The sequence below is a fragment of the Leucoraja erinacea genome, chromosome 10, assembly GCF_028641065.1.
Source record: "Leucoraja erinacea ecotype New England chromosome 10, Leri_hhj_1, whole genome shotgun sequence".
NCBI lineage: Eukaryota > Metazoa > Chordata > Chondrichthyes > Rajiformes > Rajidae > Leucoraja > Leucoraja erinaceus.
The window spans coordinates 4,103,127-4,175,215 of record NC_073386.1 but is presented as its reverse complement, the minus strand read 5'-3'; the positions used below and the strand labels follow the sequence as shown (position 1 = coordinate 4,175,215).

The 72,089-nt window shown below is 46.2% G+C and overlaps 1 protein-coding gene across 1 annotated transcript; it reads left to right on the top strand.

The window, feature by feature from the left end:
* The first annotated feature begins 15,205 nt into the window (after nucleotides 1-15,205).
* Nucleotides 15,206-70,904, top strand: gipc2 (GIPC PDZ domain containing family, member 2). The gene is made up of 6 exons (XM_055641307.1): nucleotides 15,206-15,565; nucleotides 49,955-50,140; nucleotides 54,722-54,902; nucleotides 64,524-64,633; nucleotides 66,287-66,368; nucleotides 68,583-70,904. The coding sequence occupies exons 1-6, from the start codon at nucleotides 15,287-15,289 to the stop codon at nucleotides 68,732-68,734; spliced, it is 990 nt and encodes a 329-aa protein (XP_055497282.1). The 5' UTR covers nucleotides 15,206-15,286; the 3' UTR covers nucleotides 68,735-70,904.
* Nucleotides 70,905-72,089: the final 1,185 nt, after the last annotated feature.

Genomic DNA, 72,089 nt, shown 5'->3' with positions numbered 1-72,089 from the left:
CAATATCTATCATTTTTCCAAATGTACCAACAAACTAACTATTAAAATCAACTAACACTCAAATTCAGTGACTACCTTTCTTTTTAAAAACAATGTTTTGATTCTGGAAAATTTGAAGTAGCTTTCCTAATATAACACAGACTTGTGAACGAGATCTGTTCATTGACATGTCACAGAGTATTATTAACACAGGAGTCAATCAATCTTTATATAAATAGGCCGTGAGTGGGTTTGAAGTATTTTGGAATCCAGTAATGTGATCTTGTTTTTGCCGAAACATCCTTTAGACTATTTCGGTGTTGTATTCATTAGTTCTAATTATGTGGGTGACACGGTGGCGCAGTGGTAGCGTTATACTGCCGTACAGCGCCGGAGACCCGGGTTCGATCCTGACTACGGGTGCCGTCTGCACGGAGTTTGCACGTTCTCACCGTGACCCGCGTGGGTTTTATCAGAGATCTTCGGTTTCCTCCTACACTCAAAAGACGTACAGGTGTGTAGGTTAATTGGTGTGGTGTAAATGTAAATTGTCTCTAGTGTGTGTAGGGATAGTGTTAATGTGCAGACATCGCTGGTCTGTGCGGACTCGGTAGGCCAAAAGGCCTGTTTCCGTGCTGTGTATAAATATTTTTTTAATTTAGTTTTATGCATATACTAGACGGGGGGGAGGGGGAGGGAGGTTGGAACGCTGGAGTGCCACTCCCTCCCGGAGTGGGCTCCTCCTGCATTGCAAGTAAGTGCATTGTAATGTCACTCGGATTTTTTTTTTTTCCAAAATGGGTGAGTATGAAGAAATCGGGCTGTTTTTAAAATGTCACTGATTAATAACTTCGGAAATATAGGTGGAAATACGACGGGAAGATGTTTATCGCCACCACGGGGAAAATGTGAGTAGGATGTGTGAAAATGGGAAGGCTGTGGCCCAGAGTTTGGAAGAAGATAGGAATTAACTACCTTGACACACATAGAGACACATTGTGGGCACAAACAAGATGAAGACTTTTAGTTATATAGAGATAGTTTTATATATATACTAGACTAAGTGGGAACCGTTGGGTCCCAGCTTCACACGGAAGGGATGGTCTCCCAACGCAATATTCCACCTCTCCACTAATTCCAATACATTCACACACACACACACACACACACACACACACACACACACACACACACACACACACACACACACACACACACACACACACACACACACACACACACACACACACATACACACACACATACACACACACACACACACACACACACACACACACACACACAACACACACACACACACACACACACACACTCGCACACACATCGCACACACACACACACACACTCGCACACACACTCACACACACACACACACACACTCACACATACACTCACACACACACATACACTCACACACAACATACACTCACATACACACTCACACACACATATGCTCACACACTGACTCACACACCATATATATGACAGTAAACTTTCTTGAATCTACTCACACGGCTGAGCGTAGTCTCTCCACCGTGGGGCTTCTACAGTCAGCGGCACTTCCGCAATCAGCGTGACCTCTGCACTCACCGGAAATTACGCAATCAGCGCGACCTGTGCACAAAGCGGAAGTCAAGAAATGAGCGGGACTTGTGGACTAAACACAGTGGGACCTAATACAGCATTTATTCCTTCCAAACACAGTCGGTCCTAATAAAGCATTTATTCCTTCCAAGCACAGTCGGACATTTAATAAAGCATTGCAGTTTCAAGCACTGGCAGGGCAGCAAGCCAAACAACTCTTGGCATTGTCATTAAGGGCATTTATTGCAAGTACATTGCAGACTTACAGTTCCGTTGATTCACAGTTTAGAATGACAGTCGTGGCCTCTCCCTCACGATCTTGCAGAGTGATTGACTCACGTCCAGGCATCCGGGGCTTTATAGTCCTCCCCCTTCCCCGGAAGGGGCATTACCTTCATTGCGGTGATTGATAGGCGAGAGGACCAATTAGCCGACCTCAAGGTATTTTAAACACATAACTTTTTTACTTTTCTTCGATGGGAAAAATCCTCGGGGCTGGCTCAGCGGAGGAGGACTGTGAGTAAGATGGGCAAAAAATCACAGGGATACAGGGTAGCGTTTTTTCTAAAATCAATATACAGCGCAGACAGGAAGTGGTCAAGATGACACTTTTAATTATATGAATGCATCAGTGAATGAGCATTTGATGCTTTCTGGAGCAATTCCCATACTTCTGAAAATATGAATGTCTCGTTGTTGTTGTTCTATTCGGTTGATCCTCCATCCTGAGATGATACCCTCTGGTAGTAGATCCTTTAGTTTGAGAAGCCAACCTTCACATCTAACCTGCCCAACTCATTTCATTGAGAATGCCTGTAATGTTTTTTATAAACAAGTCGGGAGTGCTTGTATCTCAGCCAACATTCCTCCCTAACTAGTCAGTGGGTGGAGAATCTGTGGAATTCTTTGCCACAGAAGTGCCATCGAGGCCAAGTCAGTCGATCTTTCTAAGGCAGATTCTCTAAGATAGACTCTCGATTAGTGCGGGTGTCAGAGGTTATGGGGAAAAGGCAGGAGAATGGGGTTGAGAGGGAAAGATAGATCAACCATGATTGAATGGTGGAGTCAACTTGATGGGCCGAATGGCCTCCTACTTCTCCTATCGCTTATGAACTTTTGAACTAACCAATTTCAGGCTAATAACGGCAGGTTGGCTGGTGATTCACTTTGGTGCCCTTTATGGGATGATTTTGACAGTCATAGCTATTAAAGAAAAAAAAATTCTTGGGTCATGAGTGTCACAAACATGCGAGCCTGCATTGCAAACCTTCCACTGCCCTTGGAGAAGGTGACAGCAGATCTTCGAGAACCTGCGCAGTCTGAAGACAAGACCGCTGTGCTGATCCAGAGAGCTAGCAGAATTCTGACCCAGCCAGCCATGTGATATATTCCTGAATCTTGCAAAACGCAGAGATGACATGGACTTTTCAATATGATCAGTGAATTCTCCAATTTCAGTTGACTAACTGACAACAACGGCAGGCGCACGCACGTTGGTGCAGCCATACTGCCTGCCTCACAGCGCCCGAGACCCGGGCTCGATCCTGACTACGGGTGCTGTCTGTACGGAGTTTGTACGTTCTTCCTGTGACCGCGTGGGTTTCCTCCGGGTGCTCCGGTTTCCTCCCAGACTCCAAAGACGTACAGGTTTGTAGGTTAATCGGCTTTGGTTAAAAATTATAAAATTACACCTGGTGTGTAGGATAGTGTTTGTGTATAGGGATCGCTGGTCAACACGAACTCAGTGGTCGAAGGGCCTGTTTCTGCACTGTCTCTCTACACTAAGCTAATTATCTGTGATTATTCAATGGTTTCAAAGGTCTTTTATTGTCACGTGTACCAATTAAGGTAGAGTATTATGCGAATTACCATATGAAAACAAACGCAACAAAACACACAACTACATAAAAGTTAACATAAACATCCACCACAGTGGATTCCCCAGATTCCTCACTGTGATAGAAGGCAAAGAAGTCCAGTCTTCTTCCTTTTTATTCTCCCACGGTCGGGGCGGTCGAAGCTCCTGCGGCTTGGAGTCCCCCAAAATCGGTCTCTGACCAGAGACCGCAAGCTCCGTGATGTTAAGTCCGCAAGCACCTGCGGTTGGAGATCCATTTTCGAACTCCATCTTCAAGTTCGCTGACGACACCACCGTTGTGGGACGAATTACCGATGGTGATGAGTCAGAGTATAGAAGTGAGATTGACCAACTGACCATATGGTGCCAGCACAACAGCCTGGCTATCAATATCAGCAAAACCAAAGAAGTGATTGTGGACTTTGGAAGAGGAAGGTTGAGGACCCACAATCCTGTTTACACCAACAGATGGTGGAGGGAGTCAAAAAATTCAAATTCCTGGGCGTGCATATTTCCGACGATCTTCCTTGGACCCAGCACACCGATGCAATCATAAAGAAAGCACATCAGCGCCTCTACTTCCCGAGAAGATTACGGAGAGTCGGTATGTCAAAGAGGATTCTCCTGAACTTCTACAGGTGCACAGTAGAGAGCATGCTGACTGGTTGCATCAATAGACAATAGACAATAGGTGCAGGAGTAGGCCATTTGGCCCTTCGAGCTAGCACCGCCATTCAATGTGATCATGGCTGATCATCCCCAATCAGTACCCCGTTCCTGCCTTCTCCCCATATCCCCCGACTCCACCATCTTTAAGAGCCCTATCTAGCTCTCTCTTGAAAGCATCCAGAGAACCGGCCTCCACCGCCCTCTGAGTCAGAGAATTCCATCGTGGCCTGGTTCGACAGCTTGAACGTCCAGAAGACGGCAAAAAGTTGTGACCACTGCCCAGTCCATCACCGGCTCTGACCTCCCCACCATCGAAGGGATCTATCGTAGTCGCTGCCTCAAAAAGGCAGCCAACATCATCAAAGACCCACACCATCCTGACCACACACTCATCTCACCATTGCCATCGGGAAGAAGGTACAGGAGCCTGAAATCTGTAACGTCCAGGTTCAGGAACAGCTGCTTCCCCACAGCCATCAGGCTATTAAACAAGACAACCTCACATATACTATAAACTACAATAGACTATTATTATTATTATTATTATTATTGCACTGATATTGTTTGTTCTTTTTTTCTCAGATTTTGTTATATTATATATTATGTGTTGTATATTCTGTGGTACTGCAGCAGGTAGGAATGGAATTGTCCTATCTGGGACACATTACAATAAAACAGTCTTGACCCTTGTTCTTCAGTCTTGACCCTTGACTTGACTCTTGAGGTCGATCCCTGGCAAAGGGATTGCGAGCTCCGCGATGTTAAGTCCGCAGAGCTCCTGGTCGATCTCCAGCAAAGGCCGCCAACTCCTCGATGTTAGGCCGCAGTGCGAACGGAGATACGACACGGAAATAAATCGCATCTCCGTCGAGATAAGAGATTCGAAAAAGTTTCCCCCAATTCCCACCCCCCCACATAAAACAAGCTAAAGAATACCAAAAAACATACATTTAACACATCCTATTTAAACACTAAGAAGGAAGGGACAGGCAGACTGTTGGCGAGGCAGCCATTTCTGCCGCCACCTACGCCTGTTATAATATATAAATTATTATATATTTGTCTAAGTATTATTGTGTTTACAGGCCCGTTTAGCTGCAGCAAGTTTTGTTGTTCTGTTGTCGGTACATATGACAATCAAACACTCTTGACTCTTGGAATGTATTCGAAATATGTGAGTATTGAACCGAGTCCAAACTCAAGTAGCAAAATCCCAATGTAGCATTTTCTGATCCTTTCCGTTCAGCAAACATAAGCAAATGCGGGCAGATAGTGCTATAAATAAATGAAATATCCTTCTTTGAAGTCAGTTTCCGGCACAGCGATGTCTCAAAACCGATACCTGATGGAAACATTTGTTTAAGAAAGAACCGCAGATGCTGGAAAAATTGAAGGTGGACAAAAAATGCTGGAGGGTGAGGCAGCATCTATGGAGAGAAGGACATATTTATACATTTACAGCTACAATAGGATGGAGAAACAAGGAACTGCAGACGCTGGTATCTTGTGGAAAAACACAGCGGGCCAGGCAGCATCTGGGCAGGAATGGATATGTGTCAGAAGGAACTGCAGACGCTGGTTTAAACCGAAGATAGACACAAAATGCTGGAGTAACTCAGAGGGACAGGCAGCATCTCTGGAGAGAAGGAATGGGTGACGTTTATGGTGATGTTTTGGATCATAGAGTCATGCAGCTGAAGTATTCCCCTTCTACGCTGTCTGATCTGCTGTGCTGCGTTCCTCCATTACTTTGTTTTTCATTTTAAGTACATCAAGGCATTAAACAGTTGGACGTCTACATTCAATGATTCATTGATTCAACGATACTTTATTGTCGGATATAGGATGATTTCACGAAAGGTCACTGGAGCGTAGATCCGCATCCACGTGACCGAAAATCTGAAGTGGAGGACATGCTATACATCCTGTGCATGTTAGTGAATGGGAAAACACGCACTTTCGCACCCGTAAAATCAAGAGGGAGGTGAAGGTGCAAATCAAGCGGAAATGACCAGCGGACATTTGCCGTGGAGATTTAAAGATCCAAAATATCGGGAATTTTCGCGTTTGCTCGCTGCATTTCATCAATAAAGATTAAAAAGTCAATAATGCCTTACTTTTGATGAAATGCAGCTAGCAAACGCGATAATTCCCGATATTTTGGATCTTTAAATCTCCACGGCAAATGTCCGATAAGCGTTTCCGCTGGATTTGCACCTTCAGCTCCCTCTTGAATTTACCTTAGTTTCTATCTTTCTTTTGGACTGTAAATTTAGGTAACTGTGCCTCACGGTCACCCCGACTGGCACAGTAAATTGCAGCTCAAAAACTGGCCGTTTTCGATGTTTTTAACGGGTGTGAAAGTGTGTATTTTCCCATTCACTAACATGTACCGGATGTATAGCATGTCCTCCACTTCAGATTTTTGGTCACGTGGGTGCGGATCTACACTCCAGTGACCTTTCGTGAAATCACCCTATACCTCGGCACAGTGAAATGCTTTGTTTTTGCATCCAATCCGGTAAGCTCATACAGCGGGCTTTACCCAGGCAGTACGCAAAGAGTCGCCACATTTCTGGCGCCAACCAAGTTTCAAAAGTTTTTAGTACAGTCTTACCTTCTTGCAGCGGTGAACCAGGTGTGTCACCGCACCTGGCCACAGGTGGGCTGTCGGGTCCCTCCCCGTTCTCACTAGGGCCCTGTACAACTGCAGAAGGACCTCTTTGCTCCTATATATTATAAAGGCCAACATGCCATTCGCTTTCTTCACTGTCTGCTGTACCTGCGTGCTGCCCTAGTTCTTGGTGCCCCCTGCTTTGAATATAGAAACATAGAAAATAGGTGCATCTGGCCCTTCGAGCCTGCACCGCCATTCAATATGATCATGGCTGATCATCCAACTCAGTATCCTGATACGCCTTCTCTCAATACCCCCTGATAACTTTAGCCACAAGGGCCACATCTAACTCCCTCTTAAATATAGCCAATGAACTGGCCTCAACTACCTTCTGTGGCAGAGAATTCCAGAGATTCACCACTCTCTGTGTGAAAAATGTTTTTCTCATCTCGGTCATAAAAGATTTCCCCCTTATCCTTAAACTGTGACCCCTTGTCCTGGACTTCCTCAACATCGGGAATAACCTTCCTGCATCTAGCCTGTCCAACCCCTTAAAATATCGTGAGTTTCTATAAGATCCCCCCTCAATCTTCTAAATTCTAGCGAGTACAAGCCGAGTCTATCCAGTCTTTCTTCATATGAAACTCCTGACATCCCAGGAGTCAGTCTGGTGAACCTTCTCTGTACTCCCTCTATGGCAAGAATGTCCTTCCTCAGATTAGGAGACCAAAACTGTACGCAATACTCCAGGTGTGGTCTCACCAAGACATGTTTCGTAAACTGAAACAGTGTGAAAAGCAGATTCTTTGTGGAATGGAATGGAATGGGATGCACATGCTTTGTGTGGCATTGCAGCTGTGTAGAAACAGGAGCCCTCTTGTGGCAGCCAGGCTGCACTGCATGGAGTTCCTCCAGCATTTTGTTTAGATTAGTCTAATATAGAGATACAGTGTGGAAACTGACGACCAGTCCATGCCGACCAGAGATCACCCGCACACTAGTTCTGTCCCACGCACTAGTGACAATTTACAGAAGCCAATAGACCTACAAATCTGCACATCTATGGAATGTGGGAGGAAACTGGAGCACCCGGAGAAAAAACCCCACACTGTGACAAGAACGTGCAAACTCCGTACAAACAACACTCGTGGTCAGGATTGAACCCGGGTCTCTGGCACTGTAAGGCAGCAACTCTACCACTGCGCCACCGTACCAGCCTGTGTGCAAAAAATGGTTTTCACTGTTCCTTGGTACACATGATAATAAAGGAACAATAGACAATAGGTGCAGGAATAGGCCATTCGGCCCTTCGAACCAGCACAGCCATTCACGGTGATCGTGCCTAATCATCCACAATCAGTACCCCGTTCCTGCCTTCTCCCCATATCCCCTGACTCCGCTATCTTTAAGAGCCCTATCTAGCTCTCTCTTGAAAGCATCCAGAGAACCTGCCTCCACCGCCCTCTGAGGCAGAGAATTCCACAGACTCACAACTCTCTGTGTGAAAAAGTGTTTCCTCATCTCCGTTGTAAATGGCTCACCCGTTATTCTTAAACTGTGGCCCCTGATTCTGGACTCACCCCAACATCGAGAACATGTTTCCTGCCTCTAGCGTGTCCAATCCCTTAATAATCTTATATGTTTCAATAAGATTGCCTCTCATCCTTCTAAACTCCAGAGTGTACAAGCCCAGCTGAATCATTGAATTTTATTGTTACACCGATAATCACACTCTGCTGTTACCAATCTCAGACTGATTGTGTGTCAAAACCACAATGTCATAAATTTGGTAGAATACGGATGTAATAATATGTGAATCCCACCGCAACTAGAAGTTGGTCCTGAACTACTAACTACCTCATTGAAAACCCTCGGTCTATCTTTGATCGGAGTTTACTGGCTTTACCTTGCAACAAACATTATTCCCTTATCACGTGCAATGGAGGAGCGCAGGCGGTGGGGGGCGGCAGGCGGTGGAGAAACTCAGCGGGTGAGGCAGCATCTATGGAGCAAAGGAAATAGGCAACATTTCGGGTCAAAACCCTTGGTTTCTCCACAATTTTTGTCTACCTTCCATTTTCCAGCATCTGCAGTTCCTTCTTAAACAGGTTTGTAGGTTAATTGGCTTGGTTTAAATGGGAAATTGTCCCTAGTGTGTGTACGATAGTGTGAGGTCGCTGGTCAGTGCGGACTCGGTGGGCCGAAGGGCCTGTTTCCGCGCTGTACCTCTGAAACTAAAACTAGACACTCACACCACCCTGGCCACACTTTCATTTCACTCCAGCCATCGCGAGGAAAATACAAGTCAAGTCAATTTTATTTCTATAGCACATTTAAAAACAACTCTCGTTGACCAAAGTGCTTTACAACAGTGCAGGCACTAACGTGCTACATACAGTGGCACATAGATCTAACAATACATACATAAATACACACATACAGCGCTCCCTCAGAGGACCTCAAGAAACGCTTGTGAGTAGAAAGAAGTTTTAAGTCCAGACTTAAAGGAGTCGATGGAGGGGGCAGTTCTGATGAGGAGAGGGATGCTGTTCCACAGTCTAGGTGCTGCAAGCGCAAAAGCGCGGTCACCCCTGAGTTTAAACCTGGACCGCGGGATAGTCAGTTGCCCCGTCGGCCGACCTGAGGCACCTGGAGGTAGAATGGTGGGTTAGCGGATTTTTGATGTAGGTGGGGGCGAGCCCGTTAAGGACTTTGTATACATATAGGAGGAGCTTGGTTGAATCTGTATCGCACTGGGAGCCAGTGGAGAGAGGCCAGGATCGGGATGATGTGGTCCCTTTTACGGGTACCCGTCATATGTCCCGCTGCAGTGAGAGTCTGAAAACCATGACAACCCCAGGGTTCAAGAACAGCTTGTTCTCAGGAGCCATAAAGCAATCGACACTACAAATACCATATAAAGTCGGTACTTTGTACTTTGAAATTAGTCAGCGCCCTTCATGGGCGAGTATTTGTACACCTTGGGTAGTCCAGCAAAGAATTTCACTGTGACTTGTCACATGTTACAATAAAGTATTCATTCATTCATTCATTCAATCATTCATTCATTCATTCATTCATATTCATTCATATACTTTCATTCATGCATTCATTCATTCATTTATTCATTCATTCATCATTCATTCATACTTTCATACTTTCATCATGCATTCATTCATACATGCATTCATTCATTCATTCAATCATTCATACATCCATCCATTCATTCAGTCAATCATTCAGTCAATCATTCAGTCATACATTCATTATGCATTCAATCATTCATTCATTCATTCATTCATTCATGCATTCATTCATTCATGTACATTGTAAATAGCTTGATTGTAATCATGTGTTGACCTTCCGATGACTGGATAGCAACCGCAACAAAAACTCTTCACTGTACCCCGGTACAGGTGACAACAAACTAAACTGAACACTGACACTGAAAAATTGAAATGAGTGCTGTCACCAATAAGATTGAAACAATATTTGGAGATAATGGGAATCGGAGGGGTAACTTTTTTCACACAAAGGGTGATGGGTGTATGGAAGAAGCTGCCAGAGGAGGTAGTTGAGGCTGGGACTATCCCAACATTTAAGAAACAGTTAGACAAGGACATGGATAGGACAGGTTTGGAGGGATATGGACCAAACGCGGACAGGTGGGACTAGTGTAGTTGGGACATGTTGGCCGGTGTGGGCAGGTTGGGCCAAAGGGGCCTGTTTCCACACTGTGTCGCTCTACGACTCTATAAATAGATAATCAGCAGTAAAGCTGAAAGATCTTTCAAAGATAGGCATAGTGCTGGAGTAACTCAGCGGGTCAGGCAGCATCTCAGAGGAAAAGGACAGGTTAGGATCCCGAAATGTCACCTGTGCTTTTTCTCCAGAGATGCAGCCTGACCCACTGAGTTTGAGTTACTCCAGTATTTTGTGTCTACCTTTGGTGTAAACCAGCATCTGCAGTTCTTTGTTTCTTCATTTATGTCATACCATTTGCAAATATGCACTTCACATCAAATGACATCCTTTGACATACAAACACAGTTGTTCGGCATGTAAGAGATGGGCCGAAGGGCCTGTTCCGTGCTGTGTGATCAATCACAGTTGCTGTAAATACACTGTATTTATATGCTGTATAAATATGCTGCAGATCATTTGAACACCACCAATTTCCATAAACAGTAATGCTAAAGGTGAGATCATCGCTCCCAAATGGTCGAATATAAATATTTATGTGTTCACAAGTAAGAACTTTCCTGCTCTCCTTCAAAGTTCCACAAGAAATTGCAGAGAATTGTGGACGCAGCCCAGACCATCACACAAACCAACCTCCATTTGCACCTCACGCTGCCTCGGAAAGGCCGGCAGCATAATCAACATCAGATGCTGGTTTAAACCGAAGATAGACACAAAATGGACAGGAAGAAGGGTCTCGACCCGAAATGTCACCCATTCCTTCCAGTGGCGGACTGGGTCTAAAAATATTGGTTGCCAGTAGACAAAGGGGGCCCACTTCATCAGGGGCCCACTTGACATCGGGCAAGCTGACACCCTGGCCAGTCCGCCACTGATTCCTTCCTTCCAGAGATGCTGCCTGACCCGCTGAGCTACTCCAGCATTTTGAGTCTACCAACCAGATAATAATGCCACCAAAGTGAATAACCTTACATTTATCCACATTGTACTGCATCTCATAGCATCCTCCTCGCAGCACACGCTGCCACCCAGCTTTGTGTCTCGGGAAGACATTGAATAGTTCTTTGAAGATGCTAGCTTCCCTGTGGCACAATTGTAAGGGTACTTTGCTCAGCATGTTCTCACCCTCTAATTTGTAAAATGCAACACCAATTCGGATAAGTGTCTGGAATGTACTGCACTCCAGTTGGTTGTGGAGGCAGATACAATAATGGCATTTAAGAGGCTTTAGGTAAGCACATAGATGAGCAGTGAATGGAGGGATATGGATCATGTGTAGACAATAGACAATTGGTTCAAGAGGAGGCCATTCGGCCCTTCGAGCCAGCACCGCCATTCAATGTGATCACGGTGATCGTGTGTTGGCAGCGGATAGTTCAGTTTAGAGATACAGCATGGACACGGGCTCTTCGGCTCACCAAGTCTGCACTGACCAGTGTTCCCCATACACCAGCACTATCCTACACACTAGGGGCAATTTTACAATCTTCACTGAAGCCAATTAACCGACAAACCTGCACGTCTTTAGAGTGTGGGAGGAAACCGAAGATCTCAGAGAAAACCCATGCAGGCCATGCGGAGAATGCCATCAGAGATTGTCAGAGGTTAAAAATCAGTTAAAGTGTGGCAATCTGTAAACTACAGGGGGAGCAAGAGATGGCACTGTGAACGATTCCACGTCAGTTTCACTCCAGCACTGCAGTTTCAATGGACAGGTGACGTTTGGGTTTAGGTTGAGCAGGCAGTGAAGAAAGCGAATGGCATGTTGGCCTTCATAACAAGAGGAGTTGCGTATAGGAGCAAAGAGGTCCTTCTGCAGTTGTACAGGGCCCTAGTGCGACCTGGAATATTTTGTGTAGTTTTGGCCAGCAAATTTGAGGAAGGACATTCTTGCTATTGAGGGGTAGGTTCATAAGGTTCATTCCGTTTTGGGATGGCGGGACTGTCATATGCTGGGCTGGGCTTGTATACTCTGGAATTTAGAAGGATGAGAGGGAATCTTATTGAAACATATAAGATTATTAAGGTTTTAGACACGCTAGAGGCAGGAAACATGTTCCTGATGTTGGGGGAGTCCAGAACCAGGGGCCACAGTTTAGGAATAAGGGGTAAGCAATTTAGAACGGAGAAGAGGAAACACTTTTTCACACAGAGAGTTGTGAGTCTGTGGAATTCTCTGCCCCAGAGGGCGGTGGAGGCCGGTTCTCTGTATACTTTCTAGACAGAGCTAGATAGGGTTGTTAAAGATAACGGAGTCAGGGTATATGCGGAGAAGGCAGGAACGGGGTACTGATTGTGGATGGTCAGCTATAATCACATTGAATGGCGGTGCCGGCTCGAAGGGCCGAATGGCCTACTCCTGCACCTATTGTTCACTGACCCTTCTTCAGATGTCACCTATCCATGTTCTCCAGAGATGTGTCATTTTTTTTGTAAACCAACATCTGCAGTTCCTTGTGTCTACCATTTTTTACTCTCTCCCCCTTACATTATAGGTCATCTGTGGATGGCTTGATTGTATTCCTGTATAGTCTTTTCTTTGACTGGATAGCAAGCAAACAAAAGCTTTTCACTGCAGGAAGGAACTGCAGATGCTGGTTTAAACCGTAGACACAAAATGCTGGAGTAACTCGGACTGAAGGAGGGTCTCAACCCGAAATGCCACCTATTCCTTTTCTCCTGAGATGCTGTCTGACCTGCCGAGTTACTCCAGGTCTAACATTCTACTAATCAGCATTGTGGAAGCATCTTCCATCATAGATTACAGCTGTTCAAAAATATAATAGTGTTCTCAAGGACAGTTCAGGGGGACTCGAATAGCTGAACTTGCCAACAATGCCCACATCCTGAAAAAAATAAAATCTGTGACTGATAAGAAAGTAACACAATTGTGTATCCTTGAAGCTTAGAAAAGAAAAAGAAAGGAAATCAGTGTAAACATTTTCCTGTATTTCCCCACATACTTCAGTTGTTAAACATGTATTTAAAAATTAAATGCTCAACAACATTCATTGTTAACATCTGCAGTTCCTTGTGCTAAAGCCTTCATTGAAAGGCTTGGACAGGGTGGACGTGAAGAGGACGTTTCCACTAGTGGGAGAGTCTTGGACCAGAGGTCATAGCCTCAGAATTAAAGGACGTTCCAACAGGAAGGAAGTTAGGAGGAGTTTCTATAGTCAGAGGGTGGTGAATCTGTGGAATTCATTGCCACAGACGGCAGTGGAGGCCGTCAATGGATATTTTTAAGGCATAGATTAGTACGAGTGCCAGAGGTTATGGGGAGACGGCAGGAGAATGGGGTTTGGAGGGAGAGATAGATTTAATGATGAAATGAGGGGCCGAATGGCCTAATTCTGCTCTTATCACATATGAACTTATTGGGTTGTCGAAACTGACTTTATTGTCCTGACTAATTCAACGATTGCTAAAGATAAGTTTCTGTATTCCGTCAATGTGTAAACAGCATAGGGAACAGAGACGCCCTTGTGCATGTAACATATTCAACGCCAGTTTCACTCAGCCCCTGTTATCTGTTGCGGCGCCTCAGGTGAGAGAGCCTGAGCCATGACGTCAATACAGACTGATACACGGCTGCTGAACTGCGCCTGCGCTGCTTCAAAGGTGCGTGTCCCCCGAGTGTCCGGAGCGTCTACCGCGCCGGCGCGATGATGTCCCGCCCCTTGAGGTCGTCCAAAGAAGGCAACGCCCCTTGAGGGCATCCGACAGTCGGTGAAACTGCGGCTGCGTGGCCCCTTGAGGGTCCACCCAGTGATTGGGGAGACTTGTCACAATTCATTCAAGTAACCCTTATCTATGAATTGAATTGAAATGAATACATTTTATTGTATGCATACATACAAGGAATTTGCCTTGGTGCTTTGCTAACAAGGATATATATAACAACACGATATACAGTAGACACTTAAAAATAAAACATTGTAATTTAAACATGTGAAGAATAAAATTAAATACCAGAGCAAAAGGAGGCTACAGACTTTTGGTTCTTGAGCAGAGCTACAGCTCGTGGAATAGAAGCTGTTTTTATGTCTGGCTGTGGCGGCTTTGACACCATGTGTAGGAAGGAACTGCAGATGCTGGTTTAAATCGAAGGTAGACACAAAATGCTGGAGTAACCCAGCGGGACAGGCAGCATCTCTGGAGAGAAGGAATGGGTGGCGTTTTGGGTCGAGACCTTTCCGCAGAGGAGGAGGATTAGGTGGGATCTGAGTAAGGCATTTTTCCAGTGTGGTTGGAATCTGTGAACACATCGAGTGAAAGGGCCGAATGGCCTACTCCTGCACCTATTTTCTACGTGTCTATCTTCGGTGTGAACCAGCATCTGTATCAAAGACCTTATAAGACCTTTGATTTGCATTTCCTTCCTTGCACACCGGGGGGGAGACTGCGCCGGCGCAGCGGGATGCTCCGCCCCTTGAGGTCGTCCGGCGGGAGTGGGGAAATTTGTGTGCGCATGCACGACAGCAGCCCCGCCCCTTGAGGTCGTCCAGCGGTGGGGGGGGGAGAAGGGAGATGCATGTACGCATGCGTACCAAAAGCACCGCCCCCCCTTGAGGTCGTCCAGCGGCGGGGGGGGGGAGGATTTATGTGCGCATGCACGTGTGCGTCATCAGCCCCGCCCCTTGAGGTCGTGCAGCGGCGGGGGGAAGGAAGAATCGTGTCCGCCACCAGCGTGTGCGTCATCAGCCCCGCCCCTTGAGGTCGTCGAGAGCGCGAAGGGGGCGGGGAGGGCACATGTGCGCCTGCGCGTCGTCGCTGAGGCGTCGGTAACGGCCGAGGGAGGCGTCGCCGCCGCCACCATTGAATGAAGGAAGGTTTGTGTGTGTGAGAAGTGAAAGATGCCGCTCGGCCTGAAGAGCAAATGGAAGCACAGGTCGCGGGACAGCAGCACCTTGGTGGAGAACGAAGGCGGGCCGGGATGGAGGGGCGGCCGCGGCGGAGGCGGCCCGGCTTCACCAGGAGCGGTTGGGGGGCTCCCGCCGGCGCCCGCCCGCCCCAAGCTGGTCTTCCACACGCAGCTGGCGCACGGCAGCCCCACCGGCCGCATCGAGGGCTTCGCCAACGTCCGAGAACTCTACGCCAAGATCGCCGAGGTGTTCGCCATCCCCGCCGCCGAGGTAAATCCACCGCCCTCCTGGGTGTGTGTGGGATTGTGTCTGTGGGTGTCTGTGTGTGATTGTGTGTGTGTGTGTGTGGGTGTCTGTGTGTGATGTCTGTGTGTGTGATGTGTGTGTGTGTGTGTGTGTCTGATTGGTGTGTGTGTGATTGTGTGTGTGTGTGTGTGATTGTGTGTGTGTGTGTGTTTGTGTGTGTGGGTGATTGTGTGCGTGTCTGTGTGTGTGATTGTGTGTGGGTGTCTGTGGGTGTCTGTGTGTGATTGTGTGTGTGTGATTGTGTGTGTGTGATTGTGTGTGTGATTGTGTGTGTGATTGTGTGTGTGTGATTGTGTGTGTGTGATTGTGTGTGTGATTGTGTGTGTGATTGTGTGTGTGTGTTGGGGTGATTGTGTGTGTGGGTGGGTGTGTGTCTGTGAGTGGGTGTGTCTGTGATTGTGTGGGTGTGGGTGTGTGTATGATTGTGGGTGTGTGTATATGATTGTGTGTGTGATTGTGTGTATGTGATTGTGTGTGTGTATGTGATTGTGATTGTGTGTATGTGTGTTGGGGGGCCTCTATCATGGGGTGCAGGCATGAGGACTCTTCCGTTCTAGGACCAGAGGGCACAGCCTCAGAATAAAAGGACACACCTTTTAGGAAGGAGTCAGGAGAAGAAGGTGGTGGTGGTGAATCAATCTGTGGAATTCATTGCTACAGACGGCTGTAGAGACTAAGAAAAGACAAAGATAGAAACAAAATGCTGGAGTTACTCTGCGGGACAGGTGGTATCTCTGGAGAAAAATGTATAGGGGACGTTTCGGGTCGAGACCTTTTCTGCAGATTCTCGTGGGAGCCAAGACCAAGTCATTAGGTATTTTTAAGGTGAAGATTCATTGACAGATTCTTGATTAGTACGGGGTGTCAGGGGTTATGGGGAGAAGGCAGGAGAATGGGGTTGAGAGGGAGAGATAGATCCGCCATGATTGAATGGTGGCGGAGGCTCAATGGGCCGAATGGCCCTAATTCTGCTTCTATCACTTATGAACTGAAGACCCATTCCAATTGGGCCCCCTCATGCCCGCTCCCCACTTCCCATTGGCCCTCTTCTCTCTGCTCCCCCTCTTCCAAAAGGCCCACCTCCTCGCCCCTTCCCATTGGTCCTCATTGATTTTCACCCCCAACAGCCACTTAGTTTAGTTTATTGTCCAGTGTACCGAGGTACAGTGAAAATCCTTTGTCGCCTGCTAACCAGTGAGCGGGATGACAATACATTATTACAATTGAGCCATTTACAGTGTGTAGCTACATGATGAGGGAATCCCCTATAGTGCAAGGTAAAGCCAGCAAAGTCCGATCAAGGTACACAAAATTGCTGGAGAAACTCAGCGGGTGCAGCAGCATCTATGGAGCGAAGAAAATAGGCGACGTTTTGGGCCGAAACCATTCTTCAGACCGGTCCGAAACGTCGCTTATTTCCTTCGCTCCATAGATGCTGCTGCACCCGCTGAGTTTCTCCAGCAATTTTGTGTACCTTCGATCTTCCAGCATCTGCAGTTCCTTCTTGAACACAAAGTCCGATCAAGGATAGTCCGAGATTCACTAAAGTGGTAGATAGTAGTTCAGCACTGCTCGCTGGTTGTGGTAGGATGGTTCAGTTGCCTGATTACAGCTGGGAAGAAACTGTCCCTGCCCCTGAATCTGGATATGTTTGTTTTCGCACTTCTATACCTTTTGTCTAATGGGAGAGGGGAGAAGAGGAAGTGGCCAGGATGTGAATCTGCCAATCAACCCCCCCCCCCCACCCCACTTCTCCTGTATCCACCTATCACTCACTATGCTTTGAGCTACCCCTCCTCTCTTCCAGTTCCCCCCCCCCCCCACAATCAGTCTGAAGAAGGATCCCAACACAAATTGCCCCCTATCCATGTTCTCGAGAGGTGCTGCCTGACCTCCTGAATTATTCCAGCACTATGTGGTTTTTTTTTGTTGTAAAAACCAGTATCTGCAGTTCCTTGTTTCTATGTACACTGCAAAGGTTGTTTGGAAAGCTTTGAAATAATTAATTGTTTTTGCAGCGTTTACTTTAGATGCCAAAACTGATCATTTATGCGTGCATTGTTAAATGGTTCAACGGTTCTTCATTGTCATGGGCACTGCACAGTGAAATTCTTTTTGTATTGGTCACGCATGCACAAGTTGCCATATTTTGTCCCCGTTTACACAAAGACAATGTCCAAAGTTTGGTCTGCGCACTCGATGTACTGGAGCGGCTCCCGATCCAGGTGAGCCCCAGGCTGCTGCAGGGCCTCCTCCGTCACCCTCGACAGGTTGAATACAAAGTGCTGGAGTAACTCAGCGGGTCAGGCAGCATCTTTGGAGGACATGGATGGGCGATGTTTCGGGTCGGGTCCCTTCTTTAGCCTGAAGAATCGGTAGATGTGAGATATTTGGACTTGGATAAGACCTTCGAAAAGATGCCACAAATGATTCCATTAAAATTAGATTGCATGGAATAGGGTGTTGGGAGTGTTTAGTAATTCCCTGCTTCTCCAGCGGCAATGCAGCACGGTGGCGCAGCGGTAGGGTTGCTGCTTTGCAGCGTCAGAGACCCCGGTTGGATCCTGACTACAGGTGCAGTCTGTACGGTGTTTGTACCTTCCCCCCGTGACCTGCGTGGGGTTTCTCCGAGATCTCCAGTTTCCTCCCACACTCCAAAGACGTACAGGTTTGCAGCTTAATTGGCTTGGTATAAATGTAAAATTGTCACTAGTGTGTTGAGGGTAGTGTTAATGTGCGAGGATCGTTGGTCGGTGCGGGCTCGGTGGGCTGAAGGGCCTGTTTCTGTGCTAAACTCCAGTATTTAATCTAATCTTTTTTTTCCTCCAACTGTTTAGAGCCATAGAGATATAGTTATAGGGCATAGAAACAGGCCCTGAATATGGTTTGTAGCCCATGTTAGTATTCTGGTACAGGTGCACAACCTTTTATCCGAAAGCCTTGGGACCAGACACTTTTCGTAATTCAGAATTTGTCGTCTTTCGGAATGGAAGATTTTTAGCGTAGATTTTAATGGCTGGCTCAGTGGTAGAGTGCTCGGCTCATATCCGCAAGATCGCGAGTTTGTGCCTAGATCCCGGCAGTTATTCGATCACGAGTTTGAGTCTTCAATGTAGTTTTTTCTTGCAGAATAGGAGAGAATAGGGAGGGTTAGGCTCGGATCATTCTCTGCGAGTCGGTGTCCCGATGAGGGGGCGCAGCTCGGGCTGTGGGCGAACTGCCACGTCGCCGTATCGGCCCATCGGGGAGCGGCTTCTGGTGGTCCTGACGTCTCTCAGCTCCTGTCCAGGGGGGTGGCCGGAGACGTCAGGACCAACAGGAACCCACTCCCCGATGCGCCGCTACAGCGACAAATGGCAGTTCGCCCACAGCCCGAGCTGCGCCCCCTCATCCGCAACCCGGGTTCCTCTGGAGTTGGAGCGGGGCTGGGCTAGAGTTGCTGCTGGCTGTGAGTCTCTGGGATCTCCGTGCTTGCAGTCGGTGTCCCGTTGGTCCTGACGTCTCCGGCCACCCCCCTGGACTGGAGCTGAGACTGGGAACTGTACCGCCCTTGCCCCCTCCCTCTGCAACTGCTAACAACCCCACAGTTCCCAGTCTCAGCTCCTGTACGGGGGGTGGCCGGAGACGTCACAGCCCGAGCTGCGCCGCCTCATCCGCAACCCCAAGACCAAGACGTACCTTGCACACCATCAGCTTCTGTCCCTACGGGGAGCGTGTCCCTCTGGAGTTGGAACGGGACTGGGCTGCTGCTGGCTGTGGGTCTCTGGGATCTCCGTGCTTGCAGTAGGCCTGGGGGTCGGTGTCCCGTTGGTCCTGACGTCTCCAGTGACTGGCACTGAGCTGCTGGCATCGCCGACGTGAAGACAGTGCAAAGCCCCCGCGCTGGTGCAATGGGCGGGGAGCTGGAGAGGGGAGGGAAGGGGTCACACACATGGCCGGGAAGCAGAGGGGTGTAGGTGGGGTGAAACTGAAGGGAGCGACAATCTGCTGCTGCCTGCCCGCTGACTTTAAAAAGTTCCCATGCAAGACTCACGATACACTGTGCACCGTGGGAACTTTTTAACTCAGCGGGCAGGCAGCAGCAGATTGTCAAATATTAACCCTCCCGCGCAATATACCCTCACCTTCTCTTTTATGAATGGGGATTTAGTTCCTCTTTCTTCGAGGACTGACCAGAGGTTCCGCTGTCACCTCTGCGGGCCGCCCTCGGTGAACGTCTTCAAGGACCTTTCTTCAAGGACCGAAAAAATGTCCGCTATTCGGAGCTTTTCGTTACTTGGAACTTCGGATAAATGGTTATGCACCTGTACTGCCATAGCCTCCTGGTATTCATTTAATGAGATTGCGCATTCAGAGTAGAGTCATACAGCACGAAAGCAGGCTCTTCAGACTCCAATACTCCAAGTGTGGCCTCGCCGACATCTTGCGCAACTGCAACTTCAGTATTCAGTACAGTTTCAGTTCAGTTTAGGTTAGTTTATTGTCACGTGTGCCGAGGTGCGGTGAAAAACCTTTGTTGCGTGCTAACCAGTTAGCAGAAAGACAATACATGATTACAATCGAGCCATTTACAGTGTATAGAGACATGATAAGGGACTGACGTTAGCGCAAGGTAAAGCCAGCAAAGTCCGATCAAGGATAGTCTGAGGGTTACCAAAGTGGTAGATAGTAGTTCAGCACTGCTCTCTGGTTGTGGTAGGATGATTCACAAAATGATTCACAACTTGAAAGTGCCTAAATGGTTGCTGAAATAAAATTCAAATGTAACTTACAAAAAAAAGCATATTTAATGTCCTTATCAAGGCAATAGTTACTTCTTCAGTGCAAGTGAAGTGTAAAGACTGCTGATTACAGAAAGACAGAAATACAGTAGCCAGTTTCCATGCAGAAAAGTCCATAAACAGCAGTGTGATAATGACATGTAGATATGGACAAGGACTCTATGGATCTATTACCTTGTTCTTCCCAGACATTGTACACGAGGGGGCAGGGAGGTCCTCGGTTTAAAAATCTTATTAGTAAGTTGGTACCGTTTGACAGTATAATACTCCCGCACATTGCGCTGAGGTGTTGCACTATATTTACTGCCTGTTATTGAATGTCATGCTTGGAATTATATTTGATGGAGATTTGAAAGGGGATAATTTAAGTAATGGCTGACACAATTGACAATTTATTACTGAAACAGAACATTCAATGGTGTGATTACTGCATTATCAGAGTTACCTACGCAGTTTGGATGGCTCAAAGCTGGAGTAACTCAGCGGGGCAGGCAGCATCACTGGAGAATAGGAACTGGTGACGTTTCGGGTCGAGACCTTTCCTCAGAAGAAAGGTCTCAACCCGAAACGTCACCTGTTCCTTTTCTCAAGAGATGCCGCCTGACCAGCTGAGTTACTCCAGCTTTTTGTGCCTATCAGTTTAAACCAGTATCTGCAGTACCTGCGTAGGCAGGATGCGTGACTTCTTTGTACGCCATTATCATTCACAAATGCCTTTCACACACCCACTTCATGGATGTGCTGCCACATATTCTTACTCTTAACACAACCTCCTTTGGTTAATCAACGGGACAGGCAGCATCTTTGGAGAGAAGGAATGGGTGACGTTTCGGGGTCAAGATCCTTCTTCAGACTGAAGAAGGGTCTCGGCCCCGAAATGTCTGAAGAAGGGTCTCGACCCTGAAACGTCACCCATTCCTTCACTCCAGAGATGCTGCCTGTCCCGCTGAATTACTCCAGCATTTTGTGTCTACCTTCGATTTAAACCAGCGTCCACAGTTCTTGCCTACTCTTGTTGTTATAGTCTTTGGATTTTTTTTGCTTCAGACGCACCATAATCTTTGAATCATTCTGCTGTTCTACACTCACTGTTTGCATATTGCTGTATTTGTCATTTCCAGGTTGAAACTCCTGGGCGTTGATATCTCAGATGCCCTCCATTAGTCCCAGCACATAGATATAATCACAAAGAAAGCACACCAGCGTCTCAAATTTCTTAGACATTTAAAGAGATTCAGCAGGGCAGCACTGTTTCACAGCAATAGAGTTGCTGCTTTATAGCGCCAAAGACCCTGGTTCAATCCTGACTGTACGGAGTTTGTACTTTCTCCCTGTGACCCGTGTTGATTTTTTCTGGGTGCCCTGGTTTCCTCCCACATTCCAAAGACGTACAGGTTTGTAAGGTAATTGGTTTCGGTAAGAAATGTAAAATTGTCCCTAGTGTGCAGTACAGTGTTAGTGTGTGGGGATCGCTGGTCGGCGTGGGTCAAAGGGCCCGTTTCCACGCTGTATTTCTAAAACTCAACTAATGTCCCGAAAACAGTTTACCTTAAATGTACTGTAGAATGCCTCTTGACTGGTTGCGTCAGGGCCTGGTGTGGAAATTCTAACATACTGGAATGCAAGTGGTTGCAGGGAGTGGTGGAATCGGCCTAGTCTGTCATGGGTATAGCCCGCCCCATTTTTGAAAGCATCGCAGGCAATGTTGAAAACATGAGCTGCTGCTGGAAGAAGGCGGTATCTATTGTTCAGGATCCCCACTATCTGGGCCTTATCTTCTTGCTGCTATCATCGGGCAGGAGGTACAGAAGCCTGCCGTCCCACGCCACCTGGTTCAGGAACACGTAGTTTAGTTTTAGTTTAGAGATACAGCTCAGTAGCAGGCCATGTGGCCCACCGAGTCCGGGCCGACAGCGATCCCCCGTACATTAGCACTAACCGGCACATTAACGACAATTCAGTTTTCGCCAAAGCCAATTAACCTACAAACCAAACTGCTTGGAGTGTAGGAGCAACCGGAGAAAACTCGCGAGGTCACAGGGAGAACGTACAAACTGTGTACAGACAGCACCCGTAGTCAGGATTGAACCCGTGTCTCTGGCACTGTGAGGCAGCAACTCTACCACTGTGCCAACGTGCCGCCCACTAATTTCCTACATGTGTCAATCCTAATCCTACCTTTGCACCACATCACCAAGCCCACGTTGTTGGACGGATTTTCACACCTGGAGTATTGTGTGCAGTTTTGGTCCCCTAATTCGAGGAAGGACATTCTTGCTATTGAGGGAGTGCAGCGTAGGTTTACAAGGTTAATTCCCGGGATGGCGCGACTATCATATGCTAAGAGAATGGTGCAGCTGGGCTTGTATACTCTGGAGATCGAGATCCCTGATAGGACAATGAAATTCTTGCTTTGCTTTAGCACAACAGATCATAGTAGGTATGAATACAGAACAGATCAGTGTGTCCATATATCATTGTATAAATATATAGTTTAGAAGGATGAGAAAGGATCTTATTGAAACATATAAGATTATTAAGGGTTTGGACACGCTAGAGGCAGGAAACGTGTTCCCGATGTTAGGGGAGTCCAGAATAAGGGGTAAGCCATTTAACTGAGACGAGGAAACACTTTTTCCTCACAGAGAGTTGTGTGAGTGTGGAATTCTCTGCCTCAGAGTGTGGTGGAGGCCGGTTCTCTGAATACTTTCAAGCGAGAGCTAGATAAAGCTCTTAAAGGCAGCGGAGTCAGTGGATATCAAAGTTCCTTGAGCGGAGCTCCATGATCTTTGGTGGATATGGGGAGAAGGCAGGAACGGGGTACAGATTGGGAATGATAACCATGATCACATTGAATGGCGGTGCTGGCTCGAAGGGCCAAATAGCCTACTCCTGCACCGTTGTCTATTCAGTCTGACACCTACTTTCTTGTTTTTTGGCACTTTGCGTTTGTAAGTTAATTGGTACATTTCCCACATTGTAACCAACAGCACAAATTGGTGGAGTAATCTTGCACTATACGTTGTTCCTTTTATGATGTATCTAGCTATTGCAATCATGTATAGTCTCTCTGCTGGCTGGTTAGCGAGCAGCGCAAAGCTTTTATCTGTACTTCGATACACGTGACAATAAACTAAACTCAACTCAGTGGGCCAGTCTGAGCAATGGTCCCGACCCGAAGCATTGCCTATCCATGTCTTCCGCAGATGCTGCCTGACCTCCTGAGTTACTCCAGCATTTTGTTTTGTAAATCAGTGTCTGTAGTTCCTAGTGCCTCCATTTTACAGCAATAACTTGGCTTGTAAGGTACGATATCACCCGTTCAGAACTTTGTAAAAAGTGCCAAATTACAAATTTGTTCCTATTGGTTTGACCTCTTGAAATAGGGCCTGGATAATTGTTACTCCTTAAAAATGTCCCCCCCCCCCCCCCCCCCCCCCCCCCCCCCCCCCCGAGTTATTTAGTCACAATCCCTCTGAGGACATTACTACACGCACATCCTGCATTTCTCTATGACACGATACTGTTGAAGAACAGGCTGTGGGTGTATCTCACATCCTGTCTGGATCTGTAATTTGATCTGGCACATTCAGCCAATAATTCTATCACTCTGTTTACTCTTTTTGTTTTAATTCAAAAATCTGGATGTGAGTACATGCAGTAGAAATCCTGCAGCTGATTATGAGGTTTGCTTAACTCTTTCTTCAGCTTTTTCTTTGTTTGTGAGTTTCTGAGGAGATGGCATGGTTGAAGAAATGTCGGGGGTTATGGGGAGAAGGAAGGAAAATGGGCTTAGGATGGAGAGATAGATCAGCCATGGTTGGAAGTCGGAGTAGACTGGATGGGCCGAATGGCCTAATTCTGCTCCTATCACTTATGATCTTATGAACACGGATACAAGGGACTGCAGATCACATGATCTTATGATGATTGAAACGCATTTGGTCTTTAAGTAAAATTAGTAATCAGATTAAAAAGCATAAGGTGCACCTTGGAAGATTGGGTCTTCATAGTAGTAATTAGTATAGAAACATAGAAAATAGGTGCAGGAGTAGGCCATTCGGCCCATTCAATATGATCATGGCTGATCATCCAACTCCGTATCCTGTATCTGCCTTCTTTCCATACCCCCTGATCCCTTTAGCCACACGGGCCACATCTAACTCCCCCTTAAATATAGCCAATGAACTGGCCTCAACTACCTTCTGTGGCAGAGAATTCCAGAGATTCACCACCCTGTGTATGGTTGTGTACTGGTAGGAACAAGATTCTGGATGCCATGATAATCTCTCAGGTGAAGGACAAGGGAAATGCTCTGCTTTCTGTTACTAAGGCAAATGACTTTATGCTTGAAACACTGGTCCACTCATGGAGTTCCTAATCCTTTGAAAGGTTTTCCCCTACTGGTTTGCACGGGCGGAAATCCTGGGGGCACACACACATTTCTCTCTCTCTCCCCCCCCCCCCCCCCCCCTTTGAGAGGAGGGGGGACGATCTCTTCCCACCCACCCCCCACATGTTTTGTTATCCAGGACTTTATCAGCCGCTTTCTAAGGGCTGAATCGGCCCATTTGCGAGGTCTTTCAAAATCTAGTTTAATATCAAACTGCTGCATCAAGGCGATCAAGGCCGATGTTGAAGCCCCCGCCGGCTGATGAAAGACCCCGCAAATGGGCCGATTCAAGCCGACGGCCGAAGCCTCGCGTGCGTGCACATGTGTCCATGCGCACGTGGCTGCCAAGAAATTGTGTTCCCTGCATGTTTTGATAGCGATTTCCGTGCCTGCTGGTTGGCAACTACCGATTGTGCAACCATACACGAGTCAAGTGTGTTTTATTGTCATATGTCTCAGATAGAACGATGAAATTCTTCCTTACTGAGGGAATTGAGAGAATTGTAGACAGTTTTCCTTGATAATCTTGTTTTCAATGCTTATCAAATCAACACAAGGTATTAAACATAGATTGATTTTACTTGTGCATTTAACATTCAGGCTTTTCACTTGTGCATTCAACATCCAAATAACTATGTTTGAGGAAATAGCAGAAATGCAAATACTGAGGTGAATAGATCTGAGTTTGGGTTCCATTCTGGAAAAGCATTAAGTAGAGAATAATAGTTTCACCTGGTCACTGCACAGTTTATGGTTCATTTGTGGTTTAATGCTTGCATTGCGAAAAACTTATTGCTGAAGTCTGCATTGTATAATTATCATTGATTATCCTGACCCATGAATCACAATCACTAAAGATGGGCAAGGAAACATCCTCCACAATAATTCTCAACATCAGCTGTGTCCTCAGACCCTTACTAGACACACTATGCACTCACAAATGTGCACTTGCAAGATGGCAGATGGCACCGCTGTCTTTGGCCAGATCTCAAACGAGTACAGGAAAGGGACAGAGTGCTAAGCCATGTGATGTCAAGACAACAAGACTCCCACTCAATGTCAGCGAGTCGAAAGAGTTGGTCATTGACTTTGTGAAACGGGTGGAGTGCACGCCCCAGTTTGCACCAATGGTGTTGAGCGGAGTTGGTCACGAGCTTCATGTTCATGACCAACAATTTGTCCTGGTTCAGTAACATTGATGCTACGCCAAGAAAGCACGCTGTCTTTCTCACAAGGCCAAGGGTAAAAGAGTCAAGAGTCAATTTAATTGTCATTTGGACCCCTAGAGGTCCAAACGAAATGCCGTTTCTGCAGCCATACATTACACACAAATAGACCCAGACACAACATAATTACAATTTTACATAAACATCCATCACATAGCTGTGATGGAAGGCCAAAAAAAAACTTATCTCTCCACTGCACTCTCCCCCCCCCGATGTCAGAGTCAAAGTCAAAGTCCCCGGCTGGCGATGGCGATTGTCCCGCGGCCATTGAAGCCACGCCGGGTGGTGCGAGGTCGCACACCGGGTCTTGGTGTTGGAGCCCCCGGTGTGCGCTCGCAAGTACCCGCGGCCATTCCAGCCGCGCGGGGCGGTGTAGTGAGGCCCCGCTCCAGGAGCTCCTCAACCCCGCAACTCGGGCGGGGGAGAATTCTCCGTTGCAGGAGCCCCGAAAAGCGGTCTCTCTCCAGGGATCCGCGGGCTCCCGGCGCCGCTGTCCGCAGACCCGCAGCAGCAGCCCCCGACTCAGCAGCGGCATCGGCAGCAGCAGCAGCAGCAGCAGCGTTCCTCCACCGCTCCAACCGCTCCGGTCTCGGCCAGCTCCGCGACGGCAACGGTGAGTAGCACCAGAGTCCCCGGCTTCTTCCTGTTGGAGGCCGCTCCTCGTTGCGACCTCAACGACAACGGAGCCCGACGAGAAAAAAGGTCGGGTCTCCAGTGCAGGGAGAGATTCAAAAGTTTCCCCCCCCCCCCCCCCCCCCCACCCCCCCCCCAACAAAACAAAAAAAAACAAAAACTACATTAAAAACACAGACAGAAAATAATAAAAACGCGGACAGACTGCAGAGGCCGCTGCTGGCCAGAGCCGCGCCGCCTACCCGTAGTTGGCATCTCTGCAATGGCTCGCACCAGGTTTCACAGATGCACCATAGAAAACATCCTATCCGGATGAATCACAGCTTGGCATGGCAGCTGCTCTGCCCAAGACAGCAAGACATTGAAGAGAGTTGAGAAAGCATCTTCTTCTTCTTCTTGCGTGTGGCGTGCATAACCTAAAGTTGGAGGACAACTTGTTCTATTTGATTGTGCACGCCGGGATGATTGCATTTGTCGAAACAGGGCGGACCACGTGAAGGTTGGAATCTTCCCCCAAGAAAGCATCCATCGTACAAGTCAGCCTCTTCCCATCACCCCCCCCCCCCCCTTCATCTCCGTTGAAACTAAATGCTGCTTTTGCAAAACAACAAAACCGAAGCTCACTCTTTCTCATCCCCTCTCCTATCTGGCAAAGGATACAAAAGCTAGAAAGTATGAATCACCAGGTTCAAGAACAGCATCCTCCCTGCAGCTATCACACTCTTGTAAGCCTCGGAAGTATTCCCAATTTATCTCATTATGGCCCTTGCATTTTATATATCTGTGTAGCCGCAACGCCATAATCTGCCCTGTTTACTTTTTTGTACTATCTGATGTACTTCTGCTTGGTGTAATTTTCTAGGATGACTCGCAAGACAAAAAATTCCACAAGGTCTCAATACAGGTGGATATCATAAACTGATAACAATTCCAAATTGGACATTAAACCTTAGTCATCTATAGACAAAAAAAGACACACAGCGTTGGAGTAACTAGGTGGGTCAGGCATCATCTCTGGAGATCATGGATAGGTGACGTTTCAGGTTGAGATCCTTCTGAAGAAAGTATGTGCCACCAGGTTCAAGAACAGCTCCCACCCCGATGCTATCGGACTCTTGTAAGCTAAGGGTGAATTCTCGATCTTCTGAAACCAGAAATGTCATCTTTTCACCTATAAACGTCACCTAAGATGTAGCCTGACCAGCTGAGTTGCTCCAGTCTTTTTTTTTTTGCAAACCAGCATCTGCAGTTCCGCAGTCATCTATAGACCATAGCTGAGACGGTCCCCATTTTCCCCCATGTATTTGCAGATTTGCCTGCACTGTAAATGATACTGAGAATGGAAACTGCTGTTTCCTCCTGATGTTCCTTAGTGACTTTAGTTATACAGGGCGGAAACAGGCCCTTCAGCCCACTGAGTCTGCGCCGACCAGGGATCCCCGTACACCAACACTATCCTACACACTAGGAAAAATTTACGGAAACCAATTAACCCTCAAACATGTACGCCTTTGGTCTATGGGAGGAAACCGGAGTACTTGGGGAAAACCCATGCGGTCACAGGGTGAACATACTGACAGCACCCAAAGTCAGGACTGATTTGGCGCTATAAGGTCATAACTACCGTTGCGCCACTGTGCCGCCCTAAGTGGAAAGAGAGATGAAGCCAGCCCATCATCCATGTACTTGTGTCCTGAGCTGAGTTGTTGGGGCCGAGCACCAGTTTGCAGGAAGCATCTGGACAATGTCCTTAATTCAGGTGTTTTACTATAATCTTAAATCTGTTGGGGCCGACAGCTGGTTAACTGGTCTTACTTTCAAGTTCCCAGTGCTCTAATTAAATTGATGTTCTCTTTAAAGCCTTTCTTGTGCATGACCTCTATTTGTGAATTAGGCGCAGAATTGTTTTCTAACAATGAGATTATTTATGGTACAACATAAAGGACCTGTAGCACAAGTGTGGCACAACATAAAGGACTTTGTTAGGATTACAAATTGTTCTCGACTGCCATCTTGTTTAGAATGTAAACATGCTTTTAGTTTGTTTTTGTTTAATTGGCATAGTAGCAGACATTATCCCCAGTATATAACTGGATGGAAATGTTTGCATGTCTGAGCTTGTAGAGCTGGGTTATTTAGTACACCAGCGTGCTTGAAATTGGCTAAGACTTTCCTTTGGAGCCACGCTTAAATTAGATCGTTTGCATTTACTTGTTTTGCATTCCCTTGAATCTTCTTGAGAAGATTCAGTCATAATTTTTTTAATAGAATTTGGCTGAATGAAAACGGGTTGGAACTTGACTATGCATAGTTTGACTCGAATGAGGTTGATGCACTTAAAGCACGGCTTTAGGTCGAAGATGCTGGAGTAACTGGCGGAATTTCGGGATAGAATCAGAATCAGAATCACACTTTATTCGCCAAGCATGTTTTGCAATATACGAGGACATTCATTGGCCATGTCAGTCATACAATTAAAAGCAACAGATCACTCCAAAACACATTTTGACAAGAACATCCACCACAGTGACTCCTACATATTCCTCATTGTGATGGAAGGCGAAATAAAGTTGAAGTCCTTCCCTTAGTTCTTCCTCGGTCGTGGGCCTCGAGACCCCGTTGACGGGATGATCTTGACTCCCGTAGCCGGTGACGTTCGGGTCCTCCGCGTCGAGGCGATCAGCTCCCGCACCAGGGGGGATGTCAGTTCCTGGGGGATGTCAGCTGGTCGAACCTTCCGCGATGTTGGAGCTTCCCGATTAGCCTCTGCCGAAGACTTCGAGCCTTTGATGGTAAGTCCGTGGTGGGAGCGATGCCAGGCAAGGGATCAGCTCTGATGTTAAGTTGCGCCCCGCGATAGGGCTCAAAATCAGTCCGAGGAGGCCTGATGTTTCAGGTCGACGCCCTTCTTCAGACTGAGTCAAGGAAGAGAGAGGCTCAGAGATAAGGAAGGGTAAGATGTGAAAACGAGACATCAAAGGGGATGTAGATCTGAGTTGCATCGTGTTCACCACTTTATCTCAGTCAAGATGGTATGTTTAATACTGGAGACTTCCAACTTGGGTGTCTTTTCCAGTCTTGCCTGTCCTTGGTCAATACTTGATGATAGACACAAAATGCTGGAGTAACTCAGCAAGCCAGGCAGCATCTCTGCAGCGAAGGAATGGGTGGCATACGGGTTGACGTGAAACATCACTCATTCCTTCTCTCCAGAGATGATGCCAAGTTACTCCAGCATTTTATGTCTATCTTTGATGTAAACCAACTTCTGCAGTTCTTTCCTACACGCTTGATGTTTTTTTCCATCTCTTAATGTGTTTGTGATTGTTATACTTACTGACACCAGTCAAGATGGCAACAACAATGTCTTGACTTGAGTTTGGATGGCAATAATCCAGTGATTTCAGTTTTATTCTTGAGCAATTTACAGATGATTAGAAACTATATTTTGGGTGCGGAGGTTGAGTGTGATGAGTCTGATTCTACAATTTTTATGTTAGCACGGTTTTACATCCCTTTTTTTCCTCTTGCCTCAATCAACAGTGTCTGCTGTAACGCGTATTACACCATCTCTGTGGAGACGATCGCTTTGGATGTCACTAAAGTTCAGTTTTCATTGCACCAATTCAGATTATTGAAGGGAAGGGTTGAGGGGGAAAGAGAAACCCTTTTTTGAAGTTTATGAATGATGACGTGGAATAACTGAAAGACACAAATAATTCAAAAGTTAGCATGGACATGTTGTAAAAGGCATGTCCTGAAATCAATACATTGTTGTCACAATCTTTTATAGTATCCCATAGAAACATAGAAAATAGGTGCAGGAGTCGGCCATTTGGCCCTTCGAGCCTGCATCGCCATTCAATATGATCATGGCTGATCATCCTACTCATTCCCGAGGTGGAACTTTGCCGATCCTCTACATCCAGGCCTGGGTAGATGTGGAGAGGATGTTTCCACTAGCGGGAGAGTCTAGAACCAGAGGCTCAGAATAAAAGGACATACCCTTAAAAGGGAGATGAGGAGGAATTTATTCAGTCAAGGGGTGGTAAATCTGTGGAATTCATTACCATGTAAGGCTGTGGAGGCCGTCATTGGATATTTTTAAGGCTAAGATTGACAGATTCTTGATTAGTACGGATGTCAGGGGTTATGGGGAGAAGGCAGTGGAATGGGGTTGAGAGGAAAAGATAGTTCAGCCATGATTGAACAGCAGAATAGACTTGATGGGCAGAATGTCCTCATTCTGCTCCAATAACTTCCCCAAAAACTTCTGCCGCTTCTTAAGCTGAAGAAAGGACCATACCTTCTCTGTCCTGTTTTTCAACCTTCCACTCGATTAAGTGCGAAAAACAGAGATCCACAAGTCATGGATGAGAAAATAGTACAACAAAGGTGCTGGTCTTGTAAAAATGCACAATTAAGTCAAGATGTTTGTTTTTAAATGAAAGAATGTGTATCAAAACATTGTATTCCTTGTATTTCTAAAAACTTAAATGGACAGAAGGTCCCGCAGTGTTCCATCAGGTAATTTGTGACCTCTCTTTTGAGTAGTGCCAAGAAATGGACATGATGCACAGACCCGCTGATCCTCTGTTCTAAAGATAGAGATAAAAGTGCTGGAGTAACTCAGCTGGTCAGGCAGCATCTCTGGAGAAAAGCGATGGGTGACGTTTCGGGTCCAGACCCTTCCTCAGACTAAAAGAGGGGGGTGGGGGGTGAAGAGCTGGAGGTGAGCAAAGACCAGGGCCAATCCGGGCTAGCCACAAATGACCAGGCAGTGCTATGCCTGGAAAGTCCATTGTTGGCTCGGGAAGGTGCGATCTCAAGAGAAACAATATGGATAACTGGGGAACTGGTAAAACGCCAAGGGAGGGAGGGGGGACTGGAGGGGAGTACGAGGCCAAGTTACTTAAAATTAGAGAATTCAATGTTCATACTGCTGGGTTGAAAGCTACCCAAGCTAAATATGAGGTACAGTTCCTCCAGTTTGCGTGGCCTCACTCTGTCAAAGGAGGAGGCCCAGGACAGAAATGTTGGTATGAAATGGGAAGGGATGTTGAAATGGTTGGCAACCAGGAGATACCGCAGGCCTAGGCGGACCGAGCGGAAGTGTCCCAACGAAATGGTCGTCGATTTTACGTTTGCTTTCGCCAACGTACAGGAGTCCTCTGATCGACCTACTTTTCAAGCTATTGGCACGGCTGGAGTATCCTTAACCTAGTGTTGCACTTCATCTACATGCAGTGATGTAGATGTGGAACATAAGGGTCAAATGGATAGATGGAGACTTCATGAATTAATTTTTGATAGGAGCAGAATTACTCTGTCATTCAATGTACTCTGCCATTCAACCATGGCTGATCTATCTTTTCCTCTTAACCCCATTCTCTTGCCTTCTCCCCATACCCGACACCCGTTCTCTGCAAGAATCTATCTATGCCTTCAAAATGTCAATTGACGACCTCCACAGCCTTCTGTGGCAATTAATTCTGCAGATTCACCACCCTTCTTGCTATTGAGGGAGTGCAGTGTAGGTTTACAAGGTTAATTCCCGGGATGGCGGGACTGTCATATGCTGAGAGAATGGAGCTGTTGGGCTTGTACACTCTGGAGTTTAGAAGGATGAGAGGATATCTCATTGAAAGGTATAAGATTGTTAAGGGTTTGGACACGCTAGAGGCAGGAAACATGTTCCCGATGTTGGGGGAGTCCAGAACCAGGGGCCACAGTTTAAGAATAAGGAGTAAGCCATCTAGAACGGAGACGAGGAAACACTTTTTCTCACAGAGAGTGGTGAGACTGTGGAATTCTCTGCCTCAGAGGGCGGTGGAGGCAGGTTCCCTGCATGCATTCAAGAGAGAGCTAGATAGGGCTCTTAAAAATAGCGGGCAGGGGATATGGAGAGAAGCCAGGAACAGGGTACTGATTGGGGATGATCAGCCATGATCATATTGAATGGCGGTGCTGGCTCGTAGGGCCGAATGTCCTACTCCTGCACCTATTGTCTATTGTCTAGCTATAGAAATTCCTCTCATCTCTTTTCTAATGAAACGTCCTTTAATTCTGATGCTATGACCTCTGGTCCTGGACCCCCCCCCCATGAGTGGAAACATCCTCTCCACACCCACTCCACCCAGGCCTGCAGGAACTGCAGATGCTAGTTTACCAGTACAAAATAGAAGACATTTTGGATTAGAATCCTTCTCCAGTCTGAAGAATGTCCCGACCCAAATCAACATCGATCCATGTCCTCCAGAGATGCTGCCTGACCTGCTGAGTTACTCCAGCTCTTTGTTTTTTCTCAACTGGGAATTTTTTTTCTGTCTGTTGACTTGTTTGCTGGTCACAGATAGATAATTGAGTAGTTTCGCTGGTATGCCGGTTATTGTAAAGCAAAGTGGAACTCGTTGATCCAGATCTTAGTTTGGTGTGACATAAAATTGGTTGAGTGATAATCCTGTCAACCTTGAATTACAGCCTGCTGATATTTCTGACCCTACTTCTGTCAGAAAAAGTCTATTCATATTTGCCCCCTGGTAAAGTGCCAAAGAAATGGCTTAAGAAACAAATGTCTTCAATATAAATAACAGTCATTGACACTGAGAGGGGTATTTCCAAAATGTGGCTTGGCTGACAGCTACACCTTATGGGTGGATTCCGAGATCCTTTGTGCCACGTAGTATCATTGCAGACATCAGTAACATGTGGCGGCCCTCTGCAGGATTCCATTGCCTCTGGCAAGGGTGTTAAATGATGGGCTTCCAAGGTTGCTTCTTGGTCTATTGGTATCGGGTGTAACCAGTTAGTACTGTAGATGGACACAAAATGTTCAGGTTTAGTTTAGTTCAGAGATACAGGATGGAAACATTCGGCCCACCGAGTCTGTGCTGACCAGCGATCCCCGCGCACTAACACTATTCTACACACACGATGGACAATTTACAATTTTACCAAGCCAATTCACCTGCAACCCTGTATGTCTTTGGCATGTGGAAGGAAACTGGAGTTCCCAGAGGAAACCCATGCAGGTCATGGGGACAATGTTCAAACTCCATAGAGAAAGCTCCCGTCGCCAGGATCGATCTTGGGTCTCCGGCGCTGTAAGGCAGCAACCCTACCGCTGCGCCACCATGCCAAAATGCTGGAGTAACTCAGCAGACCAGGCAGCATGTGTGGAGAAAAGGGTGTCCTGGCGACATGGTGGTGCAGCGGTAGAGTTGTTGCCTTACAATGCCAGAGACCTGGGTTGCATCCTGACTACGGGTGCTGTCTGTACGGAGTTTGTGCGGCCCACACTCCCAAGACATACAGGTTTGTAGGTTGACAAAAGTGCTGGAGAAACTCAGTGGGTGAGGCAGCAACCTTCTTAAACAGGTTTGTAGGTTAATTGGCTTCAATATAATTATCCCTATTGTGTAGGATAGGGTTACTGTCGACACGGACGCTGTGGGCCAAAGGGCCTGTTTCCGCTCTGTATCTCTAAACTAAAAAAAAATAGATTCTGGACCTGAAAATAGACACATGTGTTGGAGGTGGTGCTTAGCTAAACATACTTCACACTCTTGTGGTTTCTCGGTTTGCCAGTGTTTGTGTACGTGTGGTAAATATTGCCGCAAATTATGGGATTGATAATGTACCCCATGGTGGGTAAAACATAGTGGTTTCCGTGTGCAGAAATGGCAGATGGAATACAACTTGATCTTGCATTAATTTCAATTTGTACTGAAATACTGTCATTTCCAGTAGGAAATCTAACAAAATGAACTATGAATTCTCCAATTATAGGTAACACACCAAACCTCGCCACCCCCTTCTCCCCCACCCTGTTTCCTTCACCCCTCACCCGCCCCTTCCATCAATTCTTTCCTCTGGCTTCACATTCGTAACTCTTCTGTCTGTATCTCACATCTTTTGTCTTTTCATCTCTGGCCATCGGCAGATACGCAGATGCCCAACTACTTGAATGCAACATCTCCAAGTTTGCGGATGACACGAAGCTGGGGGGCAGTGTTAGCTGTGAGGAGGATGCTAGGTGGCTACAAGGTGACTTGGATAGGTTGGGTGAGTGGGCAAATGCATGGCAGATGCAGTATAATGTGGATAAATGTGAGGTTATCCACTTTGGTGGCAAAAACAGGAAAGTAGACTATTATCTGAATGGTGGCCGATTAGGAAAAGGGGAAATGCAACGAGACCTGGGTGTCATAATACACCAACCAATGAAAGTAGGCATGCAGGTGCAGCAAGCAGTGAAGAAAGCGAATGGTATGTTAGCATTCATAGCAAAAGGATTTGAATATAGGAGCAGGGAGGTTCTACTGTAGTTGTACAGGGCCTTGGTGAGACCACACCTGGAGTATTGCGTATAGTTTTGGTCTCCTAATCTGAGGAAAGATATTCTTGCCATAGAGGGAGTACAGAGAAGGTTCACCAGATTGATTCCTGGGATGGCAAGACTTTCATATGAAGAAAGACGGGATAGACTCGGCTTGTACTCGCTAGAATTTAGAAGATTGAGGGGGGATCTTATAGAAACGTACAAAATTCTTAAGGGGTTGGACAGGCTAGATGCAGGAAGATTGTTCCCGATGTTGGGGAAGTCCAGAACAAGGGGCTACAGTTTAAGGATAAGGGGGACGTCCTTTTTTCACACAGAGAGTGGTGAATCTGTGGAATTCTCTGCCACAGAGGGTAGTTGGGGCCAGTTCATTGGCTATATTTAAGAGGGAATTAGATGTGGCCCTTGTGGCTAAAGGGATCAGGGGGTATGGAGAGGAGGCAGGTACAGGATACTGAGTTGGATGATCAGCCATGATCATACTGAATGGCGGTGCTGGCTCGAAGGGCCGGATGACCTACTCCTGCACCTATTTTCTATATTTCTATGTTTGCCCTGTATCCCCCTATTACTTGCCAGGCTATGTCCTGCCCCCCTCTTCTCTCTCAGCTAACCTCCCTCTCCCTCATCACAATCAGTCTGAAGAAGTGTCTTGACCCGAAACACCGCCTATCCATGCTCTCCACAGATACTGCGTGACCCGCTGAGTTATTTCAGCATGTTGTGCCATTTTTTTGTAAACCAGCAAGCATTTTGACACGGCCAATTACTTCCCTGCATTGTCTGCCAAATTCCCTTTCAAAAGCCCCGCATGACTCCACCACCGATACAAAGGTAGCTTGGCAGCAACTATTCCCTGCATAAAATGTTATTTTCTTTGTTTCCGTCTTAACCTTCGCTCCGCACACTAAATCTGCGAACCCTTGATCATTGAGTCATCCGTGACAATGTGCTGCTTATCTCAATCTTCCCAATACAAGCATGACAATAACGTGTATATCTTGATCAGATTTTCCCCCCAAGGTGGATGCTTCAGTTTCTGTCATCCAATTTAGTTACTGTATTTCCTCATCCTTCTTAAAAAGTGAGCCCAGGAAAAACCCTTAACAATGGAGAGCTTTAGTTTATGACTTGGTTTAGCTTATTTCACGTGTACTGTGGTGCAGTGAAAGGTTTTGTTGCTTGCTAACCAGTCAACGGAAAGACAACCAATGATTACAATCGAACCATCCACTGTGTACAGATAAACGATAACGGAAATAATGTTTAGTGCAAGAAATAACTTTTAGTGCAAGAGGTGGCTTCAAAGAAGATATTACTACACAATGTAGAAACAAAGAACTATGGATGCTGGTTAATACCAAAGATAGACTCAAAGTGATGGAGTAATTCAGCGGGTCAGGCAGCACCTCTGGAGACAAAGGATGGGTGACGTCTCGGGGACGAAGGAACCCAACCCGAAACGTCACCAATCCTTTTTCTCCAGAGATGCTGCTTGACCTGCTGAGTTACTTCAGCACTTTGAGATTACTACACACTTCACCCACATTGTTAAATTGCTCAAGTATTGCATCGAAAATGATTTGCTCTGGAAAAAATCTATTGGATTTGCATTAAAATAAATTGTGAAACTCCATAACTGATGTCTTTAAAAAAAATTAAAATAATCACTGTTAAGGGGCTGTTCCACTGTGGCGACCTAATCCGCAAGTTCAGAAGTGTGTCTTCGACCTTCAAGCTCGAGGGTACTCGTCTGAAAAACTCGCGTTGGATGGAGCGTCAGCGATGAAACCGCCAGCTGGATATGCGGGAACTTCCCTCGAGCATGAAGGAGAGTTCCAGTGACCTCATAGGACCTCCTAGGATCACGTGTCGACCATGATGCGAGTTTGAGTCGAGGCCAAACTCTTCTAAACTCGCAGATTAGGGCGCCGCAGAGGAACAGCCTCTTTATGACTTTTGTTGTGAAGCTCAGATTTTAGCTTTATTTGTATAAACTAGTACATGTTTTACATGGCCATTGGAAGGAAATACCAGAGGTTCAACGTAATTGCATAGATTTTCAATCCCGAATGATTTGCTACAGTCGTCGTAACTGAAATAGCAAGTTGCTGCAGGAGACTGACACGGTGTGAACAATTGCTGTTTGGACCCAGGGAGGTGTGAAATTGACAACAATTGCCGTGAAATTGAATCAGAGCGATGATGGTTGTTCATCATGCTGAAGGAATTCTGTCACGAGCCTCTGGTTCTGACTGTTCCTTTAACATCTTGTCCAGAAAACAAACCAGCTGCGGTTAATAAGTGCTCTAACCTTTACATATCGTTTCTTTCATGTAAACAAAAATCTTTGGTGGAATGTATGGGTTGTAGGGTGGTTTGGTATTTAAGACCTGTACATGTCCCTAATTTTTTTAGTTTAGTTTAGAGATGCAGCGCAGAAACAGACCCTTTGGCCCATCGAATCCGCGCTGACCAGTGTTCCCCTGCATACTAACACTATCCTACACACACCAGGGACAATTTACATTTGTACCAAGCCAAATGTTTGCCTTTGGAGTGTGGGAGGAAATGGAGCACCAGGAGAAAACCCATGTGGTCACGGGGAGAATGTACAAACTCCGTACAGACAGCACCCGTAGTCTGGATTGAACCCGGGTCTCTGACGCTACTGTGCCACCCGTGATGCCAACTGTGTTAAAATTTCCTTGAAGAATTACAACATCTTCTCCCGAGTTCTAGAAACTTCTGCACTCTACTCTGGAGTCTCACGAGCTTCGTTGGCTCGTCTCCAGTTGGTCCAAAATGCTGCCGCTCGCCTTTTAACTGGAACTCGAAAGAGGGAGCACATTACGCCAATTTTGGCCTCCCTTCACTGGCTCCCAGTGCACTTTCGAGTTCATTTTAAAATTATTTTATTTGTTTTTAAATCATTGAATGGCCTCGCCCCGCCTTACCTCTCTGAGCTGCTCCACCTATATGCTCCAGCGGATCAGCTGCTCCTTGAGGTACCACGGTCTAAGCGGAAGCTCAGAGGGGATAGAGCCTTTTCTGTTGCTGCCCCGGCACTCTGGAACACCTTGCCACTGCAGATCAGACAGGCCCCTTCACTGTCCATCTTTAAATCCTCCCTAAAAACTCACTTTTATTCACTGGCTGAGACTTTGTTCCTGTTTTAGTGCTTTTAATGTCTTTTAATTTTTACTGTTTTTATAGTCCTGTCGTCTTAATGGTTTTAGTAGTTTGTAATAACTTTTTGTTGACTTCCCATCTACAGCACTTTGTGGTAACTGATGTTGTCTAAAAGCGCTTTATAAATATTATTATTATTATAACTGCCCAGAGTGGAGAAAGAGCCTACGAGGTGGCGTTGAGAGCACACTGAAGCCCTGCACAATCAGCCGCTGAAGAGAACGACTTCACAAACTAGTCTCCAACCTACTTTGTCGGCCATTTTACTGCCGCAGCTCTGCAGTTGACGTAATTGTTCACAAAATAATGGGTCATTCGTGATACCAAGCATCTGCTGGGGAAAAAAACCTTCTTATTACATCTCTGTTCAATGAGGAAGGAATGTTGCACCCAAATGACTTGGACTGCTTAACCGATAGTTGGCGTATGGCCTACTCAAAATAAGTTTGCTTTAAATAAAATGTTTAGCATTGCTCTGCTGACTTCCATGGCTAGTTAGTGACAACGAGTGGAGGAGGTCAGTGTATAGATGCAGCACAACTGGGTAACCTGATATTTACACAAGTGCTGGGGCCTTGTCAGAGACCTTTGTATCCACTTCATCCTTAGGCAAAGCCCCAGAGGACTGGAGAATAACCACTGTTGTTTAAGAAGGGCGGAAGAGAAATTGTACACCTCTGCTCGTTACAACAGTGATAGTGAAGATTCTTTGGAAGGATTTAACACACACATCTGCAATAGCTTTAGGGACAGCTGTTGGCATGACTGTGTGGGACGTTCATGCCACATGAATCTGATTGAGATTTTAGCGGAGGTGATTAGATGATCGAGGGCAGGGCAGTGATTGTTGTTTACTTGGACTTTATTTAGTAAAGCATTTGACAACTTTCCAGGCTGCTCCAGAAGGTTGTCACATGATTAATCCACAGAGACTTGGATGATTGGATTCCAGCTGAGCCACCGAAGACGCAGCAGTGATGGCTGGGTGTTATTCTGTCTGGAGGTCTGTGACCAGTGGGGTTCCACAGGGATCAGTGCTAGCAGTTCTTGTTTGTGGCATATGCACGTGATTTAGGCAAAAATGTTGATGTGCTGATTAGTAAGTTTGCAGCTGACACAACAATTGCCAGAATGTGTGGACAATGAGGATTATAGTCAAAGGATATGGATATAGATCAGTTGGAAATATGAGCAGAGAAATGGAAGGACACCCTGGCGCGGCGCAACGTCTCACCTCCAACAGCAGCAGAAACAGGCAAGCGATTGCCGAGCTCGGCCTGGGGCTCACGGCCGTTGCAGACCCGGATCTGCCCCCCCACTCCTACTCCCAGAGCGGGGCCAAGACGATTGGAGATAGACACAAAATGCAGGAGTAACTCAGCAGGACCGGCAGCATCTCTGGAGAGAAGAAATGGATGACGTTTCGGGTCGAAACCCTTCTTCACGTGCTCCAGACAGCATGATGACACGCGCGAATGTCGCTCGTCAGTCACTACCGGCCTGTCGCGTAAATGACGGTCAAGTGGGACAGGCCCTTGAATGGTGGGCGTATTGTACAGAGGATCTTGGGTTGCAAATCCATAGATCCCTGAAAGTGGCAAACACAAATAGAGCGGCAAAGATATACTTCCCATTATCCATTGGGGCACCAAGAATGAATGAATGAATACTTTATTGTCACAAGTGGCATGTGACAAGTCATAGTGAAATACTTTGCTTACATACCCAAAGTATGCAATAGTCACCACATAAATGTTATTCAGTTGTGATACATCTATATAACACTTTGTTCAGGCCACATCCCTGGCCACGTACACTCCATTGAGGATAAATGGGGATCCTGTGGATAGGGTGAGCTGTTTTAAATATCTGGGAGTCCACATCTCTGAGGATATGACATGGATATCACACGCCGCAGCACTCGTGAGTAAGGCAAGGCAGCGCCTTTACCACCTCAGGCAATTGAGGAAATTCAGAGTGTCTCCGAGGATTCTCCAGTGCTTCTACGCAGCGGCTGTGGAAAGCATCTTGTCCGGGAACATTACCATCTGGTTTGGGAATTGCTCTGCCCAGGACAAGAAGGCGCTGCAGAGAGTAGTGCGTTCGGCCGAACGCACTATGGGAACTTCACTCACCCTTCTGCAGGAACTATACATCAGGAGGTGCAACTCCAGAGCCAATAAAATCATGGGAGACCCCTTCCACCCCTGCAACGGACTGTTCCAGCTGCTACGGTCAGGCAAACGCCTCTGTTTCCATGCTGTGAGAACGGAGAGGTTGAGAAGGAGTTTCTTCCCAGAGGCCATTTCGGACTGTAAATCTCACCAGGGACTAACTTCACTGAACGTTTTTCCTTCCAATATTTAATGTAAAAGAATATGGGTGTGTTTATGAGTGTGTTTATAGTTTGTTTGTCTTTTTGCACAAAGTCCGCTAGCATTGCCACTTTTCATTTCACTGCACATCTTGTATGTGTATGTGACGAATATACTTGACTTGACTTGACGACTTGACTTGATTTGGAGTCCGGTTTGATCGCTGCATTATAGGAAGGATGCGAAGGCATTGGAGAGGGTGCTCAAGAGATTCGCCAGGATGTTGCCTGGATGAGAGAGTATTAGTTGGTCACATTTGTTTCTAAACTGATGAGAAATATAAAGAGGATAAATAGTGAGTCTTGCCCTGGATTCAAATGTCAAAAGATGATGGGGGGTGATGTTTAAAGATGTGCAAGGCAAGTGTTTTTGAACAAAGAGTGATAGGTGCATGCAATGTTTTGGCAGGGAAAGTGGTGGAAGCAGGTACAATAGCAATATTTAAGATGCATTTTGATAGTTGCATGAACAAGCAGGAAATGGAAGGATATGGACGACATGCCATATCCTCTACCTCTGCTTTCAGTCTGAAGGAAGGGTTCTGACCCAAAAAGTCACCCATCCTTTTCCTTCAGAGATGCTGCATGATCCAATCCAGCGCTTTGTATCTATGTGGGGTTAATTTAAATTGGCATCATGGTCAGCAGGGAAATGGGCCTTTTCCTGTGCTGTGATGTTCTCTGTTCTATGCTGGTACTGGCAATTCTTTCAACTTTGTTTATGGCACGGGGTTAAGTGAGCTGGTCATAATGAAATCAAACGGAAATGCCTTGTTTGTTTTCAAGTACAAGGAGATGCTGAGAAGACTGTAGAAATCTCTGCCTCTTCCTTTCTTTCTCCCCCCCCCCACCCCGACATTAATCTGAGGAAGGGTCTTGACCCGAAACGTCGCCTATTCCTTCTCTCCATAAATGCTGCCTCACCCACCGAGTTTCTCCAGCATTTTTGTCTGCCTTTGATTTTACACCAAGTTGGTTTATAGCAAAGCTCTCAAATGGGTTTATGTGCCATCTTCAAGGGAATCTGTTTTTCCAATGTCTTGCCACTATCACCCAATACAATCTCAGATCTAATTATAGAGATTGAATGCCGCCGTTTTAGAGTTGTGTTTCACTTCTAAATTTCACGCCAATTTGAAAATCTAGATATAGTACAATAGGCTATTTGGTTCTATTGTATTCTGTTTGAATATGTTTTCACTTAACTTAATCTGGCTCTCAGTTTATGTCAAACCAGCATCTGCAGTTCCTCTTCTTTACACAGCGTATGATTTTACTCCTTTTGTCTAAATTCTCACTGTGTTTCCAATTCGAAAGCAATGACCAGTCTTCAGAAGTGATTCAATCGAGCAGAGCCTTAGATTGAGAAAATCTGCATAAAATCCCTAGAAATGTTCATGCATATCCATTTTCATCTTAAATTAAGTTTCGGCTGTTGCCCCAAGTTCTGTGACGAGTCCCACGTTTTATGTCGTGTGCTGAAGCAGCTTCTTCTGACTTCCCTAATTCATTTATTGGTGGTTTGATTACAGTTTTTGATTCCCTTTCAGATGAAAATATGTCTTTGTTCTTTTCAAGGAAGCTGCTTTATAATTATTAAAACAACTCAGTTCTTTAATGGAATTCACTCTAATAGCTGTTAGTTAGAAATGGCACCAGCATGTTCCAGCTTTGTTTCTGTTGGTGGTGGAGCTGTACTGTTTTCCCACAGGGTCAGAGAACAAGTCACGGTGATGTTATCTTTGCATATTTAGAAATTCCAGAATGCTTGGGGTCACTTGTGTTCGGAGATTGCTTTGACTGTGGCTGACATTGGCTAGATTGAGTTCATAAGTGGTAGGAGCAGAATTAGGACATTTGGCCCATCAAGTCTACTTCGCCATTCAATCATGGCTGATCCATCTTTCCCTCTCAACCCCATTCTCCTGTCTTCTTCCCATAACCCCTAACACCAGTGAGTAGCTGTTTGAATTTCAAGCTGCCAACAATTCATTGGAAAACCAGCTCTTGTCCCCATTTGTACTAACACATTTCATAATCCATACTCGAGTTAATCTCTCCAGAGATGCCACCTGTCCTGTTGAGTTACTCCAGCCTCTTTGTGTCTAATCTGAGAAAGGACATTCTTGCCATAGAGGGAGTACAGAGAAGGTTCCTGGGATGTCAGGACTTCCATATGAAGAAAGACTGGAAAGACTCGGCTTGTACTCGCTAGAATTTAGAAGACTGAGGGGGGGGGGGGGGGGGGGTCTTATAGAAACGTACAAAATTCTTAAGGGGTTGGACAGGCTAGATGCAGGAAGATTTTTCCCGATGTTGGGGAAGTCCAGAACAAGGGGTCACAGTTTAAGGATAAGGGGGAAATCTTTTGGGACCGAGATGAGAAAAACATTTTTCACACAGCGATTGGTGAATCTCTGGAATTCTCTGCCATAGAAGGTTGTTGAGGCCAGTTCATTGGCTATATTTAAGAGGGAGTTAGATGTGGCCCTTGTGGCTAAAGAGATCAGGGGGTATGGAGAGAAGGCTGGTACAGGATACCGAGTTGGATGATCAGCCATGATCATATTGAATGGCAGTGCAGGCTCGAAGGGCCGAATGGCCTACTCCTGCACCTATTTTCTATGTTTCTATCCTCAAGTTAACAGATTGCTTCCCATTTTAGATAAATCCTCACCTGGACTGGCACCCGTTTCTCCCCTCCCCCTCCAGTCGCATTCCTTCCTCTGGCTTCACTATTAGCAACTCTTTGATCCTTTTGTCTCACACCTGTTTTGAATTAAAATCTCTGGCCTTTGCTGCATGTGTATAGATATAGAAACAAAAATCTGCAGATGCTGGCTTATACCAAAGATAGACACCGAATGATGCTGTAACTCAGCAGGCCGTGCAACATCTCCAGAGAGAAACTACAGGTGACCTTCAGACTGTCTGAAGAAAAGTGTCCCGACCTGAAACATCACCCAACCTTTTTCTCTGCAGATGCTGCCTAACCCGCTGAGTTACTCGAGCACCTTGTCTATCTTTGTGTAAAAATATATTTGCAAATTAATGAGATGGGGCCTGGGACCGATCTCGAAATTACGCTGGTCTGTGGATAACAAGTCAGTGGACAGTGAGGACTGAGTATATTGAAGGCTTTTCTCATTCACCTAATATTGTTCACATTGGTCTCCCTTGCCTTGATCTGTTCTGTCTCTGTTGTGGCTTTGAGGTTTGTTGCTTCTCGGAACTAATTGGTTGAAATTCCAGTTAGCCCAGTCCTTTGTGCGATTTGACATGCCCATTATGTTTCCTGTACATTTGGCAATCATTTCAGAATACCTCATAGTCTTGTTACGTTTGCTCTGTCCCAGAACAAATATATGCATGTACAGTTTGAGGAACCCGTTGACTATAAACACTGTTGTCCGCTTCAAGTGGCTGCTTTACTGTGTGTCTTTGCGCCTCCTTTTTTACAATGACTGTTCTTTATTCACATGGCCATACCTTGTGATTTCAAAACCAATAGTTGATTTCGGGTATCAATATCTCAACAGAAGTAGTTTGAAGAAAAGTAGGACCAGGAAGTAGGAACCCAAGGAACTGCAGACAAAAAAAGATGCAAAGTGCTGGAGTAACTCAGCAGGTCGGGTAGCATCTGTGGAGAACGTGAATAGGCGACGTTTCGGATCAGCACTCTTGGAGAATATGGATAGGTGACGTTTCGGTCTTGGGAGAATGTGGATAGATGGATGATGTTTCAGGTCAGGAACTGCAGATGCTGGGTTTATCAAAAACGGCACTGGTAACTCAGTGGGTCAGGCAGCATCTCTGGGGAAGCCATCTGACCCCTGAATTACTCCAACACTTTGTGTCTATCCATCCCAAAATGCTGGCAAACATCATGGTCTCAAATGGATGGTGAGTCACAGGTGGGTACCTATAGAGACGACTGGCCAACAAAGCAGGTTTCTGTCAACTTTACATCTGGTAGCCAGGATTTTCACAGAAATGCCCACAACCGACAAATGAAGATTTGGGTCATTTGGCCTCGGGTCATCATCCTCATTCTGTGCACCTTTTCCACACCCATGGTCTGCATGATCACACTTATTAACAGATTTCCTCGGATGCCAACAAACAAACACACAGGTTAAAGTTTTTCTCGTAAATACAAGAAGTCGTAGTTTTCTTGCAGTCGCGCCGCTGACCGAAATGCGCCCCGGTATGTCCGACTTGCCCCACAGGCCGCCCAGTGGACTGCGGAGAAGCTGGACGCGAGGCCCCTCTGGGCCGAAGGAGCCTCTGGCGGTGATGAGGGCAGTCTCCGCAGCGCCACCGGGTGCCTCGGCAGCAGCGTGAGCCTCGACAGCATTGGGAGCCTCGGCGGCAGTGGGAGCCTTGACAGCAACAGAAGCCTCGGCAGTGGTGGGGCCTAGGCGGCAGCAGGGGCCCCGGTGGCAGCAAGAGTCTTGGCCGCAGCGGGGGGCCTTGGTGGCAACGGGAGCCTCGGCAGCAACAGGAGCCTCGGCAGTGGTGGGGCCTAGGCGGCAGCAGGGGCCACGGTGGCAGCAAGAGTCTTGGCTGCAGCGGGGGACCTTGGTGGCAACGGGAGCCTCGGCAGCAACAGGAGCCTCGGCAGTGGTGGGGCCTAGGCAGCAGCAGGGGCCACGGTGGCAGCAAGAGTCTTGGCCGCAGCGGGGGACCTTGGTGGCAACGGGAGCCTCGGCAGCAACAGGAGCCTCGGCAGTGGTGGGGCCTCGGTGGCAACGTGAGCCTCAGTGGCGGCAGGAACATCGGTAGCAACGGGAACCTCCGTGGCAGTGGGGGGGGGGAACCAGCCAACAGTCGCTTGTCTTTTTCTTTAGTTTTCACTTTTAATTTATTCCGTGTACCTTGGTGTGTTTTATGACTGTTAGCAGACCAATTTCCATCTGGGGATGAATAAAGTTTTATCCTATCATATCGTACAAGGAACTGCAGATGCTGGTTTACACAAAAAGACAAAGTGCTGGAGTAACTCAGCAGGCCAGCCAGCATCTCTGGAGAACATGGAAGGTAGGTCCCTTCTTCAGACTGGTCTTTTGTCTGAAGAGGGGTTCTGACCCGAAACGTCGTTTAGCCACGTTTAACCCAGTGATGCTCCAGAATTACTCCAGCACAGTGTGTCTATTAAAGCTTTTCTTCCTGTATTACCTCTGTACTGTCTAGACAGCCCCAACTCCCCACAGACCTGATGAGACGTTACCAACCTGAAACTTTGTCTCTGTTTTGCCCTCTCCACCGATGCCGTCAGGCCTGCTGAATATTTCCAGCATTTCCTGTTTCAATTTTAAATTTATAGTGCCTGCAGTTTCTGTTTAATAGTCTTCCCAACTCGGTGCTGGCATGGGTACTATCTTCTGCTCTGTCAGTCTGAAGAAAGGTCTCGACCCAAAACGTCACCCATTCCTTCTCTCCAGAGATGCTGCCTGAGCCGCTGAGTTACTCCAGCATTTTGTGTCTCACCAACAAACCTGTACGTCGTTGGAGTGTTGGAAACAGGAGAAAACCCTTGCGGTCGCAGGGAGAATGTACAAATTTGGTAGACAGCACTCGCAGTTGGGATCGATCGCAAATATCTGGCGCCTTAAGGCAGCAACTCTATCACAGTACCACACCGTTCCATAGTTCCATGGCTTGTCCTTGCATCTCTTCCTGATTAAAGATGCAACATTCTCAGCTTATAGTCTTCCAGGACCTCATTATTAGCTAGGAAAGATACAAAAATATTTGCCGTGCCCTCACAATGTCCTAGGATACACTTGATAGTTCCAGAAGGCTCAACATCAGCAATTCAAAACAGTTCAACATGGGGATTAAATACAAACTGGCCCAGGGCCAGATGCGGTTACATTTGCCTTACATTGTAGGTGGTGGCATTTCCAGTTTATCCATGTGGTACGTGGCCTCTTACTAATTGCTAGCCAAGTTGTGAGCAAATTATCCCATCAACTTGACTGGGCATCGTGGATTTCTTACACTTTGAGCTGTTGAGTTTTGCTTAGGATATTTTCAACTGGTTGAGGGTGCTGCTAATGCTTGGACATGGGATTTGGGCAAAAGGATGGCGGCAGTGTGGCGCAGCAGTGGCGCAGCTGCCTTACAGCGCCAGAGACCCGGGTTCGATCCTGACTACGAATGCTGTATGTGCGGTGTTTGTAGGTTCTCCCTGTGACCATGTGGGGTGCTCTGGTTTCACCCCACATTCGAAAGATGTATAGGTTCGTAGGTTAATTGGCTATGGTAAAAATTGTTAATTGCCCCTAGTGTCGGTGTATGAGGTGATCGCTGGTATGAGTGGACTTGGTGGGCCCAAGAGTCCGTTTCTATGCTGTTTTTCTCTAAAGTGTAGTTTTGAGATGGCGTAATAGTGGCTTTGTGGTGGAATATCAGTGGAGTGTCCCTGAGGACCCTTTGAGGCCCACACTGCTTCCCATTCTTACACTTACATGTTTAGACGAGGGAGAGGCGGAAAGCTGGATTGCTTGATTGTCTGAAGAAGGGTCTCGACCCGAAACGTCACCTATTCCTTTTCTCTAGGGATGCTGGCTGACCCGCTGAGTTACTCCAGCTTTCTGTGTCTATCTTTGGTTTAAACCAGCATCTGCAGTTCCTTCCTGCACATTGTTTGAGCAAAATATACCCATATAGCAATGCTGCCTGGTTTTTGTGGCATTTGGAAGAAGCTGCAGCATTTTCCATAGCTGAGTTCTAAGGATTCAAGAATAGTGAGATTCTTACTGCTGTTTGGCGCATGGTATTTGCCTCTACATGTTCAGGTATGCAGGCAAGAAAAGAGACTAACAAGCATTTATCATGCCTGAAGCGTTTTACTATGTTACGTAGACAAAAAATCAACCATTTTGCACGTAGCAGTGTCCCATTAACAGAAATAAATGAATGACTTAAACGTGTTGCCTTTGGTAATGTTTGAGAGAAGATTAAATGCAAGAATTACGATTACTGAATCATATTTATCTCTGTTTAATGCCCCATAGTTCAATTGAGCATTAATTTACATACAATTACATAATTCGGCATCTTTGAGCAACACGGTGGTGCAGCAGTAGATTTGCCTCCTTACAGCTCCAGAGACTTGGCTTCATTCCTGATTACGGGTGTGCTGTGTATACGGAGTTTGCAGTCTTCCCTGTGACCGCAGGGTGCTCCGGTTTCCAAACTTCCCACATTCCAAAGATGTGCAGGTTAATTGGCTTCTGTAAATTGTCCCTTGTGTATAGCATAGAATTAGTGTATGGGTGATCATTGGTCAGCGTGGACTCAGTGGGTTGAAGGGCTTGTTTCCATGCTGTTTCTCTAAATTAAATTTACCTAAAATGCAGTAAATGGTAGATCCCCCTGTTTGAGAGGAGAGGGACCTAGGTGCATGGTTCCTTGAAGGTCGAGTCGCAGGTAGATAAGGTGGTCAAAAATGTTTTTGGCACTTTGGCCTTCATCAGTCAGAGTATTGAGTTTAGAAGTTGTGAGGTCATGTTGTAGTTGTATAAGACGTTGGTGAGACCGCATCTAGGATCTTGTGTTCAGTTCTGGGCACCATGTTGTAGGATAGATATTGTCAAGCGTGAAAGGGTTCAGAAAAGATTTACGAGGATGTTTCCAGGACTAGAGTGTGTGAACTATACGGAGAGGTTGCGTAGGCTGGGTCTCTATTCCATGGAGCGAAGGAGGATGTGGGGGGGGGATCTTATAGAGGTGTACAAAATGAGAGGAATAGATCGAGTAGATGAACAGCCTCTTGCCCATAGTAGGGGAATTGAGAACTAGAGGACATAGGTTCAAGGTGAAGGGGAAAAGATTTAATAGGAATCCGAGAGGTAACATTTTCACACAAAGGATGGTGGGTGTATGGAACAAGCTGCCAGAGGAGGTAGTTGAGGTTGGGACTATCCCATCGTTTAAGAAACAATTATACAGGTACATAGATAGGGCAGGTTTGGGGGGGATATGGACCAGGAGCAGGCAAGTGGAACTGGTGTAGCTTGTAGTTGGCTGGTGTGGGCAAGTAGGGCCGATGGGCCTATTTCCACAGTGTATCACTCTATGACACTCTGACTCTAACATTTCGAGTCTCAGACCCATCGTCTGAACTGGGAAGAGAGACAGTGAGAGAAACAATCGGTAGAGATTTAAAGCAGCATCTTCAGGGTTTAAAGAGGTGTTTCTCGAGCTTGAGGCCTGGCCACACACTCATCTCCCCGCTACCTTCAGGTAGAAGGTACCGGAGACTGAAGACTGCAACGACCAGGTTCAGGAATAGCTACTTCCCCACAGCCATCAGGTTATTAAACTTGGCTCGGACAACCTCTGAACATTAATAGCCCATTATCTGATATTTGCACTTTATCAGTTTCATGTGTGTGTACATTTATATAATGGTATATGGACACACTGATCTGTTTTGTAGTCATGCCTACTATGTTCTGTTGTGCTGAAGCAAAGCAAGAATTTCATTGTCCTATCAGGGACACATGACAATAAACTCTCTTGAATCTTGACAGCAGATGGTGGAGGGGAGGGAGTCGGGGAAAGCTCTTGAATTGAAGGAGCTGCATGAGTGCGTTTTGAATCTGGTAACTTCTGCAGACATAAAACGCTGGTTCATTCACTGAATCGTACCGGAGAGTGCGAGGTCTGGATCGAGTGGATGTGGAGAGGAAGTTTCCACTTGTGGAAGAGTCTGGGACCAGAGGGCACAGTGTCAGAATAAAAGGACGCACCTTTAGAAAGCAGATGAGGAATTTATTTAGTCGGAGGGTGGTGAATCTATGGAATTCATTGCCACAGAAGGCTGTGGAGGCCAAGTCAATTGATATTTTTAAGGCGGAGATTGATAGATCCTTGATTAGTACGGGTGTCGGGTTATGGGGAGAAGGCAGGAGAATGGGGTGGAGAGGAAAGATAGATCAGCCATGATTGAATGGCAGAGAAGACTAGATGGGCCGAATGGCCTAATTCTACTTCTATAACCTTCAGCAACAGCTTCTTCCCTGCAACCTTCAGGCTATTGAACCCTCTCAGCTACAACTAAACTCCAAACTGCCTTGAGTGCACAAATTACTTTTTTTTGCTCTGTTGTTTTATTTTTATTTATTGAACTTTTTAATGTGTGTTTATTATAATATCTATTTAGTACTGTTTTTACCGAACTGTTGTGGTGCTGCAAGTACAGATTTCTTTCTTCTGTGTCGGTACATATGTCAATAACATGCTCTTCGACTCCCTAGGACATAGTTAGTTTGGGACACCTTGTATCTTCTTAATACACCTCGTGTAGATACACCTTGTGTCGACACACTTTGTGTTGATACACCTTGCGTATCTTCTAAATACTGTTCTGTATTTACAATCTGTGTTTTTCCTCCCTACAGATTTTGTTCTGCACATTGAACACACACAGAATAGACATGGACAAACTCCTCGGAGGGCAGATTGGTCTGGAAGATTTTATTTTTGCACACACGAAGGGTCTCAGGAAAGAAGTGGATGTGTTCAAAGCCGAAGAGGCTCTGGGATTAACCATTACTGATAATGGAGCAGGATTTGCTTTCATAAAGGTAGGTTTGAATCCTGTACCTGGGTATCTCATAGAGTCATAGTCTTACAGTGTGGAAACAGGCCCTTTGACCCGACTTGCCCACACTGGCCAACATGTCCCATCTACACCAGTGGCCTCTGCCTGCGTTTGGCCCATATCCCATCAAACCTAATGTGTAGGAGGGAACTGCAGATGCTGCTTTATATCGAAGAGTAATTCAGCGGGATAGGCAGCATCTCTGGATAGAGGTAATGGGTGATGTGTTTGGGTCAAGACCCTCCTTCAGACTCTGAACCACCTGCCTCCATTTGACCCATATCCCTCTAAACCTGTCCCTATGTGTGTACTTGTCCACATTTTCCTTAAACGTTGCAATAGCTGCCAGGGCTAGTCAAGGCTTATGCAAAATAGTGGTTTAAAAGGCATTTAGGTACGTACATGGATGGATATGCAGAGAATGGAGGGATGTGGGGCATGTGCAGGAAGGTAAGAGTTGGTCTTGGCATCAAGTTCGTCACAGCTGGTGTGGGCTGAAGGGTCTATTCGTGTAGAAACAAAAGAACTGCAAATGCTGGTTTATACCAAAGACAGACGCTAAGTACTGGAATAACTCAGGAGAAAAAAGATGGGTGACGTTTTCGGTTGGGACTCTTCAGTCTGAAGAAGGATCCCAACCCAAAATGTCATCCATCCTCTTTCTTCAGAGATGCTGTCTGACCCGCTGAGTTATTCCAACACATTGGGGCCTATTCCTGTGCTCCACTGTTTGTTCCATGTTCTGTGAATGCACTGAAAGGAGAGTGGACTCAGATTCAATAACAGCTCCCACTGACAAAATAATACATTAGCAGGAGGTAGACCAAAGTGCTGGAGAAACTCAGCGGGTGCGGCAGCATCTGGGGAGCGAAGGGAAGAGGCAACGTTTCGGGCCGAAACCCTTGGGTTGCATCTGTGGAGCAAAGGAAATGGGCAACGTTTTGGCCCGAAACGTTGCCTATTTCCTTCGCACCATAGATGCTGCCGCACCCGCTGAGTTTCTCCAGCACTTTTGTCTACCTTTGATATTCCAGCATCTGCAGTTCCTTCTTAAACATTAGCAGGAGCCTGGAGGGTGGTTTGATAACTTTCAGGGAGAGGGCATTATAGGCAAACGTTCTCTGCTCTCTGGCACGTGGTGATTAATGAGCTAAGATTGAAAGGTGAGCATTTTGCACACTTTTTTTTACAGGCATTCATGGTTTTGAGTTGGGTAGGGTCCTTTTAAAAAAATCAATGTATGAATGAAGGGAGGGAGTGGGAATGCAGGATTGGTTTCCTGCAAGGGGAAGTATCAGTAGAGTTGGGTGTGGGCGTGTACGTGTTTCCAGTAGGCACAGGATCCAGCTAGACTATCGTTATTAGCAGTGTAAACACTTGGAAACAGTTGGCAAAGGGAAGGAAGTCATCATTGCTCAATATTTGTGCTGACTAATGATCCATTTATTTCTGCATTTTAGTAGGAGTGGCAACAAATCCAAATGGAAAGGCAGCCAAATCATAAGTATTATGATTTATTATAATACTAGAAAACAGATATTAGTGTGTGTAGAGTACTTTGTGGACTTCACATATTGGACTGCAGATAACCGTTAATCAACTACAAATTAAATATGCACTCAATCACTGCGCTTCATGGGCTTTTCACTTGAAGTAATTATTCAACAATACTTTATTGTCACCTGTAACCAGGTACAGTTTTACCTCCTCCCCATCGACTCCATTCAAGGACCCAAGCAGTCGTTCCAGGTGCGGCAGAGGTTCACCTGCACCTCCTCCAACCTCATCTATTGCATCCGCTGCTCGAGATGTCCGCTGATCTACAGCGGCGAGACCAAGCGCAGCAGGCTTGGTGATCGTTTCGCCGAACACCTCCGCTCAGTCCACAATAACCAATCTGATTTCCCGGTGGATCAGCACTTCAACTCCCCCTCCCATTCCGAATGTGACCTTTCTGTCCTGGGCCTCCTCCATGGTCAGAGTGAACACCACCGGAAATTGGAGGAGCAGCGCCTCATATTCCCTGTTTGGGCAGTTTACACCCCAGTGGCATGAACATTGACTTCTCCAATTTCCAGTAGCCCTTATTGTCTCCTTCCCTTCTCAGCTCTCCCTCAGCCCTCTGGCTCCTCTTCCTTTCTTCTTCCCCCCCTCCCCCACACCCCCACACCCTACATCAGTCTGAAGAAGGGTGTCGGCCCGAAACGTTGCCTATTTCCTTCGCTCCATAGATGCTGACTCACCCATTGAGTTTCTCCAGCATTTTTGTCTACAATGAACTACTTTGCTTTGCACACAACCTGGTTAAATTATACAGTCGACCTCATCTAGGCAATACACAAGAGTTGCCATGTTTCTGGAGCGGACCAAATGACAAAAAGTCAACGTTATTATATTTGCTCTAATGCCATTCTAATGATCACGCTTCTTACATGTTGCTTCTTCCAGAGGTGCCAGTTTATCAATCCTTTTGAAAAGAGACTTTATCAGATTCTGTGAGCAGTATGACTTTGAGGGTGAGCGAATGGCATTTCTATAAAGGCACCTGATGGCCCATTAACAAGCATCCGAATTCAAGCCTCCTTGAAGTGGTGAAGAAAATTCCTCTTCATCGAGTTGAAGGGCGACAAACTGAATAGTTTTGGCAGGCCCCTTCAGCCTAATCACCCGCTGTGGTTCACTGATCACCGAGTTGCCTACTTGGCTGTGTCTGAAAATTTACACTTTGTGTACTGTGGTCGGGTTCTGCAATCTAAAGAGGACAATGTTTTGCATATTGGTACCAAAGTGAATGTTGCCTGAATGTTTTGGGAGCAGTGTGGTGTAAGATTATGTGCTTGTATTTATAATTCAGGTACACAAAAATGCTGGAGAAACTCAGTGGGTGCAACAGCATCTATGGAGCGAAGGAGATAGGCAACGTTTCGGGCCGAAACCCTTCAATTCGGTGTCTGTGCTGTGTGACTTGAGCCATTGGTATAGAGTGTACTGCACTGCCACCTAATGGTTCAATGATTCTTTATTATTACGTTTGCGCAGCACACTGAAATTATTTTGCATAACCACAAATGCACAGTCATCACAATTTTGGCACTGTGCAAAATAAAAAAAAAAAAAAAACAAAAAAACCCAGAAACCACAAACAATCCAAAGTCCAGTCCACATGTTGGAAGTCCTGGAGGGCGAGGGCCCCTGATCCAGGAAGCCTGCAGGCTCGAGAACCAACGTCCCACTCCGCTGCTGACCGCCTCTGCTGTCCCAGGGGGTGCCTCCTGCAGCCGACCCTGAAGGCACTGGTGGTAATAATAGCGGAGTCAGGGGATATGGGGAGAAGGCAGGAACAGGATACTGATTGGGGATGATCAGCCATGAGCACATTAAATGGCGGTGCTGGCTCGAAGGGCCAGATGGCCTACTCCTGCACCTATTGTCTAATACCCTGGTCCCTCTCCTACCACTCCTCGCATCCATCATTGGTGTTGGAGGTTATGGGGAGAAGGCAGGAAAATGGGATTAGGATGCAGAGATCAGCCATGATTGAATGGTGCAGTGGGCTCGATGGGCTGAATGGCCTAATTCCACTCCTATAACTTGTGAATAACTTGAAGTCTCCGCTAGCGGCTGACTCCTCGACTCTCCCGTCTTCGGGGCCTCTCAAGCTTTGGAAGTGGCCGTCGGGTCTTTGTTCTTGCAAATCAGTGGTAATTGGCTGCTCATAGCTTGCTGACTCTTTAATTGTGAAACATTGACCTGTCCTCAGCATGGGAAGGGGAGTTAAAATGTTTGGCAACCGGGAAATTGCGCCGGCCAAGTGGGACTGAGCGAAGGGATTCGGCAAAATGATCGCACAGTCTGTGTTTGGTCTCGCCAATGTATAGAAGTCCACTCCGAGAGCCAATGAAACAATGTCCATGTACAGATCCCAACGGGTATGGTGGTGCAGTGGGACTGTTGCTGCCTTACAGCACCAGAGTCCGATCCTGACTATGCGTGCGTGTCTGTACGGAGTTTATGCGTTCTCCCCGTGACCTGCGTGGGTTTTCTCCGAGAACTTCGGTTTCCTCCCGCACTCCAAAGACGTAGAGGATTGGAGGTTAATTGGCTTGGTTTACTATAAAAATTGTCCCTAGTGTAGAATGGTGTTAGTGTGCGGGGATCGCTGGTCGGTGCGGACTCGGTGGGCCGAAGGGCCTGTTTCCGCGCTCTATCTCTAAACTAAACAGTTGGAATTACTGTTGCCAGGCTGTATGTCTGTGAGATGCTTTTATGGGTCAGCTCAATTCTTCATCAGGAGATAGAAAGGAAGGTAACCGACCTTGGGAGAAAGAAATGCCTGGTTTGGAAGGTGCTGGATGGATTTCGGGAAGAAATTCCAGAGCTTAGGGAACCGAAGGCATGACTGCAACTTGAGGATTGATCAAATTCAGCGATGTGTAAAGAGCCAGAACTAATGATGCAAGCAGATATTGGTGACAATATTTACCTTGAAATAATAGTAATAAGAAATGGCGTTGGTTCTTTGCTGCTTTGAACTAACAAAGTTCCCTCTCCCGTTCTCTCGCAGCGTATCAAAGAGGGCAGCATCATCGACCAAGTCAAGGTCATCCTCGTCGGCGACCACATCGAGTCAATCAACGGCAAGGGCGTGGTGGGCTGTCGCCACTACGAAGTGGCCAAGATGCTGAAGGAGTTGCCGAAAGGCAAGGCCTTCACGCTGAAACTGGTGGAAACTACAAAAGCCTTTGGTAAGCTCCAAAGACGATGCCTGTGCACCACGGCATGGGTCTCCCACTCGCCCTCGTCCGATCTTCCATCCTACAGTGCCCTGACTTGTCTTCTGCAATGCGTGGAAATATAACCCAACATCAGGCCCAGTCTCCCCAAGTTTGTTCCCTTCCCTCTGCCTTACTGAAGCGACCCGGCATTGATGACTTGTCTTTCAACTATGATGGTGTAATCGGTTCACCTCTGAGTTGGAATCCTGACGTCTTTGACCAGGAGAAGCACGATGGCGCAGCGGTAGAGTCGTCATCTCACAGCGGCAGAGACCCGGGGCTGATGTGACAATGGGTGCTGTCTGTGTGCAGTTTGTACTTTCTCCCTGTGACCGTGTGGGTTTCCTCCAGTTGCTCTGATTTCCCCTCGCATTCCAAAGATGTGCAGATTTGTAGGTTAATTGGCTTCTGTACATTGTCCCTAGTGTGTAGGTTAGAACAAGTGTACAGGTTGCTGGTCGGCATGGACTTGGTGAGCCCCTTTCCACACTTTCACCTATCTTTCACCAAAACAAAACAAAACTTGACCCAATATTGACCAGTTCCAAACAGTGAAAGGATAGGTGGCCTCTCTAACTACCCTCTACCGTGATTGAGCACCCAGTGTACGAGTCCTGCGTGCAGCTGGTAAAGATGGCAGTTCCCACCATCACCTCTTTATCGTTTTCTCCACGTGCGATAATGGTCAGGTTCATTGGACCGGAGGTGGGACATTATCCTGGAAAAAAAAATGAATGCGCTGTGTCCAAAATCTCATAAAATAAATGCAAATACAGGTGCACAACCTTTTATCCGAAGATCCAAATAACGAAAACCTCCGAATAGCGGACATTTTTTCAGTCCTTGAAGAAAGGTCCTTGAAAACGTTCACCGAGGGCGGCCCGCTGAGGTGACAGCGGAACCTCCGGTCGGTCCTCGAAGAAAGGGGAACTAAATCCCCATTCATAAAAGAGAAGGTGAGGGTATATTGCGCGGGAGGGTTAATGATTGACAATCTGCTGCTGCCTGCCCGCTGGGTTAAAAAGTTCCCACGGTAGTCTCACGATACACAGTGTATCGTGAGTCTTGCGTGGGAACTTTTTAACTCAGCGGGCAGGCAGCAGCAAATTGTCGCTTCCTTCAGTTTCACCCCACCTACACCCCTCTGCTTCCCGGCCATGTGTGTGACCCCTTCCCTCCCCTCTCCAGCTCCCCGCGCATTGCACCGGCGCGGGGGCTTTGCACTGTCTTCACGTTGGAGCCAGTGCCAATCACCGGAGACGTCAGGACCAACGGGACACCGACCCCCAGGCCCACTGCAAGCACGGAGAACCCAGAGACCCACAGCCAGCAGCAGCCCAGCCCCGTTCCAATTCCAGAGGAACACGCTCTCCGCTGTCCCCGTAGGGACAGAAGCTGATGGCTCGGGCTGTGACGTCTCCGGCCACCCCCCTGTACAGGAGCTGAGACTGGGAACTGTGGGGTTGTTTGCAGTTGCAGAGGGAGGGGGCAAGGGCGGTACAGTTCCCAGTCTCAGCTCCATTCCAGGGGGGTGACCGGAGACGTCAGGACCAACGGGACACCGACTGCAAGCACGGAGATCCCATAGACTCACAGCCAGCAGCAACTCTAGCCCAGCCCCGCTCCAACTCCAGAGGAACCCGGGTTGCAGATGAGGGGGCGCAGCTCGGGCTGTGGGCGAACTGCCACTTGTCGCTGTAGCGGCGCATCGGGGAGCGGGTTCCTGTTGGTCCTGACGTCTCCGGCCGTCCCCCTGGACAGGAGCTGAGAGACGTCAGGACCACCAGAAGCCGCTCCCCGATGCGCTGCTACAGCGACAAGTGGCAGCTCGCCCACAGCCCGAGCTGCGCCCCCTCATCGGGACACCGACCCCCAGGCCCACTGCAAGCACGGAGATCCCAGAGACTCACAGCCAGCAACAACTCTAGCCCAGCCCCGCTCCAACTCCAGAGGAACCCGGGTTGCGGATGAGGGGGCGCAGCTCGGGCTGTGGGCGAACTGCCACTTGTCGCAGTAGCGGCCCATCGGGGAGCGGATTCCTCTGGAGTTGGAGGGACAGGGAGACACAGCGGCTTTTGAGAATGGTGGGCAATCACTTCCAAAGTTCTGCCCACACACTCAGTACACCTCTCCTACACTTGTCTCCCGCACTAAGATCATCTCGCAGAGAATGATCCCAGCCTAACCCTCCCTATTCTCTCCTATTCTGCAAGAAAAAACTACATTGAAGACTCAAACTCGCGATCGAGTAACTGCCGGGATCGAGGCGCAAACTCGCGACCTTGCGGATACGAGCCGAGCACTCTACCACTGAGCCAGCCGTTAAAATCTACGCTAAAAATCTTCCATTCCGAAAGCCGAAAAATTCTGAATTACGAAAAGTGTCTGGTCCCAAGGCTTTCGGATAAAAGGTTGTGCACCTGTATTTACAAAATTAGTTAAATCAACAATATAAATGCCTTAATCCAAAGGTTCCCAACCTGGGGAAATTTACCCCTAGAGGGTACATTTTTCCTACCCACGGGGTAAATTTGTTGATTCTGGATTACAATTTTTCTTATTGACTGTTTGTTTGGTTCTGGTATACCAGTATCAGTTCATCATTAGTTCATAAATTAGTGAAATAACATTGTTATGTGCTATTAAAGTTGCCAGGGGTAAACGGAACGAAAAAGGTTGGGAACCTCTGCCTTAACCACTGTTAACAGAACAGCTTGTCTGAGATCTAGAGGAGAATAGACTTAGTTCAGATTAGTTTAGAAATACAGCGTGTAAACCGGTTCTTTGGCCTACCGAGTCCGCGCCGACCAGCGATCCCCACATATTAATACTATCCTGCACACACTAGGGTCAATTTTTACATTTACCAAGTCAATTAACCGACAAACCTGCACGTCTTTGGAGTGTGGGAGGAAACCGAAGATCTCGGAGAAAACCCACGCAGGTCACGGGGGGGAACGTGTAAACTCCGCACAGACAGCGCCCGTAGTCGGGATCGAACCCTGGTCTCGGATGCTGCGAGTGCTATAAGGCAGCAACTCTACTGCTGCGTCACCCACCGTGCCACCCACCTGAATGCTTTGGATTTATGATATTTATATTTTTGGTTGAGCCACATGGTAAGCCTGTTCGTCTCCATACTTCTCGAGGACGTGAGGGGGATATTGGGCAGGCTAGGACTTTATTCCTTGGAGGGCAAGAGGCTAAGAGATGATCTTAGAGGTGTATAAAGCCATGAGGGGAATCGACATGGTGAATGCACAGAGTCTTGTACCCAAGATAGGGGAACTAAGACCCAGAAGACATAGGTTTAAGGTGAGAGGGGAAAGATTTAACAGGAACCCAAGGGGCAACTTTTTCATTCAGAAGATAAAGCTCTAAGGGCTAGTGGAGTCAAGGGATATGGGGAGAAGGCAGGCACGGGTTCTTGATAGGGGACGATCAGCCATGATCGCAATGAATGGTGGTGCTGGCTTGAAGGGCCGAATGGCCTCCTCCTGCACCTATTTTCTGTTTCCATGTTTCTAGAAGGTGGTGGGAATTTACTTAGTCAGAGGTTGGTGAATTTCTTGAATTCTTTGCCATGAACAGCTGTGGAGGCCAGGCCATTGGTTATATTTAAGACGGAGGTTGACATATTGCTGATTAGTGCGGGTGTCAGGGGGAGAAGGCAGGAGAACGGGGCTCAGAGTGAAAGGGGGGTCAGCCATGATTGAATGGGGGAATAGACTCGATGGGTCAAATGGCCTAATTCTGATCCTATGACCAATGAACTTGCATACAACGAGCTGCCAGAGGAGATAGTTGGGGCAGCTACAATAACATTTAAAGGCACTTGGACAGGTACACGGATAATAACGGTCTAGATGGTTACGGGTCAAATGCAGGTAAATGGGACTAGCTGAGACAAGGCATCTTGATCGGCATGGACGAGTTGGGCTGAATGGCCTGTTTCCATGCTGAATTACTTTTATTCCCTCCACCCCCCCCCCCCCCCCCCCCCCCCTTACAAAATGAGTTGTTCTGTGGCGAATACCTGTTGAATTACTCATACCACGGTGGGGAGAGTGAACAGAGACCAAATTGAGAAAGGAACAGATTTTTGTCTGATGTCGTAACCACCTTAACTGGGGGTCTCTGGCAAAGATTTTCATTTCTGTCAGTAAATACGTGAGCATTACTGTTCCTCAGGGAGGTTTGTGGATAATACTGGGTTTGTTTGAGTTGACGCACGGGCCAGGTCACGGAATTTCTCAACTTAATTTGGCCTTTGCGTACAGATGTTTTTCGTTGTGCAACCTCTCGATAGTTACTCTCCTCCCGTTTTGCTAAGCTTGTATGATGACTCCATAACTTTCAACATGATGTTAATAACAAATAAGGTATTTGAGTTTAGTTTATTGTCACACCGAGGTACACTGTAAAGCTTTTGTTGCGTGGTTTTCCCCGACGTGTTCTGATTTCCTCCCACATCCCAGTGATGTGTTGGTTGGCAGGTGAGTTGGCTACCGTAAATACCCGCTAGTGTAGGCGAGTAGTGAAAGATCAGAGGATGTTGATATTAGTAGAAGGTAGACAAAAATGCTGGAGAAACTCAGCGGGTAAGGCAGCATCTATGGAGCGAAGGAATAGGTGATGTTTCGGGTCGAGCCTTCTTCAGACAATTAGTTGAGTTTAGTTTATTGTCACGTGTATCGAGGTTCACTGAAAAGCTTTTGTTGCGTGGTAACCAGTCAGCGGAAAGACAATACATGATTACAATCGAGCCATTCACAGTGTACAGTGATTAATGTGACTATTGTTTAGTGCAAGATAAAACCAGTAAAGTCTGATCAAAGATAACCCGAGATTCTCCAAAGAGACCCAATGAGGTAGTGCACGTTATTAGGAAGAATAAGGAGACGTACAGCACCCTCCATAATGTTTGGGACAAAGACCCATCATTTTTTTTATTTGCCTCTGTACTCCACAGTTTGAGATTTGTAATAAAAAGAAAATCACATGTGGTTAAAATGGACATTGTCAGATTTTAATAAAGGCCATTTTTTATACATTTTTGTTTCACCACGTAGAAATTACAGCAGTGTTTACACATAGTCCCCCCCATTTCAGGGCACCATTATGGTTGGGACACAGCAATGTCATGTAAATGAGAGTAGTCCTGTTTAGTTGCATATCCTTTGCATGCAGTGACTGGTTGAAGTCTGCAATTCATACATCACCAGTTGCTGGGTGTCTTGTCTGGTGATGCCTGCATTGCAGCCATTTTAGCTTTTGCTTGTATGCTACTACCATCAGCAGTTGTATCATCAATGAAGATAGGTGAGCCAGTACATTCAGCATGCCCAGGACATAGCACCCCTACCACTGTGTTTCACAGATGAGGTTGTACGCTTTGGATCTTGAGAAGTTCCTTCTCTCCTCCATACTTTGTTCTTGCCATCACTCTGTTATAAGTTAATCATCGCCTCATCTGTCCACAAGACCTTTTTCCAGAACTGCGGTTGCTCTTTTAAGTACTTCTTGGCAAACTGTAACCTGGCCATCCTATTTTTTTGCGGCTAACCAGTGGTTTGCATCTTGCAGTGTAGCCTCTGTATTGCTGTTCATGAAATCTTCTGCAGACAGTGGTCATTGACAAATCCACACCTGACTCCTGAAGAGTGTTTCTGATCTGTCGGACAGGTGTTGGGGGATTTTCTTTATTGTAGAGGGAATTCTTCTGTCATCAGCTGTGGAGGTCTTCCTTGGCCTGCCAGTCCCTTTGTGATTAGTAAGCTCACCAGTACTCTCTTTCTTCTTAATGATGTTCTAAACAGTTGATTTTGGTAAGCCTAAGGTTTAGCTCGTGTCTCTGACAATTTTATTCTTGTTTCTCAGTCTCATAATGGTCTCTTTGACTTTCATTGGCACAACTTTGGTCCTCATATTGATAAACAGCAATAAAAGTTTCCAAAGGTGATGGAAAGACTGGAGGAAAGACTAGGCGCTGAGAGCTCTCTTGTACCTGCATTAAGGAGGCAATTAAACACACCTGAACAATTACAAACACCTGTGAAGCCACGTGTCCCAAACATTATGGTGCCCTGAAATGGGAGGAGACTATGTACGAACACAGCTGTAATTTCTACATGGTGAAACCAAAATGTATAAAAATTGCCTTTATTAAAATCTGACAATGTGCACTTTAACCACATGGGATTTTTCTATTACAAATCTCAAATTGTGGAGTACAGAGGCAAATAAATAAATGATGAGTCTTTGTCCCAAACATTATGGAGGGCACTGTATATTCAGAAAGTTAGAGGCTAAATTTGTTAGTAGAACACAGGTGTAGTTTCACAGTGCTAGAGACCCGGGTTTGATCCTGACTACGGGTGCTGTCTATGTGGTGTTTGTACGTTCTCGCTGTGGCCATTGTGGATTTTCTCCGGGTGCTCCAGTTTCCAACATATTCCAGGCTTGTGGGTTTGCAGGTTAATTCTCCTCTGTAAAATTCCCCTTAATGTGTAGGGTGTGAAAGTGGAATAACATAGAACCAGTGTGAATGGGTGATCGATGGTCGCTGTAGACCGAAGGGACTGTTGCCACACTATCACCTAAATGAAACTAAAGCAAAGTGGGAGAGCAGATGAGGCGCCAGAAGTTGGCACCTCTGACCGTGCCCTTCACGGAGTGCCAGTCTAGATTTTATTTTTGTGTTCAATGTTCTGCAGTGGAAACTTGAACCCACAACGTTCTGGGAAAACACAAGAACACCAAATTGGGCTGACATTGTAATGAGATTAAGGCCATGTGTAAATGATTGCATGTTCTTTCCTCCTAATGTGATGGGAGAGAGTGCAGTGCTGCAGATGGTAATGCATTACAGAGGCATGTGGAGCTGCAGGGTGCTACTGTGTGCCCAGACCTGTTGCCATTTTAAGCTGCCTATTGGCGAGCTAAGTGTTCAGTTGATCTAAATCTGCTTTGGAGCTATAGAGTCATAGACATACAGCATGGAAATAGGCCCTTCGGCCCAACTTCCCCCGCCGACCAGCTTGCCCCATATACACTAGAAGCATAGAATAGAATGCATTTTATTGTCATTCAAACAGCTTGGTTTGAACGAAATTGCATTTTCTAGTCAAACATTACAAAAAGAAAACCAAGACACACACTTAACACAATTTACACAAACATCCATCACAGTGAATCTCCAACACCTCCTCACTGTGATGGAAGGCAAAAGTCTTATCTCTTTCCTTTGTTCTTCTCCCGCGGTCCAGCAGTCCAACTGCAACATCAAGGCGAACTGGGGCTGCCTATGTTAATTGCCCCGGCGAGCGATGGTAAGTCCCGCGGCCGTTAAACCGCGCGGGGCGATGTTAGGCCCCGCTCCGAGTTGTTTAAACCGCGCGATTCCGGCAGGAGAAGCTGCCATTGCGGGAGCTCCGAAAAGTGGTCTCCCACCAGGGACCTGTGAGCTCCCGATGTTCCTGTCCACCGGGCCTGCGGCTGGAGCCTACAAAGCTCCGAAGTGGGGTCACATTAAGTCCCATCTGCCTGCATTTGGCCGATATCCTCCAAACCGATGATGGACACAAAATGCTGGAGTAACTCAGCGGGACAGGCAGCTTCTCTGGATAGAAGGAATGGGTGATGTTTCGGGTCGAGATCCCTCTTCAGACTGTGGTTCGGGTCTCCCCTCCAAACCTGAACCATCCTTGCATCCATCTAAATACTGCTTAAACCTTGCAATAGTACCTGCTTCAACTACTTCCTCCGGCAACTCATTCCATACCCCCACCACCCGTTGTGAGAAAAGTTACCCCAAAGGTTCCCATTAAGTCTTTTCTCCCCTCACCTTAAACCTATGTCCTCTGCTTCTTGATTCCCCTACTCTGGGCAAAAGACTCTGTGCGTTTATCTGATCTATTCCTCTCATGATTTTGTACACCTCTATAAAATCACCACTCATCCTCCTATACTCCAAGGAATAGTCCTATCCTGCTCAACCTCTCCCCATAGATAGACAAAAATGCTGGAAAAACTCAGCGGGTGAGGCAGCATCTACGGAGCGAAGGAATAGGTGACGTTTCGGGTCACCCGAAACGTCACCTATTCCTTCGCTCCGTAGATGCTGCCTCACCCGCTGAGTTTCTCCAGCATTTTTGTCTACCTTCAATTTTTCCAGCATCTGCAGTTCAGTCTTAAACCTCTGCCCCATACTCAGGCCCTCAACATCCTCGTAAATCTTTGCACAGTTTCCAGCCTGATAAACTATAATGTTTTATTTTTAATTGTCTACTGTACATCGTCTTGTTACTTGTGAGCAAAGTACCAAGGCAAATTCCTTGTGTGTATACATACTTGGCTAATAAAATATATTCAATTCAATTGACAACATCTTTCCTATGCTGCGGTGACCACAATACTCAACACAACAAAACGGAACACAATACTCCAAGCTGTCTTTAAAATTTCACTGTGGATGTCAACTTGGGGAACTGGCAGTTCAGGCCAAAGTGACTCATAGTTGAAGCAAAGCTCCTTGACTGGAATTGATTTATTTGTCTGTCAGATTTTGGCTCCATCTCTTGCTGCTGCACGGTCCAGGGATTAAAATTGGTATCTGCTGCGTGCTTTATTGAATCACCGTTGCAAGCTGCACAAATCATCAACGATTGGGTTGGCGCAACGGTAGAGTTGCTGCCATACTGTGCCAGAGCCCCGGGTTCGATCATGACAACGAGTGCTGTCTGTACGGATAGCGTGTGAGTGTGTGTGTGTGTGTGCAAGATAGTGTTAGTGTGTGTAGGGACCACTGGTCGTCATGGGCCAGAGGACCTGTTTCCGTGCTGCATCTCTAAAGTGAAGTAAAATCAATAATTACTGATTCTGTTCTATTCTGTTTTGCAGTTTGCACAATCCGCAGGCATTGCCACTTTTCATTTCACTGCACATCTCGTATGCGTATGTGACAAATGAACTTGACTTGACTTGTACTAAAAAGATTTACGGTAGACAAAAATGTTGGAGAAACTCAGCGGGTGAGGCAGCATCTATGGAGCGAAGGAAATAGGCAACATTTCGGGTCGAGACCTTCAGAAGAAGCCGAAACGTTGCCTATTTTCTTCGCTCCATAGATGCTTCCTCACCCGCTGGGTTTTTTTTTGTCTACCTTCGATTTTCCAGCATCTGCAGTTCCTTCTTAAACAAAAAGATTTATGGATGATTCTTACCCAACCTCGAACCTCTGGATCACGTCCCATTCCAGTGCCTTGAGTACAAAATGCCATGAGCATTCTTCATCACTCTGAGGGGGAAATCTGCCATTAGTGGAGCCATTTTGCAGACGAAATGTTCTAAAATGAAGTTGAATTTATTATGGGTACACAAAAAAGCTGGAGAAACTCAGCGGGTGCAGCAGCATCTATGGAGTGAAGGAAAAAGGCAACGTTTCGGGCCGAAACCCTTCTTCAGACTGATCGGGGTGGGGGGGCGGGGAGAAGAAAGGAAAAAGGAGGAGGAGACAGCAAGGACTAACAAATTTATTATGATATATGATTATAAATACAAATTGAATTTATTATGTCCCCCTTCTCTCAGATGTGATTGAACCCCGATCACGAGGAAAGCCAGGGGGTGAGGGCAAGATCGGCACAGGAAGGGGAACACTACGATTACGTTCGAAGGGACCTGCAACTGTGGAGGAATTGGTAAGTGGGAGAGAATGGCGTGTTCTACGGAACAAGGTTTACCTACATTCTCTGCCTCAGTATGTACTTGCATACTGAGGCAGAGAATTCCACAGACTCGCAACTCTCTGTGTGAAAAAGTGTTTCCTCATCTCTGTTCCAAATGGCTTACCCCTTATTCTTAAACTGTGGCCCCCGGTTCTGGACTCCCCCCAACATCGGAAACATGTTTCCTGCCTCTAGTGTGTCCAAACCCTTAATAATCTTATATGTTTCCTATATGCTTATATGTTGGATAATGAAGAGGATTTCCAAAGTCTACAGAGTTATTTAGGCCATTTGGAAAAATGGGCTGAAAGATGGCAGATGGAGTTTAATGCTGATAAATGTGAGGTGCTACACCTGGGCAGGACAAATCAAAATAGGACGTACATGGTAAATGGTAGGGAATTGAAGAATACAGTTGAACAGAGGGATTTGGGAATAACCGTGCATAGTTCCTTGAAGGTGGAATCTCGAATAATGGCCTACTCCTGCACCTATATGTTTCTATGTTTCTATATAAGAGGGTGGTCCCCTCTTGGTATGCTAGAAATCAGAGCATTGAGTATAAAGCTGGGATGTAATGTTAAAATTGTACAGGCATTAGTGAGACCAAATCTGGAGTACGGGGTACAATTTTGGTCGCCCAATTATAGGAAGGATGTCAACAAAATAGAGAGAGTACAGAGGAGATTTACTAGAATGTTGCCTGGGTTTCAACAACGAAGTTACAGTGATAGGTGAATAAGTTAGGTCTTTATTCTCTGGAGCGCAGAAGGTTAAGGGGGGACCTGATAGAGGTCTTTAAAATGATGAGAGGGAAAGACAGAGTTGATGTGGACAAGCTTTTCCCTTTGAGAATCCATTCCAAGAGGACTCTTCAGAATCCCCTTGGAACTAACAGGGGCACACATTTAACTCCCTCTTAAGGTATAGGTAGCCAATGAACTGGCCTCAACTACCCTTATGGTATGAGTGCAGGCAGGTGGGACAGGGACAGATTCACCACTTGTAGGGCTGGCTGTTTCCGTGCTGTAAAATGGTTATATGTTTCAATAAGATTTCCTCTCATCCTTCTAAATTCCAGAGTATACAAGCCCAGTCACTCCATTCTCTCAGCATTTGACAGTCCCACCATTCCGGGAATTAACCTTGTAAACCTACGCTGCACTCCCTCAATAACAAGAATGTCCTTCCTTTAATTGGGCGTCAAAACTGCACACAATACTCCAGGTGTGGTCTCACTAGGGCCCTGTACAACTGCAGAAGGACTTCTTTGCTTCTATACTCAACTCTTCTTGTTATGAAGTTCCTTATTTTTCTTATTTGTGCCAGTTCCCCATAGCCCTCATTTCCTTTATTTTATTTTTTCTTTCAATTACTAATGCATCTCCACCGCTCAGACTCTTGCCAAGATTTTCCTGCTGTTTCTGCTGTCTCGATTTGTTCCTATTAACAATCATGTTCACTGCACTTCAAAGAGAATGAATTGGCTGCAAAATGCTTTGTAAAATCCTGTGTTTGTGAGCGGTGCTAATCTAATGAGGGTACTTTGTTTTTTGAAACAAATGTGTCGATCTATCTTCATGTCAAATTTGTTGATTTTCATTCTTCATTAACTTTTATCAACAGCCTACTGAATTTGAAGAAAAAGCCATTAGTAAAGTGGACGACCTGCTAGAAAATTATATGGGTATAAGGGACACAGAACTCGGTGAGTTTATTGATATTTATATCATGCGTAAGTTTAGTTTGGTTTAATTTAGTTTATTGTTACGTGTTCTGAGTTACAGCGAAAAGCTTTTTTGTTGCTTGCTATCCAGTCAGTGGAAAGACTATACATTATTACAATTGAGCGGCACGGTGGGGCAGTGGTAGAGTTGCTTACTCACAGCGCCAGAGACCAGGATTTGATCCTAACTACGGGTGCTGTCTGTACGGAGTTTGTACGAACTCTCTGTGACCGCATGGGATTTCTCCGGGTGCTCCGGTTTCCTCTCACGTCCCATAGACGTGCAGGGCTGTAGGTTAATTGGATTCTGTAGGTTGTCCGTAGTGTGTAGGATAGAACTAGTGTATGGGTGATCATTGGTCGGCGTGGTTTCGCTGGGCTGTAAGGGCCTGGTTCCACGCTGTATCTCTAAATTAAACTAAATATCAAATCAAGCCATCCGCAGTGTGGTGTAGAGGTTTAAAGGAGTGCAGCGATTGTAATGAAAAATAGAAAACCCACTCAGTTAAATTTCAGTTTAGTTTATAGTCGCGTGTACTGAGGTACAATGAAAAGCTTTTGTTGTGTGTTAACCAGTCAGCAGAAAGCAATACATGATTACAATCAAACCATTTACTGTGTACAGATACATGATAGGGGAATAACGTTTAGTTCAAGGTAAAGCCAGCAAAGTCTGACTACGGATAGGTCCGAAGGTCATCAAAGAGGTTGATAGAGTAGTTCAGCGCTGCTCTCTGGTTGTGGTGGGATTATAATCATAGTGTTTCAGTGTGGAAACAGGCCCTTCGGCCCAACTTGCCCACACTGGCCAACAATGTCCCAGCTACACTAGTCCCACTTGCCTGCGTTTGGTCCATATCCCTCCAAACATGTCCTATCCATGTACCTGTCTAACTGTTTCTTAAATGACGGGATAGTGACTTTAATCTACATATAGATTAAGCCAAACAAATTGGTAACAGTGCTGAGGATGAGGATTTCCTGGAATGTATAGGGGATGGGTTTTCAAAACTGATAGGTAGAGGAACCGACTAAAGGGCAGGCCATCCTATACTTGGTATTGGGTCATGAGGAAGGATTAGCTAGCGATCTTGTTGTGCAAGGCCCCTTGGACAACAGTGACCATAATATGGTGGAATTCTGCATTAGGATGGAGAGTCACACGGTTAATTCAGAGACTAGAGTCCTGAACTTGCACAAAGGAGATTTTGACTATATGAGACGGGAATTGGCTCGGATAGACTGGCTGATTATACTTAAAGGGTTGACAGTGGATATGCAATGGCAAAGATTTTTTGGCAAGAGTCTGAGCGGTGGAGATGCATTGGTAATTGAAAGAAAAAATAAAATAAAGTAAATGAGGGCTATGGGGAACTGGCACAAATAAGAAAAATAAGGAACTTCATAACAAGAGAAGTTGAGTATAGAAGCAAAGAAGTCCTTCTGCTGTTGTACAGGGCCCTAGTGAGACCACACCTGGAGTATTGTGTGCAGTTTTGACGCCCAATTTGATAAGACCGCATGGATGAACTCCAGAAATTGTTCATCCCTGTCTGGCGACATCCCTTGTTCGACGTCCCAAAATGCAACACCTCACACTTCTCTGTGTTAAATTCCATCAACCATTCCTCCGCCCACCTAGCCAATTGATCCGGATCGTGCTGCGATCTTTCACAACCATCTTCACTATCTGCAAAACCACTCACTTTTGTATCATCAACAAACTTGCTAATCTTGCCCTGTATGTTCTCATCCAAATCATTCATGTGGGTGACAAACAGTAACGGGCCCAGCATCGAAACCTGAGACACGCCACGAGTCACAGGCCTCCGTTCCGAGAAGCTGCCTTCCACTTGATAACAAGTTGCCTGATAACAGCTGGGACGAAGCTGTCCCCGAATTTGGTGGTGTGTGTTTTCACACTCCCGGGACCAGGATGCAGAGAATTACCTGGCACATCTTGGAGCCTCTTTTATTGACTCTTATCTTTAAAAAAAAAATAAAAAATAAATAAAAAATTTGAAATTTGAAGTAAAATTGCCAAAGTACTGATCTTCTTGGTCAGCATGGACAGTGGGTGGAAGGGCCTGTCTCTGTGGTGTGTGACTCTGTCTCTAGGACGGTTTTCAACTATGTTCCGGGCGTTATACAAGCGCACGCTTTGGTTAAAAACCTTCTTTTCCGCTTTCCTTTCAGCTGCAACCATGGTCGAGGTCGGCAAGGACAAGAAAAACCCGGATGAATTTGCAGTGGCACTCGATGAAGCGCTGGGCGACTTTGCGTTTCCAGACGAGTTTGTTTTTGATATTTGGGGAGCAATAGGTGATGCAAAGAAGGGAAGACTTTAGTGCTGACACTTCAATAGGGATGAATAGGCAGCGTTTTGAAACTCTTCATTGATTATTCCTTTTTTAAAAAAAAATGTCAAATGGACTCTGCAGCCTGAATAGCAGAGTGAGCACATTTTTAATTGATGTGTTCAATTTGTCCTGCGAGTTCATCGAAAGAATATCCAGTAAACCACAGGGTACCACCCTCACCCTCTGCCACTATCTTCCCACCGGTTGTTGGGTTAAAGGCAAGCTTATCTTTATTAATCTCACACTTTCCCGACAGGTCTCGATAAACTATTGATTGGTTTACCGTGTCTGTTTCACCCTGGTTACCACTAGAGAGCAGTGCGAGATGCTATCATTAAGGCACACGAGACCCATGTAAACCTTGATGGCTATTTATCACTGGGCAAAGTGTAGTAAAAAAATTCGAGAAAGGTTTACTTCAGTGAATAATTAAACAACAAGCCCAGTTAGAAGCGAAGGCCTGTCGAAGCGTAACTGTGAATATAGAGCGTTTTAAAAATGTATGCCACCCCTGGTTAATTTTGGTGGTAGCACTAAGGAGATGTAAAGTGTGTTGCTCATGTTGGCAGTTCCCATCAGAATCCTAAATAAAGCAGGCACCAATATACATCACATATTATAAATGGTATCGGACCAAAGATTTTCTAAGAATGTTTCCCCTCAACCCAGTGGTGGTTTTGTCTATTTTTTAAACATGTGGGCCTAATGTATCTGATCTTCGTACAAAGAAATGCAAGCCAAAAAAAGGTGTTTTTATAACTAGTCTCGTTTTCTAAATTTGAATGCCTTAATTTGATTTACCATGGTGTGCCTGATAGCATGTGGTTTTTAGGAGCAAATTGCTTGGTAATTTTTGGGGATGATTGGTACCAGGGCAGTCGATTAAACTAATATTGGATAGGATTTCTATTGTTAGTAATAAATCTCGCACCTCCCGTTTTGGGTTCATTTAATCTGTAAATACACATTGCCCATTGACTTGCCTGAATGTAGGTTGGAGTTTAATTGTGGCAGTTGTGGTTGTCGTTACCTGGGTCGATGTTCTTGTCTGAACCACCTACCCCTTCCACCAATTCAAGAGCCGGCCTTTGATACTCAATGGTGAAGACTCAGCCAGGACTTCCCAAACAGAACCATTTTTATATAATCCTTGATCGGTGAGTCAAACTGTATAACTTTTTTCACTCATTGCTTGGGGAAAAAAGTTGACTTCACTTTTTAATGCGTTGTGCACTCGATTATAATTAACGAGATTGCATCGTGCATTGGATGTCCATAATCGTAAACATCTTTATTTATTTAAACTCTTTCGTTCTACATCCTGATGGATTTGTGTTGTTATTGCTATGATTTTTTTCAATATGGTATTGGTTCTTAATACATTTTTTATATATCTTATAACTCTAACTGTAGCTTAAAATTAATCTTTTACCTCAAAAACCGTTCTCAAAAGAGCATCCAAATTTGGTGTCAATGTTAGGGTCTGGGGTGGTAGATTTTTCTGAAGTGGTCCATGCTACATTATTGAGGTGTGTTGCATAGCCCCATGCATCTCTGGGTGTGTGGCATAGCCCCATGCTACATCTCTGGGTGGCCTACGTATTGGGTCTGGTGTGGCCCACTCTACATGTAGAGGTGTATGATGGCCAAAGTATGTACTCGAGTCACAGGTATATGTGGTTGGAGCTACACCAAGCCATAGATATAATGCCACAAACATTCCCATCATGACCTATTGATGCCTGGAAGTTCACCGGCCAAGGAGGCATCACCTGCCATCTCCACTCCTCCACCAATCTGTCCAAATTCGCACCTTACAAATAACTGACTTGGAGGGCGGGTCTAATTCATGATTCAAAATTTGGATGCTTGAAATCTTATGGGATCAAAACACAGCAAACTTTCTTCTGCACTTTCAATAAAAGGGAAAAATAGTTACTCCCAGTGAAAATGACTTCCCGAGCACTGATTTATTAAGCGTACGCAGTGCAAATGGAGCGTCATAACTGGGCTTCGAAAGGCCACAAAAATTATAATGACTACTTTGCCGAAAGCAATGCACCTGTATTGAACTACTGAAAACAAGAAATGATTTACACTACATCATGTTAAAATGCCTTCTGTAAAAATTGTTTTCTATTAAAGTTTTTTTGACAAACCGCTGTGTTCAATTGTTTTGTTGTTCTGCATGAAAGATTTAACCAACGACCAGGAAACAAACTACTGTAGGTCAGCATGGTGGCGCAGCAGTAGAGTTGCTGCCTTACAGCGCCAGAGACATGGGTTCAATCCTGACTACTGTCTGTACTGAGTTTGTGTGTTCTCCCCATGACCTGTATGGGTTTTTCTCTGGGATCTCCGGTTTCATAGAAACGTAGAAAATAGGTGCAGGAGTAGGCCATTCCGCCCTTCAAGCCTGCACCACCATTCAATATGACCATGGCTGATCATCCAACTCGGTATCCTGCACCTGCCTTCTCTCCATACCCCCTGATCCCTTTAGCCACAAGGGCCACATCTAACTCCCCCTTAAATATAGCCAATGAACTGGCCTCAACTACCTTCTGTGGCAGAGAATTCCAGAGATTCACCACTCTCTGTGTGAAAAATGTTTTTCTCATCTCAGTCCTAAAAGATTTCCCCCTTATCCTTAAACTGTGGCCCCTTGTTCTGGACTTCCCCAACATCGGGAACAATCTTCCTGCATCTAGCCTGTCCAAACCCTTAAGAATTTTGTAAGTTCCTATAAGATCTCCCCTCAATCTTCTAAATTCTAGCGAGTACAAGCCGAGTCTATCCAGTCTGTCTTCATATGAAACTTCCTCCCACACTCCAAAGACATGCAGGTTTGTAGGCTAATTGGCTTGGTATAATTGTAAATTTTCCCTCGTGTGTAGGATAGTGTTAGTGTGCGGGGATCGCTGGCCGGCATGGACTCGTTGGGAAGAATGGCCTGTTTCCACGCTGTATCGCTAAACTAAACTCAGCGGGCCAAGCAGCATCATTGAGGGTGGACAGGAATTACCGATGTTCTAGCTGAAGACCAGGGTCTGAACTGGAAAACAGAATAGCACAGGACCAGGCCCTTCAGCCCACAATGTCCTTGCCGAACATAATGCCAACTCCTCTGTGCCTTCACATAATCCATATCCCTCCATTCCCTGCACATCCATGAGTCTGTCACATCCATAAAGTCTCAAACGCCACTATCCCCACCACCCCCTGGCAGTGTATTCCTGGCACTGACCTCCCTCTGTGAAAAATAAAACTAAGTTGCCCTGGACATCAATAAACATTGTCCCTTTTAACTTAAAGCTACGCCCTCTATTATTTGATATTTCCA

Bases quoted from the DNA above. Each gene is read 5' to 3' on its own strand.
- gipc2 (XM_055641307.1), top strand. From the start codon at position 15,287: ATGCCGCTCGGCCTGAAGAGCAAATGGAAGCACAGGTCGCGGGACAGC. The intron at 15,566-49,954 runs GTAAATCCACCG...TCCTCCCTACAG, and splicing joins TCGCCATCCCCGCCGCCGAG to ATTTTGTTCTGCACATTGAA. The intron at 66,369-68,582 runs GTGAGTTTATTG...CTTTCCTTTCAG, and splicing joins TATAAGGGACACAGAACTCG to CTGCAACCATGGTCGAGGTC.